Source organism: Orbicella franksi, chromosome 10 (genome assembly GCF_964199315.1).
Source record: "Orbicella franksi chromosome 10, jaOrbFran1.1, whole genome shotgun sequence".
In the NCBI taxonomy this organism is placed as follows: Eukaryota; Metazoa; Cnidaria; class Anthozoa; order Scleractinia; family Merulinidae; genus Orbicella; species Orbicella franksi.
The window spans coordinates 20,397,837-20,458,784 of record NC_138154.1 but is presented as its reverse complement, the minus strand read 5'-3'; the positions used below and the strand labels follow the sequence as shown (position 1 = coordinate 20,458,784).

The 60,948-nt window shown below is 39.0% G+C and overlaps 2 protein-coding genes and 1 long non-coding RNA gene across 3 annotated transcripts in view; all 3 read left to right on the top strand.

Moving 5' to 3' along the window:
- The first annotated feature begins 21,961 nt into the window (after positions 1 to 21,961).
- LOC145500834 (uncharacterized) lies at positions 21,962 to 27,881 on the top strand. Its single transcript, XR_014051150.1, has 5 exons — positions 21,962 to 22,777; positions 24,675 to 24,759; positions 25,149 to 25,269; positions 27,061 to 27,188; positions 27,629 to 27,881. It is a non-coding gene; the product is annotated as an uncharacterized LOC145500834 (long non-coding RNA).
- A 16,787-nt stretch (positions 27,882 to 44,668) lies between these two features.
- LOC145500781 (uncharacterized) lies at positions 44,669 to 56,749 on the top strand. The gene is made up of 12 exons (XM_081480322.1): positions 44,669 to 44,911; positions 45,213 to 45,326; positions 46,032 to 46,331; positions 47,012 to 47,314; positions 48,248 to 48,294; positions 48,773 to 48,823; positions 49,307 to 49,357; positions 50,125 to 50,172; positions 51,010 to 51,030; positions 51,720 to 51,755; positions 52,479 to 52,526; positions 53,338 to 56,749. Exons 2-12 carry the CDS (start codon positions 45,317 to 45,319, stop codon positions 53,695 to 53,697), a joined length of 1,275 nt encoding a protein of 424 aa, XP_081336448.1. The 5' UTR covers positions 44,669 to 44,911; positions 45,213 to 45,316; the 3' UTR covers positions 53,698 to 56,749.
- Positions 56,750 to 56,998: 249 nt separating this feature from the next.
- Positions 56,999 to 60,948, top strand: part of LOC145500763 (uncharacterized) — a 25,367-nt gene continuing 21,417 nt past the window's right edge. Inside the window, exon 1 of the mRNA XM_081480293.1 lies at positions 56,999 to 57,215. The gene's annotated coding sequence lies outside the window, so the exon portion shown is untranslated. The remainder of the gene's footprint in view (positions 57,216 to 60,948) is intronic.

The following is a 60,948-nucleotide window of genomic DNA, read 5'->3' as shown; positions in this document are numbered from 1 at the left end:
GTAACGAAAGAATATCTACAAAAACAAGATGGTTCAAATAATCTGAATGTCAAAAATAAAAATAAATAATGAAATGGATTGTTAAAAAAGAAACGATATTTGTCCAGGCAGTAGTGTGTATATCCTTCCTACCCCATTCAAGGAGGGTGCAGAGGTGGAACTATGAGGCCGTGAAGGAGTACCATTGTATAATGGCAACGGAGAAGGGACTCCCCCCCCCCCCCCTCCATCTCACCACCACTCACACGCTGTTTACAAGAAGGTGGAAGAAAAATCTGCTGTCCTAGACGACATTTCAATTTGATTTAGTTTTCCGAGAACTCTTTAAATAAAGTTGTTTTTATTTTTGACATTTACATGTAAACCAGCTGAGTGGGTTGCGAGATTGAAAACTCAGACCCGTTAAACTGAGACCCTCGAAAACGAAAACTCAGACCCGAAAAAGTCAGACTCTCTGTGCGTCTCGAAAACTCAAACTCGAAAAATATCACAACTTTTTTTCGCAGTGTGTTTACTGCGGATTGCTTCAAGACATCTTATTTGCTGTTCGTCCATACAATGTCATAGGTACAATCTGCAGAGAGAGGGGGAAAAAAAGCCCACGGTAGATTCCTCTGCTCGGATCACGAAAATAATACCCAGAATTCGTATGTTTTTTTGGTTGCTTTATAAGTATAAACCAAATTGATAAAATTTATTTTATACTTAAAGCCATTTAAACTCCAAGATTAGTGACACTGGCTCGAGGTGCATTGCGTGACAGTTTCGGATATTATATACTACGGATCCTTATGCTTCGATTAATTATGCTAAATTAAGTAGAGTTTTCCGGGTCTGGATTTTCGAGACACCTTAAGACACCTTTGAATCAGCAAAAAATTATCTCAAGCTTCATAGCAAGTGGTCGTAAGTCAATTCCATGCAAGAGGTAATAAAGGAAGGAAATGAAACGGAAAACTAGGCGATGTACAAACCTGCGACGGTACAAACGACAATGATAGCAAGAAAGATTTCCGCTGGCAATCCTGCAGACCTAGCGACAATTTCACGTATTGAGATGCTTATTCCAGTTGTCTGTCCTTTTTGATCATTTGGTGGGCCGGATAGCAACGAAGTTTTGTCGTAACCTGTATTTCCTCATTGTTTACATTCGGCTGCGCCAAATAGACACCACCTCTGACGTCTCTACTCGACCCTCTTGTTTGCACGCTAATAATTGAAGAAAAACTGACCCGCCACCCGCAATGCTCGGCGATTTTTCTGATCTGAAAGAATAATTAATGTTTTCAAAAACAAGGAGGAACGTTTAGGTAATATCGACATTTCGAAGTCTTACCTTTAAAATCTGTAACGCGTCACGCCATCCGAAAACGAGAAATATATGTAAACAAAGGGTTTGCAGAAGTCCCAAAATTAAATTTAGGGTAAAGGTTCGCTCACTATTAACTTACAGTTTGTTCTACACAACAGCAACAAAGACCATCGAACTAAGGATCCACTTTGTTTTTCCATGCAGCGTGACGTTAAAAATAGAATTTTCGCGGGAAAGTTTAGCCTAGACGGTAAGGATTTGGCGAGTTTGAAATGTTTGCTTAGGTTAACAACGATGTCACAGCTTAAAAATTCTCTTCTGCAGTCCAGCTAACTATTTTTTTTGCAGATCTTTCATTAAATCATGAATAACAACCGCAGAAAGTTGGAATGAGGTGATATTTTTCGCTAAATATTTGGCGGGAAATAGTTCTGAATAATGATTTTTTTTGGACTTTGCGAGACCAATTACTCCGATTAGCTTGTAGATACCAATTTTAACTCAACCAGATATTAATAACAATGCAAGAGACTATCACAAAATTGTTTTTCTGTGGAAATAAACTGCCGCACTTTTGAAAAACGACTCGCTGAAAATGGCTAAAATTCAGGTCACGCTAATCAACGATTCGGCGGCGATATCTGGCACCTCGTAAAAACCGTCGAACTAAAGCGAAAGACCTCAAATATATCTCAGTCAACTAATAAAGGGACAAATATTATCACACGAAAATAAGAGTTTCTGGAATTTGTACGAAGTATCTTTTAGGCTTACCTAAAGTTGACCGAAATTTCGGCTATTTTCGACCGCTTCAGGGCCCAAACTCATGATGTGGTGATATCTCGAAGAAAAACGAACGTCTACCTCGACAAATGTCATGGTTGTTAATCTTTTCGGGTAGCCTTTGTACAGTGAAAAGATGAGGGTGAACAGCCGACCTCGATCTTTTTGTACTGCCCGGTTTTCTCTGACAATGACACTTAACTGGTAATTGAACTGAGTGGAGTGCAGTTTGGTCGGAAATCATACTTGTGATTTCAAAATTGATTTGAAATCACAAGTATGATTTCAGACCAAAATTGCACGACACGAAGTTCAATTGCCACTTCATTAGATCCATTTTGAAATCGCACGATTTTATCGTCTTAGATTTTAGATTTTGTTGTATTGTTCCAGTAGCCGGTTTGTTAAAAATAGCGGAACCGGAAAGCCTTTACATATCAGTTAGTATGCAAAACGATGTCATGTGACGAAAACTCATTCGAGCGTAACAAAGGACAAGCAACTCTGAGTCTTCTGAAGTCAGAACGAAAACAGTCTACTTCATGCATAAAAGTTCAACTCTCGTCGCCTGAATCAATGATGGAAGGTTTACCTTTCCTCTGTGGTTGAGGCCGAGATTTCTAGTTGTCTTTGGAGAAGGGATTTGAAGGTGCAGCCGGTGTAATTCTGCGATGGATTTCTTTTGAGTTGTGAAACTCCTTCGAGTGCACGATGTCCACTGGATAGTTTTTCTCTTTTAAAGACCCGTTCAGTGGCACTCTAGGGATTCCAGCTCGTTATCATCTCCGTTTCTTTTTGTGAACTCGGCGTAGAACTCAATACTCAGGACCTTGTCAAGTTCTTGCGGTGCCATTTGTTTCAAGATATTTTCAAGATGGCGGGACTGGCACCAGCTTCGTAAGACGTTCATTCACTGTTTTGTAGTTTTGACTATGTTTATTTACAGCGACGGAGTTGAGCTCTTGTGTTGCTTCGTTTGAAAATATCGGAAACCTGGAAACACCTACCTTTTTGAGGTGGCTCAGAGTTTGTTGTTGTGTGGTTTTCGTTTGTTTATGTTTCACTGGACTCGGTATTATACGGATCTTGAGCAGATGTTGAAGAAACAAGAAGCTACTTTTTAGAAAGAAATAGTGTTTCGTTTCCGGAAAGATATTCACTCAAAGTCTGAGAGAGGCTGTGGTTTTGATATCTTGTGCACGAGAAGTCCTGGGGTAAGGGGGATATGTGCTAATGTGTTTTTCGTCCAGGTGAGGTTTGGTACTGAACCTATAGCTGGTTTTCACATGACGTGACTAAAACTCAAACTATAAAACTATTGATCTTCCTGAGATTTTACTTTATTGATGTATAAGAGCAGCTGAAAACTAATATTCATACAAATTTTCGCTTCGAATGGGTTCTTGGTTTTGTGATACACTACACTTGAATTTCTAAGCTTTTGCGTGACGTGGCATTTACATGACGACCTAGAGAGCTGTCATGATGGTTACAAAAGTGACTTATTTCGGGGAACTTTGCTATCTGAACAGTTCATGTCTTAGAAAAAGTATTATTTTAATGTTTTAGAGTTCCTCGAGGGATAAATTCACGCTTTTGTAACAAAACTCAGTGCCAGATGTTTCGGTTGGTTTCCGGCCGCCATGTTGGTGCCCATACGGATGGGCACCAACATGGCGTCTCCACTCTAGCCTGCGTCGCAGACAGTCTAAGTACCGGGGATTAAAAATCCCCGCTCTAATAAGTAAAGCTACTGGAATTGTGGCGGAAAATTCGAGAAATTCAACTAAATCTGGAAAATACCCGAATCGTGCAGACGTTGTGGGGCGTGCATGATGAAATCAACACATATTCCATGTTGGAAAATGTCGACACCTATGATGTGAAGAAAACCTCATAAAAAAGCCATATTGTGCCTATTTTGCAATGTACCGATGTTGATTTAATTACAATATGATGAATTAGTTACCTTCCACAATATATCGTATCCGTACTATCGTCCAAAACACACCAAGTGCGTGTTCTTTTCCCGTAAACAGCTACAGAAAAGGGGCGGGATTGTTATTCCTGACAAGTGTTCTGATTGACCAAAATTATGTCGCCGTAGTTGTGATCTTAATCACGTTTAAATCAAGCACGGAAACAGATATCTTCGTTTCTCTAGAATACATCGCTTCAGCAAGACTTAGGAACATTTAAGTCGCCAATTATTACTACCTGCATGACAATTCAATTTCCTTTTCTTTCCGTGACACGGAATAAAATTTAGTTTCGAGAAGTTATTTTGGCTGAACATGTTTACCTTGTGAATTACAAGCGTTTATCCTCATAACATTCGTATTTACTATGTCAATAAATGACTCTGATCGACTCCTCTAAAACGGAAAACAGTACCATTTCTTTGTTGAACTAAAAATATCGGCTTAAAATATCGTATTGGCGGACAAATCGCGTGGTGTGGCGGTGTCTCTACTTCGGAAATATATTTCTTTTTCACTATCACTATCAAGGCCATTTCGCAATTTTCTTGTGTAAGATAATACCGAGAAACGAGAGTCTTACTGAAATGTTGCAAATGACATATTTTGTTGCGATGCACCGAGTTTTGGCTGAAATTTTGCCGCCGTATTTACAGTATTACGAACTTTACTCTGATTGGATATTACAAATCACTATGTAAATAGTTCACCCCTGAACTGAAAACAACACCGTTTCGTCACTGAGGAAACGAAACAAAAATCGCCAAAATATTCGTCAAAATGGACGTTGAAAGTTGGAAACTTCCATTAAAGCAGGTCTTTAACCTAAAGGAGCTTACAATCGTCATTCAGAAACTGTAATAATTAAATTCGTCAATTTTTTTTGGAAAAAACAACAAAGACAAAGTTTTGGCAAATATAGTAGTTGCAAAATTCAACACACAATGGCTTTTTGCCCTTCCTTTTGCTGAAATTTTATTGATTACTTTCAGCTAACCTTGAAATCTGATTGCTTGTTTTGTTTTACTGTCTCATTCTCATTGGCCGAGAAAAAGATGCGATTTAGAGCAAAAAATCGTGCGATTCGTGAATAAAGCGCACCACCGAGAGCCAATCAGATTGCAATGATAACCAGTGATTTCAAAATGGATTTAATAAAAACCGGAACCAGAAATTTTTGTTTCCGGTGCTAAATTTTGTCTAGAGCGTTGCCCGTTCGATCACCAACTGACCGAAAACGCATGGGCTCTGTGAATGAGATTGGCCGAGGGCTCCTCCAACTGTCTTGTGTAATTTTAAGGTAATTTTCTAATATCACCCGTGGTGTAAATCCTTACGATTACCGATTACAGGACTGTTCATACATGTACACTTACACTTTAGTATTAGGTTTCAGTTCATCAAAAAGTCCAGCCTGTGTTATCTTAAGAGGATTGCTAAATAGTGTCCTGAAAGTGATAGGCGATCAAACTTTAGACTTCATTATAACAGTTTTATATAACTCACTTGTTGTTAAACAAAGAGGTGAATCTATGCATTTTGCTTTGTCAGAGACCTCATGTGTAATGGTAAACTTTCTACAGGGGGACATGGTTATGAAGCCTGCAAACATTAAAATTTATGTTGGAAAGTCCACGACCGAGCACAATCTTTTGCGTTGTGCTTATACACCTAAAGAAACCTAAACGTTTCTATTGGTTACTTCCTCAGTCAGTTGTAAACAACTCTTGTGGTTTGTGCACGGTTAAGGCCAACAAAGAGAACAAAAACATACAACAAAGAATGTAATTGTATGTAATGTAATGTAAGATATAGCAATAAAAAAAAAAAAAAAAAACTTTGTCGGGTTTCATAGCCATTTCCCCCTATTAACTATGGCCCCAGGGTGACTGCTGTTGAGAATTTCATTTTTTCTTTGTTTCGCGCCGTAAGGTATGAAGCCAAATAGAACGAACAAAGGGTGCGATGTGAATCTGGTGTTTTGGAGAAGTGCTCAATTTTCTAATTTCACTCATTAAGAAATGTACCAAGTAAAAAAAAGTAGTGAAGACTTACAAAACCTGAAGATTGTTAAGGCCATGAAAACCTCTTCCATCGATGTGTTTGATTGCATTGCCATGAAGTAACCTTCAACAGTATTGGATAACCACATGATTGATTAAATTTAACAATTATTCCACGGGCAGGCGTGAGATATATAAACAATAGCAAAAACATGATCGGATATTTGTCCGAGGACATTATGTGTTCTGTGAAGCGAACAGTTAACGGTCTCGAAAAACCGTGAGCTTCGAGGAACAGATAACGTCTAAGGACAAATATGCACGCGTAAGGGAGGCTATTGTGTTTATTATCCCTCAAACATTTTTCGCAACACGCGCAGTTTTGAAAATTGGAGAATATCACGTCAGCCACCTGACGCGTTTAGGCCAATCGCGCCCTAGCAATAGTATTTGATGTATCATAAGAGATGATAAATAGCCCACGGTGCGTGTGTACTTTCCATAATTTTATTTTCCAGCATGGTATAATTGTTCATATACCATGATGGTTAAAACAATAAAAACACTTTCACTGCATTATCCAGTAATTCAGTATGAAGGTATAGATATGTCTCTGGTCTCTTTCCCTCTCTCCCGCGCGCCCCTCCTTCTAGCTGGGAAATTTAGACAGGCAAATGCAACCTTGTTTCGAGTTAGAAGTTAAAACATTCTGCTGGGGAAGAAGAACATATGTAAATTTACCTGCGACTAGAAAAAAAAAATGTTTTCCTGGTTCATTTTTTCGCGTAGCAGTTATCGCAAATTGATATTGCAGTAATACTTACAGCATTTGTAAAGGTATGTCAGCAAAAGTATAATTCGAAATGAAGGTCAGCTTGTTTTTTACAATCGTCCTGCAAAGTATAACAAAGTAATCAGTAAACAAAGTAATATAACAGAGGAGAACGAGCAAACATTTTTACCTTGAAAACGATCTAGAGATGACAATTTCAACAAGTAGTTTTAGCAAAAACAAAAACTTCCTTAGAGAGGTGATAACGGACCTCTGGTGTACTACCTTTGTCTCCGTCCGTCTTATCGGAATGAGCCCAAAAGGCGATATATTAGGAACCAGTCTCTTTGAACATGCATGTACCCCGTGCGTCATTTGCCCAAGATAACTATTGTTCATAAATATTCAGTTCATATGCTTTTTTTATTAACTCGGTTCTTGAACATGAAATACTTTCGTGACGAAATGTGAATTTTGCAATTATTATTGTACAAACGGGCAGCAGAATTTGAAATTACCAAATTATACAGCTTCTTAACTCAGCTATGGCGGATCCAGACCTTGAGCTAAGGGGGAGGGGGGAAGGGGGGCAGGGAGGAGGGGGCGGTTTTGATATGCTTGCCCTGCCGGCTTTTCTTCCTTTTGTGATTTTTCTCTTTATTTACCCAAATAAAGAGGGCCGGGCCCCTCCCCTAGATCAGTCACTGCTCAGTTTCCTTTCTCGATACCTACAGTGATAAATTTTCCAACTAATAAGAAGCGTCCTAAAGGTTACGAGACTTTTGCATCGTTTATCCGATCCCCGTTTATCAGACGGAGCTCAAACCTTCCAGCAAGACAAAACTTTTGATTCCAAGCAATGATATCTTAATGACTTTTTTTGGGAGTGGGGGTGGGGGGAAGGGCAAGAGGGGGCGGAAAATGACGTCGTAAAGCTAACAGCTAAAGCCACTAAATGGTAATGAAAGAACCCTTTGCGATAAATTAGATGTAAGGAAAAAGTTCGATTTGCTCAAGAAACCCAAAGCTCTCAATTTTTAAGTTCCCACTATTTTGTAACTATTCTTTGGAATAGTTGCAAAATTCGAGCTCCTTCGAATACAACAAGGAAGTGTAACCTGCACGTACTTGAAACTTTGGCCGTCCTGCTGACCCTTTGTAAAATTATATTGTAAAACTATTTTGTAAAAGAATGGAGTACCAATATTTTTTACAGTTGATACAATGAATAGTGTTTAAATTATCAACATTTGAGTAGTAACTCCCAACATGTTTAAGAAGCTCATATTCAGATTGAAGGGATGATATCCTTTGACATATTGTAACGATGCCTCTTGAAAATAATGTTGGCACGACAATCAAACCATTTCGTCGTTTCAAGACACAATATACGTCGATGTTTACTTATATCATATGCATGAATAACAACTTACAGTCTCCTTAGACTTATAAGTCCAATGAAAGCGTCACGGCTGATCTGAGCGATTTGGTTGAAATCTAAATAACTTGAAGAAAAAAGGAAACACAGTTTAATGAAAGTGCTACAATGGTTTGCTTTCACGAAACAGGATATTCCCCCACTGGAAACCCAAATATTTTCCAGCCAAATGAATTTCACTTTCACTGCTCTGCGGTGTAAAGGGGAGGGGAGGGGAGGGGGTGGTAATATTATCACCTCAGTGTGTTGTAAATTGGTTTCCTTACAGATCCAAAATAATAGACAAGCAGAACGCAGTTTCGTGTCAAAGGTAAAATCAACAACATATAGAACTTATCGGGATCATATCCGTTGTGTTAAAAATAAATCTACGGAATTCCGCAACATTAAATCTGAAACTGTAAAGATAGTGAAGGGAATTTCAAAAATATATTATAAGAAAGAACTATTCAACCGAAAGACATTGGTTGCCATGGCAACATCAATTACCGATGACAGACAGTTTCGACCGAAAATGCTCTTGAGGGATAAATCAATTCGAGCATCCCAAAGTAAAGCCAGTGTTTGAAATTGTCATAAAAACCTACGGGGGATAATATGCACCCCACTCCCTCTAAGTCACAGAATTTACACGCCATGAACATGAGACTAAATTTGACTTACAGTTGCGATAAATTTCGGCAACCAGAAAATGCTCTATCTGGTATTGACTGTAGCTTGTTGGAGGTTAAGTCACTTCAAGAAAAGGATAAGAGCATGACAAATCAGTTCAGTTAAACTTGTAGCCCGGGCTCGATTCCGTCCCGGTGCCATATTGTGGGTTGAATTTGTTGTTGGTTTTTACCTTGCTCCCAGGGTTTTGCTCCGGGTACTCCAGTTTTCCTACCTCCCCAAAAACCAACACTCCAAATTCCAATTCGAACAGGATAGTGGATCCGCATGATCACCAGGTAAGGCTGATGCGGGTTCCTCTCTAACTATTGTAACTTATTTCTTTTATTTATTTAACTTACAGAAGTAATAAAGTTGTGGTCCCTCTAAAATTTATCCTAACGTTAATCCTACCGAATATTTGTTGTCAATCGAGCATTCTTAGACCTGGTGTTGACTCCAGGGACTGGGGTGCTAGTCCATCGAAAGTAAGCCTCAGGTTGGGCTGACAATTTGAATTACCGAATTACCTAATTATGGTGCCAAACGTTTCACGAGATCCTCATTCTGAAAGCAGCGATTTACAAAACTGACGAAAGTCCGAAATAATTTCAGAGGATGATTGTGGATTTTTGTCAAGGTTGACTGTTTGGTTTTGTTAAAGTTTTTGTTAAAGATATCTACATACATGTAATTCAGCACGGACAAGCTCTGAAATATCCTTGCGGGTAAGTAATCAATCTCATTTTCTGCAAGTGACCTGAAAGAGGTAAATATGGGTTGTTAACCAAATGTGAGGTTAAGATGCCTGAATATTGGCCCAGTTAATCTTTTTTTGAGTGATTTAGGCCGAGACGTGGTCGAGGTCCATAAACTCGCAAAACAACAACAACAACAACAAAAACAAACAAATAAACAAGCAAAAGACAGAACGAGAGCAATATCACCATCTTGACCAAACAATATAGTCAGTATAGGACTGTAAAATGACTTTAAAAAACAACATTCTCATGCGGGACACAGTGAGAGGGAAAGAGCGGTAAAGATAGCCCGGCCCCATCTTGCCCGGTCGGGTAGCCAATCACAGCACAGCATTTGCTTCATCTTGCCCGCCTTTGGATCTGGTCATATAATACTAGTAACTAGATTTTTGTCCCGGCCTCTGAATGATTGAAATCTGGTTGGGTACGAAGCATTTGAGGCAAGTAGGACACCTCCCCCCGGATCAGGACTGAAATAAATAGTTCACAGATGACAGGACCTAATCACGTCATTCTTTCTTCACAGTTGTGCTCTATAATTCACTAAAGAGTGTACAAATTAAAACATTCTAAGCGAAATGTAACTTACAAAGACCACGCCAATTTAGTGCTAGATGCGGTTGCAAGCCGTGCTAAATTCTTGATGTGGTTGTGTTGAAATCGTCTGAAATAAATGGTAGTAAGTCTTGTTTAATGGTTATAATGTGTATTTATACGGTGTATCCAACCAAACAAGGAGTTTCCGACGAGCAAAGCCGACTTTTTCACATGAGAGTCCTCCCGCCCCTCGGGGGCAGGGGGAGGGGTGGGGGGAGGGGGTGGGGCAAAATAGCTTAACAGATAAACTGAAACCTCTCGCTATAAAAGAATTGAAAAAAAAATTACAAGTTTGAAAGCATTAATTGAGAATTCTTCATGATCAGCTTGTATCTGGTGGATGTCATTTCTCCCCCAGTGTAATAGTTTGTAGGTGTAAATGTACAAATGACGCTGTGAGCATAATTGTAATTCTGTGTTTTGATAATTAACATTCGTTGAATAGTTAAAGAGGAAAAGCCTGCAAAGTTTATGGTTTATCAGTGAAGTGAGTTAATCTAAACCTATTACTGAAATTAACGACACTAAGTTTTTTGTTTTCTTACACGAAGTGTATTGATACAAAGGTTTCAATATTTATGTATTTATTTGAAGTGCAGTAGCAAGGTGAAAATTCGATTGACTCACAAAAGAGGAACACTGTCAAAGCCTGGCAAATCTGGGACAGATGTCAGCAGATTCATTTGCAAATCCCTGGAATTCAAACAGCACAGAATTTAAATTGTTATTTTTTTTAATAGAAAACAGCCCTCGATGGGGCTGAACCAGGCTGAACTCTGGGAACTGGGTGATCAGAGGTAGATCAGAAAAATTCGCTGCGAAAGAGAGCTGAAACTTTTACAGCAACGGCTCGAGTGTAAAGTTGAACTGATAAAGGGACTGGCTGATATCACTACGTAAAACCGCTGGTCCGATGCCTTCATCTACGTCTGTATTCTGATTGACGCCAATGAGCGTACGAGAAATAAGGTCGCTTTTAGGCCCGGGGGGGACTCCCATATGAAAAGGACGGGGGGTGTTCGTCATACCTTAGCTTTAGGGATCAAAAAAGCAGATTTAATACCTCTTAGGGTGTTAGCCACAAAATGTCCACAGCCGGAGCTTTAGCTTTTGTGGTACTTTAGGGACCGTTAATTTTTTATAAGGTAGGGGGGGGCTGGTGGGATTTGGGGGGGGGCCATGCGAAAAAAATGGTTTTCGAGGGGGGGCCATCCCAAAAAAATAAGGGAAAAAGGGGGGGTCACGTGAAATATTTTAGTAAAACTTTAAAATGGCATAATGTTTGAATATCAAAAAAATTGCTATAGAATAAACATAGAAGGCAGGATACAAATTTATTACAAACTTTGCTTCTGCTTTAAAAAAACGTTTGGCGACAAAAAGCATTTGTAGCTACTGAAAAGAAGTATTTAACACTGTTATTTTCGAATGCAACTTTCACTGGCACTCATCTTCATCTTCGCTGTCGTCGAGTTCTTCGTCGCCGCTTGTGCTGCTATGGGAGTCTCTTTCACCAATGCTGCAAGAAGCAGCAATGCTTTCGGTCAGAGTGTACTCTTCAGGGCACATGAAGGTATAAACATAATCTCTGACTTCCTGCTCAAGGTTGGTGGTGATTCTGCTTCTTGCAGCATTGGTGAAATAATTCCCTTCCAAGAGCTGTGCGATATATGGCCCATCTCTTCTAAATAACGACGCGGAAACATCCTCAACTTTAATACACTCTTCCGGGACGGCCGTTCTAGGAGGGTACACAAGGCATTGTGGAAGATCATTTCCTAGCGGGTTTCCAACACAGATTCCATAAACTCGTTGGACGTTATTTTCAGTCCGCTTCCTCTTTCTTTCATTTGACTTTCTGCGGTTTTCTTTTTTCCTTCTCCTTTTGTTGATATGCTGTTTGAGTATGCCCTTGAATATGCTGTTATAATTGCTCTTCTTATTTTCTAGTGCTTCCATGTCCTGCGTGACCTTCGTCAACTTAGCTTCTATACATTTAATCTGTTTTACATTAAAACTGTGGGCAAATTCTTCGCCCTACTTTAAAGCAAGCCCATTGGACTGAAAGAGGGTGGAATCGTGTTCCTTTACATCTTTCAATATGACATTCAACTTTTCCACCATTGCTCTGTGCTCTCACCCAGAGAGCGTTGCTCTATTTGCAGATAAGTTTATTGTCAAATCAAAGTTTGTGGTGGATTATCTTCAGCATTTTGAAGTGCTGGAATTTAAAAGGAAAAAGAGAGCAGAAGAAAAGGCAAAGTTAAGTAGGGACGCAAAAGATGAATCATATGAGGATTATCCTCGGACTGAGTTGTGCGAAGATCTAACCAAGCTTAAAAAGCTACGTGTTCCAGAACTAAACAAGTACTTGAACCACCACGGGCTGAAGCAGCATTTGAAAAGCAGCAAGAATGAGAAAGTAAAGGCAATTGTAAGACATTCATGCTTGCAGCAGAAGAGTCCTCTCAGAGCTGGCCAACCAACACTGAGAAATGCCAGGACATTGACACAAAATGACAACAGAGCAAGTGCTGACAGCAATGAAACGGATGAAAGTGACAATGATGAGTATGACAGTGATGCCATTGACTCTGGGGGAGAAGATGACTCTGGTGACGTCATTCTTGCATTCATCAATTCAGATGAGGAAGATGCCAATGAGAGGCCAAATGCCACACGCTCAGGGCGAGCCATAACTAGGAGATCCGAAATTGACTTCTCTTTCTTTTGATTTGTTTTTTAAACAACAGCTCTCTGTAGTATAGGGATTGTAAATATTGTCTTCATAGTGAGCACAATAACGTGAAGTAGGGGGATAATAGAGGAATATTAAAAAAGTTGAAATCTAAAAATTGTTTGTTTAATTTTTTTTTTTGGGGGGGGGGGTCATCCAAAAAATGACCGCTATAAGGGAAGGGGGGCATGTGAAAAAATTGATAAGCTGAGGGGGGGTCATGCGATTTATAAATGGTACTTCCCAAATCCCACCAGCCTCCCCTCCCTCGTATAAAATGAACGGTCCCTTATTAGGGTATGAATATGAGGAGATTACGTGTTATGTAAGTATTGGTTCCTCTTAGGGCAGAAAAATTTAGGACACGCCCACAAAACAGGATCTTGGTACCTCTTAGGGGTTCTTTTCAAACTTTCCGAAGAGCACCCCCGTCCTTTTTGTATTGGAATGCCCTCTTCCCGGGTTTTAAGGTCGATCGGCACGCAGTAGGGGACATGTTGTGGGGACTACATAGGACGCATTTTGTAGAGACAGTACGCAAGTTGGCGAACAAGAAGCGGTTCACTCATATTGCAACGGGGACAGATTGGAGGACACATCTATAATTTGAAGCTAAGCGAGAAAATTGCTCCATTGTGACTGGCTGATAGTCGGCCATTTTATCGTTAATTTTCAATTTGCAGAGCAATGCAAATTCACTTTGCCACGTTCGTAATTTTCTTGGTCAATGCTCGTGCAATGTTGAATGAATTTTCAAATATCAGTCGTTGTTTAAATGTTAATCCTTGATTGCACTCCCATTCCTGGTAAGTTCATTGCTGCAAAATTCACAATCAGTAGACTTGTCAACTGACTTTCGTCTACCAAGTAAGACTTACAATCTATGGAGATAAGTAAAACGACTCAACACCGTCTCTGTCACCGTCCGTATAACGTTTCCCTGAAGATACCTGCGTATAAATGAAGCTAAATGATCATTATTATAACTGGGTCATTGGATGGCTAAGCCATCATGGTTTATGTGTAGGTAATCACTTCATTTTGAGTGCAATTTTGAATCAATAAGCATGAGTAAATGTTTCAAAGGCGAACTAAATTGGGCGCGTGCAATTTGTAGTCTTTGAAAAATTTACATGTGCTTAATTGTTCCAAATTGCGCGGGAATAATCATCTGTTTACTTGTTAACAAAACACTTGAAAACATATTATTTAAGGTCTTTATTTACAGTTTCCTCAGGCAGGCTGCACTTTGCTTGGTATTCCAAAAATTTCTGAAAATATTCGCAAAAACTCTAGCATGCAATGCTCGAAAATATTAGGCCTTTTTCGGGTGATCTTCGACAATCTTCGTAAATCGTCGGAAGGGTTCGGGTAATTGTCGGAGGTGTTCAGGAATGTTCGGGTGATGATGATGATGATGATGATGATAATGATAATGATGGAAGCGGGAGGGAAAGGTCCCCTTTACTGATTGTAGACGCCAAAATACTAATAAAATAAAACTAAATAAAGTATAAATCTATTCGCGTTCTATCACGAATGCCGTTCTCTGATTGGCTACGCTGCTAACTATCTATTCTGTTGCAGCTAGTGAGTAGCGTAGCAGTGTGCCCTTGTTAATAAAATGACGGCCGCTTTGCGTTTCCGAGGCATCTGTGAAGAGAATTTAGATAAAGTTTTGACCGACTAATAGATTTATACTAAAACAACTAGATTATTCGCTCTCGATTTCTATACGTGATATTTGACTGGGAGTAGACCCTCGTCAACACGTCTACATCTTGAGTTGCAAAGTTATCTAGAGTTCCAAAATACAAAAACAACAACCTATTACTAGAATCAAGGTGTAAATGTAAAAAGTAAACTAATTAGAAATTAATCTATATTAGAGTAGTTAAATTTAATAAACTATAGATATATTGTAACAGTTGAAATATCTTGTAATAGGACACTGCGGATTTTTGAAAACCATTAGGACTCTTGCAAGTTATACACATTAAAAACATGAAAGAAATGATAATATTATGACTTACAAAAACAACAATTTTTCAGAAATTCCTTCCAGTGTTCCAGCCTCAATGTGAGATAACCTGTTCCACGAAAGATCGCTAAAAATAAAAGTATTAACTGAGCAGTTCTACTTTTTGATGAACATCGTTATCAAGAAATATAAGCCAATAAAGTTGTGGAAATCAGAATGAGTTCAGAACGCATAAAATGAAGATATGGGACGGCATTTTTTTGCCGAAAGCTTATTTAAATAAATACTTTCGCGTTCTTTCAAGACCTGTTTTCTGTACCCTCCAGCTTTTGGTTTTCGTAGTGTGATGCCATCAACTTGTAGGTTATTTCTTCGGCTTTCATTTTCAAGGAGCTTATTAATTTAAATCTGGTGTATACGAAATCAGTGGACTATGTCGGTTACACCAACCCTTAACCGACATCTTTAAGAACACGGTAACCTGAGATCAACAGTGGGAAAACACTTCGATGGATTGGACAAACCATCCCTAACCGATAATTTTTCTCGGTACTCAAAGATGCCAAAATGAGTTTGACAGTCTCATATATGAGACAGTTATAAAGGAGCTGAGCTCGACATCATAGGGTCGATTGCCAGCCACTGTTCGAGAAAGGAGCCCGCGCACCTCCCCGAGCTCTCTCGGAGACGAACGTAGAACGGACGCGAGTGAAACTGAGCCTAAGATCAACAATGAACGTGCAGAGCGATTCAGTTCGTGAGAAAGTGCTTCTTTAGATTGTTTGACAAATAAAATAAAAAAATAAAATAGCAGTTTTTTTTCCTTCATGATTTTAGCATAGACCGACGCTTTAGGATAAATTAATATAGATTTACTATTTGTTAACGTACGTACAGACGAGCCAAGTTTTTCATAGCAAGGAAAGTTCCACTCTGGATGTTTTCTAGATGACAATGCCCCAAGTGTCTGAAAATAAATGGTAAAAATGTTATTGAACTTTATCTGGAGCAGTGAGGTGAAAATGCGTAAAAAAAGACTTACAGATATATCATCTTATCAAAGCCAACGAAAACATCTGAAGTAAGGTTAGGCCCAATACTGTTGTTTTTAATATCCCTGTTAAAAGAAAGAGAATTGAGAATTATTATAGGGCGCGTTCCCTTTGGGGTGATCTGGATCAGGATCAGTGATCCAAGATCACTCGGATCATGGTGCATCAAAGGAGCCGATGAATCCGTGACCGGGTGGATTCAACTGTTCATTTGATGGTACGTGATCCGAGTGATCCTGGATCATTGATCGGCTGATCCAGATCACCCTAAAGGAACGCACCAGTAGTTTATTTACGCACGTGATGTTAAGGAGGGGCTTTGTCAGCATTCTGGTGTACATAGTTATTTATGAAATTTGGAGAATACTTTCCTAAGGGAGTAAATAATAAACTGGACATAAACAAGGATTGTTACGACCGCTGAAAATTAACGACGATAACGCCAGTAACAGATCTGAAACAGTGACCTTTTTTTTAAGATGCACTTCCCTGAGACTTAAAACAGGCGTCTGTGACATGGGCAAAAAATCTGGCAGGTAGTTAACGAGTTGGCTATTTACACGAGCATGTTCATTGGGTTGAACAAAGGAATAACGGGAACAGATATACAATACAGATCCCAGAAACTTTGAATAATTTAAAGCCGTTTTTGCTCATAGCAAAAAGAATTTTAAAGAATAAAATAGGCAATGATGACCCACAAAAACTGTCTGAATTGTTAGGTACCTGATAAAATGCAAAGTTAAATATATCAGGACCGCCTTTACAAAGTCAGGTCGCTGAACGTGAAAGTGGAAGATGCTCTAAAGGCTAAAGCATCTAAAATAAATATAATGTTAGTTTTAAATACACGGTAGTCCAGTCGCACAAAGATTCTTTGCTTTTTTTCGTTAGAAAGCAGCATTCAATAGTATTTTTTTTATGTCATTTTATTGTTGGTTTATACTTTAGAAAGCAGAACTACCTAACGTAGCTTGAAGTAAGATAAAATCTACTTACAGAAAACTGAGCTTCGTTAGACCTCTCAGAATGATCTTTAAGGCACTGAGTGGTAGCAGATTGTCCCTCATGTCACTAGGAATGGAAATCAATAAAACAATTTCAATGCCCTGTTTCTCCACGAGACGCGTCTGCAGGGAATCATGGTAGTTATAATCAACATTGCTAAGCAACGAACCGTTTTCGTCACCATGCTTCCTTGCAATCGCATCTCACAACAGGAGCTTACATTGTTTTTCGAATAACCACTTTTTACTTACAGTACGACATAACCCCGAAGAGGGGGTCTAAGAAATGTCCAGAAAGCGACTTTAGAGGTAGGTAAAGGTAAAGTCTGCATACGAACCAAGTGGCTCATCAGGCCGGAACTTATCCCGGTTTCAGTGGCATGAAGCGATTAGGAGACCTAGGAGTATTTCTACTCCCCCCTGGATGGAATGCTAGTCCATAGCAGGGTTACCCCCAGCATTAAATTCGCCAGTACCCATTTATACACCTGGGTGGGGAGAGGCACTGTGAAAGTAAAGTGTCTTGCCCAAGAATACGACACAAAGTCCCCAGCCAGGGCTCCAACCTGGACCGCTCGCTCTGGAACCGAGCGCACTAACTAACATGAAGCCACCGCGCCTGCCGAAAGCGACTTTAAAAGGCAGTCATTAAACAGTTGAAAATTCAGGATTTGTTGAATGTTGAAGATGAACTGCGAAGTAAAGTTGTCGACCTCTAAATCATCTTGATCTCGCCGTTTCAGTTGTAGTACTTTCGTCGTCAACTTATGATATCCTCGCGTTTGTGTGGTTAAAATATTGCATGTTTGTATATACCAGGGTAGGTTCCTGCAAATTTGTTCAACCATTTTCCAGTTCTTGGAAATTTCTAGAAGTAAGTTATTTCTGGCAAGACCCGGAGGTCGATACATCCTAGTGATGCCATAGAATATCTCGAGAGGTAACATTGGGTCAAAACAAACTAACTAGCTAGGGTGCATGAAATACTGCAAAACACGAAAGGGAACCATCTTGTGTCTTCAGGAAAGAAATGCAGTAACACACTATAATTCCTTATGGATTTCACTATTTATAATTAGTATAATTCTACTAGTATACTAATGCAAATGCTACAATCTGATTGGCTGAACTACTCGTATACTATCAGCCATTAGTACCACCCAACTAGTGGACTAATGCAAATCCTGCATTTTGATTGGCTACGTTACTAGGGGACTATTAGTAATAGTCATCGAGTAGCGAAATTGGCGCCATCGAGCGTGACGCTTTCTTTCGTTTTATTCCCAAATAAATATTTCTTCAACTTGCATTTGCTAACTTTATTATTGCCTTTTCTGTTCGACTAGTTGGGTGATACTAAAACAATTAGACCCTTCGCCCTCAAGGGCCACGGGTCAATAGCCCATTCGGCTTCGCCTCATGGGCTATTGACCTGTAGCCATTGCGGGCTACGGGTCTAATTGCTAATTATAGAGTGCACTGGCTGTTAGTCGTCCATGAAATGCGACGTTTTTATAATTTTTCTGAAGTTTTGGAAGAAAGTTTGGATGTAAATGGGTAATTGAATTTCTGAGAAGACTAAAAGAAGGACATTAACGGTTTGACTATAAAAACTTTAAATTATTGAAAAAAAAAAACGGGTGCGCGCTCGTAAACAACTGCAAATTTGCCAAGGACAATTCAATACGTGCGATTTTCTTAAAGCTTAAAGTTCAACAATGCGTTGAAAAATAATTTTAGTTAGAATTCTACTAAAACAATAAGATTATTCGATTTCTATGAGGCGATATAGTTGATTCAGCCTTCGGCCTCATCAACTATCACCTTTTAGTATAAATCTACTAGCGTTCTATTACGAATGCCATTCCCTGATTGGCTACGCTACTCACTATCTATTCTGTGATAGACAGTGAGTAGCGTTGTAGTGTGCCCTTGTTAACAAAATGACGGCCGTTTCTTGGCGTTTTCGAAGTGTCTGTGAAGAGGATTTCGATAACGTTTTGAACGACTAGTAGATTTATACTAAAACAATTAGATTATTCGCTCTCGATTTCTGTCGCGCGATAGTTGACGAGGGCGCAGCCCGAGTCAACTATCACGCGGTAGAAATCGAGAGCGAATAATCTAATTGTTTAATAGAAATCTCGAGCTCATAATCTAATTGTTAATTGAAACTCACAGTGTGACGACGCTATCCGCCAGATAAAATCCTTCTTTAATGCGATTTCCACTGACATTTCTTAAACAATAATTACAACATTAGTAAGTGGCACATGTTTTTATATTTTGTAATGCCAAGTGTTTTACGACATTTGTAAATAGACCATTTTTTAAATTATTCAGGTTTTGTACTTCTGTTCATGTAGGCGTCCTCTATTAGTAGGAGGGTTATCCCTCGGCTTAATCATTATCATTTATTTACTATTTACATGTTGATGGCGCCTACATGCTATGTCGGATTTTACGATGCCCAGTGAAAAAAAAATACCACCGTGGTATTTGTCAGGTTTTCCCATTCACACACCGATCAATCTGAAAGTTCAACATAAACCAAGGCAACCTTCTCAATAAGCTCAGGGCATTCGAACGTTTGAATTTTTGGTTGTTGAAATTACCATCTCTTAGGCCAAAAGCCGGACGTTCAAACGCCCCGCCCTAGAGTGACACGAGGTTATTAAATATCCCTACCCACGTAGCTTGCGCGCGGTAAAAATGGTTCATGGAGCCGAAAATAACTACCGTCGAATAAACGCTTTAAGCCTCCGCGAAGATGTTGCAACCACTACGGCGAGGCCAAGGATAACGTGAATTCAAAAATGAATTTAGATATTACCTACAATTCTCTTGAAAATCTAGAGTCATTGAGGTTGTCTGTAATCGTCAGGGCTATCTCGAAACTGAATATATGACACAAGATAACATTTGAAAAAGAATTAATTTCAAATTCTCCATTGTTTTGCAGAGAACAGGAAAGAAATGCACCAAGAGCTATAACGCATAGTAGAGCCATTGTTCTGCTCATTATATAAACCCTTTGTTTTGAGACTTTCCCGTTTTTGTTTTCATTATAGTTATCTTAAACTCTCTTAACACCTCTGCATGTGTACCTCTTCATGGCCAGTTTAGTCAGTCATTTTAACGATAGCCTGTGAGCAGGCTCCGGCTGGAAAGGTCTGACCGTAGCTCGGAGGGTTGCGAAGGAACTGGCTGAGAGTGAAGCGGCCGATGGAGGAATAGGGTGTGGTCTAGGGCATCGGAAGGCCTCCCCTCCTTTCTCTTCCCTCTTCTCTCGTCTATCCTCTTTCTTCCCACCTTCTCTCCGCCCCGTCCTCGACTAGAGAGCCTGTTCACAGGCTATTTTAAGGACCACTGACCCTGTTAATTACAACTAGCTCTTGGTGGCTGTATATTAAAGTTAGATTCCGTATAATGGAAATTTTTGCAAAATCTTTAACACACAATAACGAGCTGTAACTAGCGGTATATATAATTTACACGGTGGTTTCTTAAGCTCCTCACATCGACTTCAGTGACGTTAAATTCCGGAAGGCGTTCTTTGGTATCAGTTTCAGACCGTTCTCTGAAAGATCTCTAAATGTAAAGAAAAGCAGAAAAATGTGATAGCACTTGCAAAAAAAATAAAAATAAAAGTGTATGAGTAAAAATCTAAGAATAATTTAATCTTATAATCTAATGCAATATCTAAAAGTTGATTTCACTGACCATATTCGCTGAAAATGGTTTACAAATAAAATCTTTCGAATCTCAATGTTCGTTCACATCTTTGAAGTATCTTTTCATCGCCTTTTGGGAAACATGGAGATTAAGACGGATTCCGCTCAAAGTTCGAGCAATGAGTGCAAAAATTATCTACTAAAAATCCACTCATAGCATGGTAACTTTAAGAATACAATTTAAAACAACCCACTTTAGTTCATTTCTCTAAGTGACCCCACGATTAAATTTCAAGCATTCTCGAGAAAGTTTATGTCAAACCTCGTAAGAATGCTTAAACCGTGTGCTATTGTGTTTTTAACTAATGCGAAACGTCTGTTTTTATTGAAATATGGACAACTTCAAGTTCATTTTTCTCTCGCGGGGTCAGCTTGAAAGCTGGAGTCTCAGTAAGTTCTTCTTAACTGTATTCAAAATATTACCAAGCCGTGAGGCTTTTTTGGTAACTTAATTTTTGCCATTATTGCTCGAATGTTCTGCGGAAATCATCTTAAGAGTCTTCTCAAATTCGAAGACAGATATATGGCCGGATAAATAAGTTATATGTATACACCTGGATGAAGAGAGGCGTTACGTTGGAATAAACCGTATTGTTGATCAAGAACACAACGCGGTGACCAAGGTGTCTTGGTCTCGAGTCCAACCAACTGCAGCTGGCTCCTGAAGATAACTCGAATCTTCATGGGAAATCCACAAACGTTTGAGTTATTATCAGGAGATGCCGAGGAAATATCTGCCCAGTATTTGCCAAATACTTACAGTAGTTTTGTATTTGATGGGATTTCTCGAGGTACTTGCTTGATATCAGTACACTTGACTTTAACCCAGGAGGAGCCAAATTTAGCACAAGCGCAATTCTTCGGACAAACACTGTCGCATGCCACCACAAGCATCAGAACCAAAAGGAATTGGCTCAGTCGGTACATCTCGCCTCCCTTCTGAAAGAATGATAAATAGTTCGTATAATGTGATCGTCCGGGTGAGGGTAGTTCTGAAAAGAACTATTGTTGGTGACTGACGTTTCGGCAACCTGAGCGGAAACGTCAGTCACCAACAATAGTTCTTTTCAGAACTATCCTCACCCGGACGATCACACTACACGAACTACTGATACTCCTGGGTTCAAACCATTTACTAAGAATGATAGATGTGCATGTTTATAGCGGAGCTCCGGCGGAGCCCCATACCCATATAGGGAAGAAAAGGAAACCCATGAATTGATTTTCTCATGGTTATCATGGCTAGCGGTATTGCTCGTGGGCGCGTACGCACGACGGCGACGACGACGACGACGACGACGACGGAGTCGCGCAAGATGGCGGCCATACTCCAGCTAATAGGTTGACAGAGACATGCACCCTCAGTTGGTAGCGGGTGAATGCCATTTTTCTTGGCGGGATTTTTAAAGAAAAACGATAGCGGAGGTTGATTTAATATTTTTAAGACAGGGTTGCGCTGAAGCAAAAGACAGAAAGCAAGAATTAACAGGCAAAGAAGTAGCGAAGAAGATCGCGAAAAAGACTGAGCGGGCCAGCGCTGGGTAAGGAGGCGAAACAGTACTGAACAATGCCGTGAATTATAGCTAGTCAAGGGCTAGAGAAAGGAGGTGAAATAATACGGAACAATGCCGTGAATCAAAGCTAACGAGGGCTATAGAAAGGAGGCGAAAGTACCCGACAAATTGATTCAGAAGACTGCCGAACTCCCCATGGCCAAGTTCAAAATTCGCGCGAACATGATGCTGTGCAGCCGCGCAAGAAAAGTCACCTGATTTGGTCAGGTGATGAACATTAGAGAAATCAAACGTACCCGAGTGTTTTAGAGAAATTGCAAAACAGTAAACGTAGCGGAAAGAAGTGGTTGATTCGTTGATCTATCGAAAATATAACTTCAGTTTAGTCTTCACAACTTTTGCTGCAAGTTTCTGCCTGGAAGATTTACACTGGCCGAACTGAATTGCCAACTTGCGGTCAGTGACTTTTGTTGTTGCGTTTGGTATGAAAATTAACAAGTTTCCTCTGCGATATAAGCTTATTTTCAATTGGAATCCATTATTTATTTATTTATTTGAAGCCATGCTGTAAGAGATTTTAAAAATTGCATCGTTTTAATTTCGCTCGTCTCTAAACAATAACACGTGGGTCGCTTTGGAGGTTGCTGTAAGTTGTAAACAAATTATGTTTTCTATCGATTTTCGTCGTCAATTTAAGCTTATAACCTCACATCTAAAAATAAGCTTAACCAAAATCGTACTTGTAAACACGGCCGGGCGAGGTTTGAAGTTTTCTCTGATTTAGTTAGCACTGCCGCTTCGTAGACTGCTAAAATTTTTTCTTCTGTTGTTGAAAACTGAACCAAGAAATGTCTACAAACCATTTTAAGCCGAAGCGAACAGGATTTGCTCAATTTACTTTTGTTCCTATGTGAATATTTGCATATTGTGATTACAAAGTATGGAGATTTCCTCGTTTTGTTAGTTCAATTTATTCGGTTTGGCGAAATGCTTTTGTGAATTCCGAGGTTAAATTGGTTGAAGACTGGTAAAGCTACTGCCAATAAAATGACTGCATAGCTAAATTAAGCCGTCGGCAAAAATACAGACTCTCAGTAATATTCAAATTTAAGCGTGAATAATTTTTCAACTTTAACATCGCAAGCTTAACGAATTTTCTTTATCCTCTCTTTTATTCGGTCACCGTTCATTGAAAAGGGATTTGCTGTTGATACTCGAGCTCAGATGTAGTGATATGCATCTTGTGTTTATGATGTAGATTTCCTCGTTTTATTTTGTTGTCTGTTCAATTAGTTCGGTTTGGTGAAATGCTTATATAGTCCAAAATGTCGAGTAGACGATTATGCATGGCAATCCTGTCTGCAAATAAAGCTCTGCTTTGATTTTGATTGGCTATTTCATGTTATTTGTGCCATTGCTTTTGGTTGGGGGTACATGGACCGTATTTTGTTAATAAGAGGTTATTCCCCAATGCGGTATTTACACTTAATATGGAAATGTTCCAAAAAAGTGAGATAGTACTAATTAACTCGGTAAATTGAACAGTGTAATAGAAGTTCTTGCCCTGACCATTTCTCAGTAATAAGAATAACTTTTACATACATATATACACAATTTAGTTGGAGAGAGCGCTCTCCTATCTCCACTCTCTCTCTCTTTGCTCTCTTCTTCACACTAATTTTTTATTTACTAACTTAGTAAATGAATGTCACTGACTGTTTTCTTTGTTGTGCATGTGCATTACAGGAGAATAATTTTCAAGTAAAGAATTACATTCGTTTTAGTGTTGAGTATTTTAAATTGTTATGAATTAGGCATTTCTTTTTATTTTTTATATTTTTTATTTTAGTCGCACGCAATGTTTTATGGTTTTACTGAGGTATACCATGTAAATGTAAATAATGTACTGGAATTGGCCAATCAGAGTGTGCATTATATCGGCTTTAAACACAAACCACATATTATAAATGACTCATATGTAAATGATATTTTATTACAGAGAACTGGACAGGGCAAGAACTTCTTCGTCTTTTGTGAATTTATATATTAATTCCTCTCAGTGCTGTCAAAATGTCTCAGGAACCTTCATTTCTGATAATCTATTATTTTCCACCATACCTACAGCACAGAAGCTCACCAAATCCTAACCGATAACTAACGTGTGTATCTCTAGCCTTTGCTGTGTGCTACATGTATATTCTGTTATCCTGCCTTAACTGCTAGGAAAAATTTTGGCAGAGCTGTTTCAACAGTTTCACTTAAATTGATTTCCAGTAACAGCACTACATGTAGCAGTGTTATTGAGTGTGAACTTTATGGAGGATTTTAAATTTTTATTTTTTTATGATTACAGATGACAACAAAATATACATGTGTATACAGAACCTGATGTTGGTGTTGGTTACAAACCGTAGTTTATAATAGTCATCCTATTACAGGTAAGGGGGAAAAGTTCAGAGAGTTTAGAACATTTCTTCCCCCAGCACACCTTCTGTCTATAGGTGCAATAATTGAGAGGTTATATATATGTACGAAGAGTAATGTAAAGTTACTGTATAAACATAGCATTAAAATCTGACATTTGAACGCCTCCGTTGCTAAAATTAGTCATGATTTAATTGTTATCACTTCCTGTGAATTCATAGAGATTCCAGGGGCAAATTATAACCTAATGTGGAAGTCCTGTCTTCAAGTGAGGGAAAATGACACAAAAGAGTTACAATGAAAGTAAAGAGAATTGTGAATGTTGATATGGTGTACATTATACATCATGTAAAGGTATTTGGTGAGTGCCAAAGGCATAACATTTCATGTGTTGCTTTTTCAGGACAAATTATATAACAGTGACGTTTTAAAAGGTGTGATCAGAAAAATGAGTACATTGTCCAGGCAGCATCAGTTTATGGACAGCATATGCAGACAGTAACAGGAACTGTAAGCACTACCATGTAAGTTAGTTTTATGCTTATGACTTCTTGTTCTTGAATTTTGTGTCATTTCATCACAAGAATAGGTAACGAAAGATGCAATAGTTGCTGCAATATATTTTTGTAGGAAAACTTATAAGTCTGCCTATGCTGGATAACAGCCATGTGTAAACTGAATGTGAAGCAAACAATATGTTAAATATGGGGCAACCCTAAAACCCAGAAACCGGAATCCGGAATCTGGAACCAAAAACCAGCATCCAGAAACTGGAAACTGGAATCCGCAAATCAAAGAAAATAAGTTCTTCAAATACGCGAAAATTGTTTTGCTTAGCTTTTCGACTGTAAAAAGTAAGCTGCCAAGTGAAAAGGACCTCAAACTTAACGTTTTTTGAAACAAAAATTCCCCGTCTGTTGAAATTGTGCAACCGTTATTTTTAGTGAGGGTTATGATTATGAGAATCTCAGTAAAGTGCGTCTTAATTTTATTCCAAGCACCTCGAGAGTGTCTAAAATAAGCTTGCTGGTAATTGCCATTTTGTTTAATAAGTGATCTTCAATTTACCGGAAGTATAAATTTATCCTTTATGTCTAGTACATACTGAACAAGATAGAAAATGTCATAGAGAACAGGATATCCATCAGTGGCAGCCCCCTGTACATTGACGGTCACGCCCCCCAATTTCGAAGTCCAAGGGCTAACCTGTCTGGTCTAAATATGAAATTTGATTTTTCCAACAGATACGAGACCAATTCCAGATTAACACAATTTCCACACTGATACTGTGACAAATCAGCATTTCATATTCTTGGCAGCCATCATATTAAAACAATTTGTAGAAATGTTGCACACTTACTTCCGACTGCTTCTCACTTGCTGACAGATCAGACCACATGCTGTTCAAAGATGCTAAAAGACTGCCAGAAACTCACTGCAATAGCCTATAATAGCTTGTTGTTAATGTGCTGCTCACCAGTCTTCTCAGAGCAATTTGATCTAGACAAGAACTGGGCTCTCACCAGGGCCAGCTTGAACAAAAGATGGGTAACTTAGCCTATGAGCAGGCTCTCGTGTTTGGGCTGGGGGTGTGAGTGGCAAAGCCGCATGAAGGCTCTTGGTGACATGCCAATGCAGAAAAACACTAGACACCTATTTAGCCTGCTCAGACAATAGAGACAGATACTAGAGCCTGCTCGCAGGCTATGAGTAACTCTATCCACCCAAAAAATCAGTAACTCTGACTGGATAGTGATGTACCCAATGAATAGCTTTATGCAGCTTTTGAACAACGGGGCCAGATATATAGCTAAGGGTTGTTCAGAACTAGTCAATAATTTTTTAGCAATTACAGTCTGTGGCTGAAGTAAAGCCAAGAAAATAAATAACAAAATGATTTTTGCTCATTTATTTATTAGACATTGCTGAAGTGAATTATTTCTATCATCATTCATAATATCTGGATTCCAGATTCTGGTTTTTGGTTCCGGATTCTGGATTCCAGATTCTGGATTCTGGATTTCGGTTTCCAAATTCAGTGTTTTAGGGTTGCCCCAGATGATGTATGTGCATATGTTAATCTTGAATAATCTGAAATTTCAGAGAGTTTAAAAATATCATATCATATCTGTGATGGTTCTGAGGTGGAGGGCTGTTACATGTACATGTAAATGTCTCATGCACGATTTTTCACTCATTATGATTCAGGTGCAAATAGTTTCTGTATCTGTTGATGTGCAACAATCTACACCAATATTTCAACCTAATAATGTACAGTGTATATTAATTAACCAAATTATGCTGTTTCTTTTTAGTTGGCCAGTGCTACTACATAGTAATGTGATGTGGAAGTGCACAAATTTACAAACATGCCCAGTGTCAACTTGTCAAATACATGTATATGAACTGGCCAGACAGTGTAGATTACAAAATTCTCTGAAGGGTAAGATGTTTCTTAAACATTATTTTTTAATTAATGATTTCTCAGACATTGTTTTCTTCAAGAAAAGATTCATACCCCACATGGAGGTTTTTTCTCTATTAGAGCTCTTGATTCCTGATACTTTAATTTGGAATTTCTAAAGACTGGCCATGAATGGGTGTTGGGTGTGAACATCTTCTGGAACTGCACATTCATTCATTGAGTAAGCAAGAACATCAGTATTTATCCTGACAAACTCTGATTTTCTTCTGGAAGCTGAACCCATATACAGTTGTACAGTTATATGTACAACCAAACAGCCTGGATGACCCTGTGATTGGGACTGTGCACATTGTTGTAACCCTCAATGTTCCAGTTGCTTGTTTGAAGCAAATTGCATTTGCTCTCGAAAGCAAGTGGCGAAGTTCATAACAGTTATGTAAGTTTGCTTTGTATCTCAGGGCAGAGCCTGCCACAGTGAAAGTTGGAGTATCAACCCCTAGCATTTGATTCACTACTAACACTCAGTAAACAGCTAACAATGAAGTACACTGTATATCAAAGAAAGGAACTACATGCCTGTTCCTGTCAGTCAATATATGAACAGGTTACAGATGGGGAGCCTGTATTAAAACATCAAAGATTTTCAAAGCAACCATGGCCTGGTGAGATATTTCTGAGGTAATATAAATTTAAGGTCCTTATGATTGCTTATACGCATTGATTTTTATTGTAAACAATATCTTACTGAGTGTATTTTTGAGTTATTTTTTGTAAAAAAAATACCTCTTAGTCGGCGCGTCGGGTATGTTATGGACGGGTCAATGGGTGAGTGAGTGAGTGAGTGAGTGAGTGAGTGAGAGATGTATGTATGTCACACCAATCAGATTGGATCTACTATGAACAGCCAATCAAATTTCTTGTTGTAAAGGTAAATGGTACGTGAGAAACACAAGGTATGTATAAACACAAGGACTTTGGTAATTGAAAAATAGAGTGACGTGTATGTTGCCGGTTTGTGATTTTTAGTTCGGTTTGGAGGGGAGTGTGACAGTTACATACGTACGTTGGGTTGTTTTAGAGTGCATAATTTTCAGTGTAATGGTGGCTAGTTATGAACGAGATGAGTCTTGAGTTTTGAAGCAGTTCATGAGTAGTAGGCAAATGGCACGAGATATTTTTATTTTTAATTACAAAGGGTAACTTGATACTTTTATTTTTCGCAAGGAGTTAATTCAATTAGAGGTCACGAATCGTCGGTTCTAGTTCTTAGGACATGTTTTAGAGGAGACGAGACTATTTAGATTTGAAGCAGTTCTAACGTTTACAATAGTAAGTGCAGGTAACGATTGTTTTGTTTTTATTGCATGCAAATATAACGAGATATTTTTATTTTTTATTTACAATGGGTAATTTAACACTCTTGTTTTTCACAAGGTAGTAAATTCAATTAGAGCTGACGAATCGTCGCGACTTGTTCCCACGAGATGTTTGCTATTTTTAGTTACAAATCGTAACTCGACACTTTTGTTTTTCATATGGGAGTAAATTCAGTTAGAGCTTACAAGTTATCGGCTATTGTTCCCAGGATATTACACAAAAAAGTAGCTTTCCTTTCTAGAGTGTTTTTACGTCTCTGCAGTAGCAGTTTAATATTTTTATTTGATGGGCATTTTATGACATTCTTTTCAGTCCAATATTTTTAAAGGTAAAAAGTATGAAAATTGTTCAAATGTTCTTTGAAGACTGTGTGGCACCAAGTTAAAGTGCAATTTAATTAAATCAGACTTTCAACGTGTCAGAGAGGTTTTTTTCTCTTTCTTTCAATTTTCGGTGAAGTAGTGTTGTTGCGTTGTGTTGTGTAAAAAGGGTAAACTTACTACTCGTATAAAATGCGAAAAGTTCTCTTAAGTTGAGTATTTTTGAGCAAAAATTCCTCTTGGGGGCTGGAAGGGCTCCCGAGAGGGTACTCCCAGAAACATAGGCACGTAAGGCGTGCAAGAGTTATTTTTTTGTGAACTATAAGTCTCGGAGATAGGAGCATTCATGGAGCTGTTTACAGTAATGATTTGGTTGATTTGACAAGTTTTTTTGAATGCGATGTACAGCAAGAAAGAAACTGGGAGTTTATGATGTACATAAGATGTTACATCGGTAATGGTAAGATAACTAAATAGTAAGCCATAAAATGTTTGACTGAACAAACTACAGTAATCTGACACGTCTCCAGATTAATGTAGATACCATCTTATTTTCTAACAGGCAATTTTATTCGTTCTTTGATACAACCCACACTGTGATTCGTCTGACACGCGCACATGCATAACTCCCTCACTCACCGATCACTTAGCCCTTCCCTCGGGGGGAGGACTCCCTTATATGGGCTATATAGGTCTGTGCGGCCCCAAAGGGTATGGTTTTTCAGCTGTTTTGGTCATAAATAGGGTACGGTTTTTGCACTCTAGCCTTGATATGAGTATGCTTTAAGAAGAAGCCTTTTTTTCATCATTATCGAAAAGAAAATCAACAAAAGCCCTTCACAAATTTATATGTTTACGGTAATTTAACATTGGTTTGAACTAGGGAGCTAATTATAACGCAGGTCTGAAACAGGGTTTTGATTTGAGGGTCAGGTCGTAAATAGGGTTTCGAATTTTTGGTCAGGTCAGAAATAGGGTAAGGAATATCGCAGATTTTTGTCATAAATAGGGTAAGGGTTTTGGGAGGCGGGCCGCACACCCCCAACCAATTTTTCTGGGAGTACCCCCTCGGGAGCCCTTCCAGCCCCCAAGAGGAATTTTTGCTCAAAAATACTCAACTTAAGAGAACTTTTCGCATTTTATACGAGTCGTAAGTTTACCCTTTTTACACAACACAACGCAACAACACTACTTCACCGAAAATTGAAAGAAAGAGAAAAAAACCTCTCTGACACGTTGAAAGTCTGATTTAATTAAATTGCACTTTAACTTGGTGCCACACAGTCTTCAAAGAACATTTGAACAATTTTCATACTTTTTACCTTTAAAAATATCGGACTGAAAAGAATGTCATAAAATGCCCATCAAATAAAAATATTAAACTGCTACTGCAGAGACGTAAAAACACTCTAGAAATGAAAGCTTCTTTTTTGTTTAACCTGGGAACAATAGCCGATAACTTGTAAGCTCTAATTGAATTTACCCCCATATGAAAAACAAAAGTGTCGAGTTACCATTTGTAACTAAAAGTAGTAAACATCTCGTGGGAACAAGTGGTGACGATTCGTCAGCTCTAATTGAATTTACTACCTTGTGAAAAACAAGAGTGTCAAATTACCCATTGTAAATAAAAAATAAAAATATCTCGTTATATTTGCATGCAATAAAAACAAAACAATCGTTACCTGCACTTACTATTGTAAACGTTAGAACTGCATCAAATCTAAATAGTCTCGTCTCCTCTAAAACATGTCCTAAGAACTAGAACCGACGATTCGTGACCTCTAATTGAATTAACTCCTTGTGAAAAACAAAAGTATCAAGTTACCCTTTGTAATTAAAAGTAAAAATATCTCGTGCCATTTGCCTACTACTCATGAACTGCTTCAAAACTCAAGACTCATCTCGTTCATAACTAGCCACCATTACACTGAAAATTATGCACTCTAAAACAACCCAACGTACGTATGTAACTGTCACACACCCCTCCAAACCGGACTAAAAATCACAAACCGGCAACATACACGTCACTTTTTATTTTTCAATTACCAAAGTCCTTGTGTTTATACATACCTTGTGTTTCTCACGTACCATTTACCTTTACAACAAGAAATTTGATTGGCTGTTCATAGTAGATCCAATCTGATTGGTGTGACATACATACATCTCTCACTCACTCACTCACTCACTCACTCACTCACTCACCCATTGACCTGTCCATAACATACCCGACACGCCAACTAAGAGGTATTTTTTTTACAAAAAAATAACTCAAAAATTGGTTGGGGGTGTGCGGCCCACTTCCCAAAATCCTTACCCTGTTTATGACCAAAATCTGCGATATTCCTTACCCTATTTATGACCTGACCAAAAATTCGAAACCCTATTTACGACCTGACCCTCAAATCAAAACCCTGTTTCAGACCTGCGTTATAATTAGCTCCCTAGTTCAAACCAATGTTAAATTACCGTAAACATATAAATTTGTGAAGGGCTTTTGTTGATTTTCTTTTCGATAATGATGAAAAAGTGGCTTCTTCTTAAAGCATACCCATATCAAGGCTCGAGTGCAAAAACCGTACCCTATTTATGACCAAAATGGCCAAAATCAGCTAAAATTGATACCCTATTTATGACCAAAACGGCTGAAAAACCATACCCTTCGGGGCCGCACAGACCTATATAGCCCATATAAGGGAGTCCCCCCCCCCCCCCACCGGGGGAAGGGCTACGTGATCGGTGAGTGAGGGAGTTATGCATGTGCACGTGTCAGACGAATCACAGTGTGGGTTGTATCAAAGAACGAATAAAATTACCTGTTAGAAAATAAGATGGTATCTACATTAATCTGGAGACATGTCAGATTACTGTAGTTTGTTCAGTCAAACATTTTATGGCTTACTATTTAGTTATCTTACCATTACCGATGTAACATCGTATGTACATCATAAACTCCCAGTTTCTTTCTTGCTGTACATCGCAACCAAAAAAACTTGTCAAATCAACCAAATCATTACTGTAAACAGTTCCATGAATGCTCCTATCTCCAAGACTTATAGTTCACAAAAAAATAACTCTTGCACGCCTTGCGTGCCTATGTTTCTTGTGTGCTAATTGTTGGAGAACACAGAGGTCACTGTTATGACAGAGATATTAATTTGTGAAAAGTTCTATAAACAAATGCATCTGGGAACAAATTAATTTATCATGGATGCAGCTTCTGAGAGATCCCCAATATTAATGGAACAAACACTGTTCATACAGTACATGTAAAAGAGTTTAGTAATTCATTTCTTATGATTGTAATGCTTTGTTTGGTTTCTCTGTATTTACAGACAACTTGATGGGATTATAAATTCTGCACCAAGTTCATTGAATAAACTGACTTGGAGGTTCAGTTCTGCAACCCATCCTGTTTGTAGTAATATCATAGCTGCAACATTGTGACAGATACACTGCATTACATTATTAAGAAACACATATTAACTAATTATTTTTAAGTGCCTGTTAATTTAATCAGTTTTTCTTAGAGATAATTTACTCATGGTTTATTTAAATAATTGGCTTTTTGGCTTTAAAATGATATTTATTGAGCTTTTAAATCAATTTTGTGATAATCTGCATTGGACATGGCATAAATTGATATTTTGCCAACACGAAATGGAGAACTGGGTCTTAAGCAAAATTGCAGGATTAGCATTTTTGTAGAAAGAAAGGGTTGAGAAATTTGTGACATTCTACAGGCAGCCTTGCCATTCGCAATGTCCGATAAGGTTAATTTGTTCCATTCTGTTGTAGAAATAGTGTTCTCTAATTTATAAATTATTTCAATCTGTTGTTTAAACGATTGCCTTATAACCCCATGTCTGGCTTTGGTGCATGTAGGATATTGATGTATTTTTTATCCATTTTGCTGTAAATTATCTTAATTGATGTGTCAATCAAAACATATCTTGGATATGCTGGGCTCTTCTGACAAATGTACCTATGCCTCATAACCTTTGAGTGCATTTGGTTGTGTAGTGCAGACAAAATACATGTACATAATATAACTTCCTCTTAGCTCACTGATAATTCTTGGTATAATTTAATCATAGCAAAATTAATCAATGGAACCCAATCGCAGCTCTTGTAGTCCACAATGCCAGTCGAGAAAAAGAACAAATCACATTGAAGTTGAATAATAAAATTATTATTAGAAGCCTATGCAAGTATTCATGATCAGCAAAAAAAAAAATTTCGTAATTACCATTCATGCAAGGGTGATTTTGCTTATTGCAAACCCTTCCAGCAGGAGGAGACCCCATACAATAGTGAAGATGGCTAAATGTATCTTTGGGGACAAGTTAGAAAACAAAACTTTCCAACTTTTCACATATGTATACTGTTTTGGTATTTTTGTGAGATTTCATTTGGTAGAGATTCAGGGACTGAGTATATTGTAACCACTGCATTTCAATCAGTCCCCACAACAAAAAAATGTGTAAACTTCTTTTGTGTGGGAGTCCCCATGTTAACTAAGGAAGAATATAATGATTAATAACAATGCCTTGTCTTTCTGAATAAGGTAGGAAAGAACAAGAAATGCCACCAAAAAGCACAGAAGACAGTTCTGTTATGTGATCAAGATTTTTGGTAGCTTCCCAGAAATCCTTGAAATCGTGGCTCTACATTTCATAATCACACCATCTTACACCTCGATCTGCTGATGTAATACTAGTTCCGGCTGAAACTATTAAATCATTCGCAATTTACCTCATACATGTTGGATTATTTTCATTAGTAACAACATTCCGAAAAATAACTGAGGAGCTCCGCTTTTAGGCTGGCCTAAATCTATATATTATTAACCCTATTCAGACTTAGGTGGGGGAGTGGAGAGTACGCTTTTGAGGCTATCACCAAATTTGAACGCTTGTAACTAAGAGGAGGCGGCGTGGCCGAGTGCTTTAGAATTTGAAATCTGGAGGTCCCTGGTTCAAATCTTCCGCCCTACCTCGGTAGCCCCGAGTATAACTCCTCGGCCGCGTTGTGTAAATAGCCAACTGGTCAGCCTCCCACCAGTTGGGATTCTTAATAGTTTATGTTGTATTTGAAATATTTGTTTATTTATTTACAGTGTCCCCAATTAGCACATTAGTGCTAAATACATCGACACTTAAATAAAGTGATTATTATTATTATTATTATTATTATTATTATTATTATTATTATTATTATTATTATTATTATTATTATTAAGAAGTATTATCAGCAATGAACTCCAAATATAGTGACTTTTCCTAAAATGTTTCTTTGAATATTTCAATCTCGTTCCTCGAGTCTTCATTTCTTACTGCGGAAGCTTGACGAAACGAGCGACTCTCCGAAGTTCATGACAACACCAGTGACTCGTGTGAGAGCAGCGTGCTTTGTCAGATAGCTAGGCACGCGCAATTTAACCGGAAGTCCGATATAGCCGGGTAGAACTTTCCAGGGTTGCTCGTTTCTAGACTGCTGGGTAAGGGGAACGAAGACTGTGGGTATGACATCCCACATCCCACATCCCACATCCCACATCCGACATTCGACATCCCCCATCCCCCATCCCACATCCCCCATCCCACATCCCACATCCCCCATCCCACATCCCCCATTCCCCATCCCCCATCCCCCATCCCACATCTCACATTCAACATCATTATTGTACACCTGAGCCAGCTTTTTAACAGAATTGAAACACCACTAATGGAATTTTCACCGACGTTTAGACTCGAGTATCAGTTTACTGATCCCCTATCGCGACATTCTCGAATCATATAAATTGACAACAGCACAACTTTCGTACCCGCTCAAATTCGATCGGCTTCGATCCTAGTTCATAGTTTAAATTCTTGCTTCTTAGCAAGATTGATTATCGCCGATACCAAGGAAGTGGAACGATACTTTCCTATGGTTTGAATTAATTACAATATTAAAAAATTTAGAAAGAAAGCCTTGTATTGGAGTCTGGAATTTTTGGCTTTTTAGGAGGGAGGAAAGTCGCAGTACCCGGAAAAAAACCCTTGGAGCAATACGAGAACCAAACCGAACTCACACATGACACAGGGCCGGAACAGACCACTGGCCACATTGGTGGGAGGGGCGCGATCTCGCCGCTACACCCTGCCTGCTCCTCATACTCAATATGTGAAATTACTTTTACATGCAAAAATTACATTACCACTCCTGTAGAACCGCTTTCTCGCCGATGATCATCGGCGAGGTAAATCGGTCTGTATATTAGAAGGACGGAAATCTCGCCGATTTGTGCAAAAATTACATTAACACTTATATAGAACCGCTTTCTCACCGATGATCACAGATTATAACATTCATATAAAATAATGTCAATCTATATTTTTAAACAGTCACATAACATGTGAATATATGTACACCCTTATAAGGTTGTAAATAAATATATATCAACAAACCTTTTCTGGATCGTGTTCCTTAATTATAAAATTGCACAGCCTTTAGAAATTCTATGGCCAGGATAATTTCCGGGATAACGATGAACTTGAAAAAGTGGAAGAACTTACTGTATGTATGGCCAACATCCTTTGTTAACATTTAATATTTCGGTGCCTATCTCAATGCCTACCACCTTGCGATTTTGGTCACTCCAGTGACCATAGATTGAAAACGTGACAGAAAATTGGCGTTACTTTCGATTCTCACCAAATTTGGACAGTGGGATGATCTCATCATTAGCCAATAACAGGCCATTTTTCAGCTCTTTTCGTCATATCCCCCCCTCGGGAGATTTTTGGCAAGTTAGCTAATTAAGTATGCAAGCCAACGTAATGGCGGACGCTCTCGGCGAAATGTTTATTTGCTCAAAATTGGGGCAAAATCTTTCGGAGATGGAAGTCAGGACATTTGTAAGGATACAGAAAGTAATTTGGGACCAGTTGCTGGCTTCTAAGGCTGAATTTATCCAGAAGTAAGCTGTATTTCGTTTTCGTGCCGAAAGCCACGCGGTGAAATATTATCGGCTTGTTATGCTGTCCTGTTCTGTTTTTTCTCTTGGTCTTTTTTCTAGCCTGCCGAGGTCATTCTTTCGTCTAAATCAGTTGAAAAAAGTTCGAAAATGATGTTCCCATTCAAGTTTAAGCTCTCAGGCGATAATTCTGGAGTTTTTTGGCCGAAACGTCGGCTTTGTTATGTCTGTGTTTTTCGGTTGCTATGGGCGACCGTAGTGTCCTTTATTAGGTCAAGCCTGGGAAGTGAGGTCGCAAAAAAATTCTAATTAATTCTGGTTTTGTTCGATTTCGCTGAAATTTTAACACGATAAAGCTGGAATGTTAAGGAATAGATTTACGTTCTACCGATGTGTGGTAGCTATTAACACTAAAGTGATATATCGCTTCGAAGTCAGGATTTTGAAGAGATTTTGTTTGCAACGTGTGGGTTCGGCGTGATTTTGTAATCGGAGGATTTTGTTGACCCCGAAGGAAAAAATATCCCGAAAAGGTCATTTCATCGACGATTCAAACGAATATAAATATGTATATGTTCCGAGCTAACTTTCTGGTGAAAAAAAATATTTTTTGACGAGCGCGGGGTTTTTAATTTTTTTCCCGCGAAGGGAAGGGACAATGAAGAGCTATTTCGTACTACAAGCAGAGGTCAAGTGAGCAGGTTCTACGAAGGTCCTCTACTAAATAGAGTATAGACCTAAAGGTTCATAAAGGAAAAATTTTGGGAGACTCGCGTGAGATTCATAAGGATGTGACTGATGAAGATAAACGTCACGAAATCTTTAGATACCCAGCAGAAGATCATGACAATCAAAGGACATAGCTGTGTTGGGAGACGAGAAATCGCATTGTCTCTAAATTTTCCCGCAAACTGAAGCTCGGTTTAGAGACGAATGTATGGAAAAATGAGAACATTAATTTCAGCATCAGTAGCAAGGCTTTGTCGTCCCTGAAATAGATTTGATCATTTTTTTCTGACGTCTTGTTATTAATTCGTAACTTTTTTCTATATTCGAATTTTCTGTGAATTGTTAGACATAAGATTCTTCACTTTTCCAAGATATACATTTACTCTAACTTTTAACACGTTTACCCCTAACTAAACATCCTCAGAAAAGTTCACGACGTCAAAAAGTTGATCCATTAGATTAATGTTTAGAGGTGCAATTTCCTTACCTTATCAAGAAACAGCAACGCATAGATTAAGTCTGGCGGTGAGTTACCACAGAAGCATTAAGCTAAGCTAAGTGATGGGTTTAGCTTTCGGAACATCAATGACCTTGCTGTAGGATGCAGAGAACTTTAATAAATGACACAAACCGGAACATTTTCTAGGGCAATCTTCTTAACTTAATATAATTTTACTTTCGAATCGTTCCATGTTTACTTACTAAGTTTGAGGGTACGAAATGAATTTATATTATCTTTTCTACCATGACGATCGTCACTGTGTTATACTCCTGCTGCTTGATCTATCTGCTGCTTTTGACACTGTTGATCACGACATTCTTCTAACAAGACTGAAATCCAAGTTTTCAATCTGTGGCACTGCCCTTGAATGGTTTCGTTCCTATCTTACAAACCGCACACAATTTACCTTAATCGATGGAAAAAAATCACAGGTTCGGTCCTAGGGCCTATCCTGCACTTACTTTATACTGCACCACTGGCTGACATTCTACGGTACCACGAAATGCAATTTCACTTCTACCCTGACGATACTCAGTTATATATCTCTTTTTCAACAAACAACGACGTCGAATTAACTAATGCAGTTGGAAAAATTGAGGAATGTTTGTCTGATCTTGACAAGTGGATGTCTCTTAACAAGCTAAAACTGAATAAGGACAAGACGGAACTTCTTTATCTATACTCGAAACACAACCCGCAGCAGTCTCTACCACCAATCCGTTTTGGTCAAGACATAATTCAGCCATCTCAATTTGCTAGAAACATCGGTGTGATATTTGACAGTACCATGACTATGCTTCCGCATATCAGTTCTATTTGTAAATCAGCCTCTTATCATCTGCGCAACATCTCCCGGATAAGGAAATTCTTATCTACGAAAACCACCGAGATCCTGGTCCATGCTTTTGTGTCTTCCAAACTCGACCACTGCAACTCTCTTTTGTACAATGTACCGAAGTGTGCTTTAAAAAAGCTCCAGTCTGTTCAGAACGCCGCTGCCCGACTTATCACCTGTTCCCGAAAGTACGACCACATCACTCCAATACTGAAAGAATTACACTGGCTTCCTATTTCTGAACGCATTAAATTCAAGATTATGTTACTTACCTTTAAGGCTCTTCATCAACAATCTCCTGTCTACATTCAAGATCTAGTAGCGTACTACCAACCTACCAGAATCCTCCGATCATCACACTTATTACTTCTTAACCCCACAAATTTTCACCTGAAGACATATGGTTCTCGAGCTTTTGCTGTTTCCGCTCCTGAACTCTGGAACAGTCTACCTGTTTCTATCCGCTCATGTGACAATCTAAGTTCTTTTAAATCTAAACTCAAAACTCATCTTTTTAAGAAAACTTATTATTCTTAGCAATTTTTACTTTCTATTACTTTCTTAAATGCACATTTTTAATTATTAAGATTAGTACAGATCATTTTGGCGAATTGTACAGCGCCTAGAGCAGGCATGGATAGGCGCTATATAAATATTTATTTATTATTATTATTATTACCATTGTATGCTTAACAGCATTCATTATACAAAGTACGATTTAACACGACATAGAACAAATTACAACAAGAGAATTACAAATTTGGCAACTCTCACCAAAGCTATCGGGGTTATGTAATAAATTTTAGTGACTTTACCCACACTCATGTATTTGAGTATGAAACATAAAGATAGGGTTTCAGTGTGTCAACATTGACAAAACAAAAAACGTGCAAGTGAAAATGAAATATAGAAACCGAATTTTTCTCAACAATTTCGAAACTCTTTGCGCACCTTAGTTTACAACAGTTTTTAACGTAAAAGCTACTTCTTCGCGCTACTTTCTCACTGAAATCGACCTGAGAGGGCTAATTCTTTTTATCTTCATCAAAAAATGTCGAAGCGCTTCCATGAACTTCGCTGAGCGGGCACTATCATCGTCTGATTGCACGCCCATGTGCATTCTGTCACGCAAGACCGTACCTCGTGATTAGTTTTGGCCAATGACGACAGAGGGAAATTTAAAGTTATCAAAATGTTAATTGGGGGGGGGGGGGGAGTCTTTCTTAACTACCTATTTGTCACGAATTTGTTGCTAAGGAAGGTTTCTAACTTTCATATTTTGAAAACCAGACCTCCTAAAGATAAAGAGGCCTGCAAAAGTTTCAAATGATGGCCATATTTGACCAGTCACGTGGCCAGAATAGAAAAAATCCAAAAAACCTAGGGAATGTTTACCAGGAGAGAGGGTCACCCAAGAAGCGGGTTACCCCAGCGAGCTGGTTACTCTAGCACTCACACATTTCCTCTATTTCTTCGTCATGTTTACAAGGCAGCTAGGGTTATCCGGGTAGGCGGGTTACCCTATCTGCGTGCTAGGGCTACCCTGGCAGGCGGGTTAACTTTTTCACTTGTAAACACTCCAGGTAGGGTTAACCCGCCCACCCGGGTTAACTTTCTACTTGTTTCCAGACCCTTTGAATGTAACCGCGCATTAAGTTGTCCCCGGGTTGCAGGGTTACCCTACCTGTGAAATTTTGCGTGTAAACCCGGGCTATCTTTTGCCCTCCAGCTTAGGGTAACCCCTTCCTTGTAAAAGGGCCTTAAAAGGTATCTAAACCCGAAAATTTAAATTAGTTTCAATAGATTAAGAACAACCATGTGCTTAATGCAACGTATGAGTTTTATGAAATTCGCATTATCATAAAAGTTATATATAAGTTATGAAACACTCATTTTACCTGTAAACAGTAAATTCCATACGTGCGATTATAAAGAACGGCCAAGTTATGTCTTAATCATAAGAAAAATCGGAACTCTAATCCCTTCTTTATCCAAGTTTTAACGATTTAAAATTCTAATGCGCGGATGGGACTGGCATTAGTTTTTTTTTTTTTATGGCACTAGTTACGCAAGCGAAATCTCACATATTTTTTTAAAACAAACGTTTTTGCTCATATAAGATTCACCATTTAGCTCTGCAAAACGCTCCCAAATAGCTTTCCCGGCTAAATATTGCCTTTAGCAATCCCGTTGCAACTGTAATATTATTAAGGGGAACCCCATTAATTATCCTTGCTCAAGACATCAACATACTAGTTTTGATCGATCCACAATTGTTAAATGGCCCCCTTCAAAAAAGAGTGATGGCCTGGCGCTCCTTTCTCGAAAGCCCCGGAAACATTTCGGGCCCGTAAAGCCATTATTAGCTCATCTGTATCTAAAAACGGAGAAGTGTATGCGCCTGAAACTTCTTGTATGAAGGGAACCTGTGTTCATATTAAGAATACGTGAATAAAACAGCTCTGTAATCATCAGGTTCGAGATTTTGCTATGGCTTTCCGGGTGCGAAAACTTTTCGGGACCTTCGAGAAACGGACCATGGGTAATGGTGATCTACTGTTGATTGATTGAAGCTTAGGGGGCTGTCTCTGTAAAAACCAACCACTGATTTTCGAAAATTCGATTTCTCTCATAAGCTGGGATTTCAAAGCCCTTACCTAGTCAATCACTAAAATGAGTTTTATTTGATTAAAAATTCTATCTGAACTTTTCTGGGACTGATTGAAGTTCGGTCCGCTCCGCACAAGTTGCGTGCCTGCCGAAACTGGAAAAATAGCACATATTGCCGGCGCTCTAAAAAAAATTAATATTCGCTCCAAAGTCCCAATTCTTTTTTTCGACTATAGATATATCATAGCTGTTTGTTTAGCCATGTTGCAATTACAATTCAATATTGTTCCTTCAACGGTTAAAAGAACATTTTCTACCCGTTAAATCCAGTTTTGAACCAAACACGAAAATAGCTCTACTTTGAAGGCACGTTTTTAAAAAAATGTGGCACCTGTTTGAAACTGCTGAACTACATGAATAGAAAGCATAGATGGCCCTTAATTTAAAACAATAATAAAATTTGTCTGCCCACTAGGTTTTCAAAACTAACGACCGCTTAAAGTTCTGGATATTTTGAAAATATTCCAGTGAGTAAGTAACATACTCGCCTTCGTGAAGTGCTCCGATAAATTCACGTAAATCTCTTACCCTGGCTTCAAGATTAAAGTTTTGGTCCTTTGTAGCGATCCTTGAAACCTAGGTAACATTAAAACTGCCAGCTTTTCCTTCCAGCGGTAGGTTTGTATCCAAGCGTAATAGAAGGAAACACGTGTATTCATGCTTCCTTCTTGCTGAAACACCGTGAACCTCGACTAGCCACGGTAAACTATCCCCACCCATAATACCAATCGACATTGTCCGTACGCTTTTTGCGCTGTTTTGGGACAGCCTTTGTGGAAACAGCTTCTTGAACGGAACAACAATAGTATTTTGAGAGGGAACTCTGCAATATTCGAGTGATTTCAGGGTCTAGAGAAAGAACCAGTTAAAGAACCAGCTAGAGACTTGCGAACATGCCGGAAGCTAATAAAAGAACATGTATCAGTAGCAATTATTCCCGTTCCTTAATATACAACAACAACAACAGCTGACAAGAGCATTTATGTATCGCCTGAAGCCCAGCCCGAAATGTGAGTCATCTCTCGCCATCATCTCCCGCCCTCAGTCTCATTTCAGGCTTCTTGAGGCCTAAAAAATGTACAGACGCACAAAGTTTCCAGTCTATTATCCTCACTCACTTTTAATTTCAGCCAAACTGGTTGGGTTTTTTCGCTCGCAACTTTGCAAATGTTGCGGTGCAATGTACTGATTACCAATTTCCTGGGGATAGTTGCAACTTAAGGGCTTACAATAAATTAAACTTGCCCGAGCAAGTTGTTAAGCTTCATTCATGGGGTTTTATGTCTTTGAGGTTTATGTTCCGTGTTTTCAGTTTTCGTGAAGAATGCTTGTTTGTCAAAAATGTAGACACTAATTGCTCTCTGGTCGACTGCAAGGAGTCACAAGAGGTCGAGTTAACATTGCTAAGTTGAGAAAAGGGCCTCAAAATTAATTAGTAAGTCGCAACTTACAGAGTGTAATTAAACTTAAGCTTACTTGGGGGCACAGTTTGGCGAGTGTAGGTTTTTGTCGAGGGTCGAGGGTCGAGGGTAACATATCGAGGGTCGAGGGTCGAGGGTTGAGGGTCGAGGGTCGAGGGTCGAGAGTAATATTTTTCAAAAGTTAATATTAAAAATACTAGTAATATTAAATAATGTTTTTTGTAAAATGGGGTTGACTAGCCTACACGACTTCTACGGTTCGTAACATTTGAACATTTGCCGTTCCCTGTTCGTTCACTCGACCTTTCTTGTCGCTTCACTCGTGTTCATGAAGGGCACTTCATGTTGTGTAATAAGGAGGAATTTTAAGTGGAGTTGGGCCGTTAGATCGTACTATAGCAAATTTTTATAGGTCATAGGTCTTTTCTCAAAGTAAAGCTACGGCGTCTCCGAAGGAAATCGTGCGAGAACAAATATGATATCCGTGATAAGGATCTATCTACTGTGCTCGCAAACAGTTCTAATCACAGCCGGGCCCGGCGTCACAATATAGAATGCAAGTAAGCAACATGTTTACGGTAAATTTCATATTTTGTCCCTCAAAAGCAAATCCATGGAGACTTAAAAGCATATCTTGCAATAGAAATGAGCCTAAACAATGCATAAACACATGGCAAATTACAGAGGTGTCAAACTCAACGGGTCGACATGCAGATAACAGCGGAAACCATGCAGACTTATGACCTATAAAAATTTGCCATAGCACGATCTAACGGCTCAACTCCACTTAAAATTCCTCCTTATTACACAACATGAAGTGCCCTTCATGGACACGAGTGAAGCGACAAGAAAGGTCGAGTGCCCGAACAGAGAACGGCAAATGTACAAATGTCACGAACCGTAGAAGTCGTGTAGGCTAGTCAACCCCATTCAGTTTACATTTACAAAAAACAAGTGTTTTTTGTCAGTGTTTTCGTAGTTTAAACTCGTATATGGCTCATTTGTTATCTTCCGAGAACGAACATAATCTTTGCTTATTTGCCAGGCTTTCAAACAATATAATTCCTGGACTGTCTCCTTCCGAAAACGACCGACATCTTTGTATGCGTGGCGTGCATTCTGCATATTACGGCCCTTAGTACGTTGTCCGGCGTTGTTCACGATAAATTCTAGTCCCCAGTTTCCACTCTCTACGCATAACCCTCCTTTTGGCCATGTAAATATCTTCTATAAATCATATAAATCGTAAAAATTTTTTTCGTGACTCAATAAATAATTTACCCTCGGCCCTCGACCCTCGACAAAAACCTACACTCCAGTTTGGCGATCTGATGTCAATCAGGTGCTTAATTATTTCCAACAGTCTTTGGGTTAACAGTCAACCATAGGGCGGTTTTTTTTTTTTGTCTGACTCAGCATTTAATTAAATTTTGTCCTATCCATAACGAAAGATTGTAAAAATGCAAACGAAAATTTTAAGCTCTCTCAGTAAATTTGGATTGACTTGAATTTACAAGTTTCGAATTATGTATAGTAAACTTCAAACCACTGTTTAGAATCGCTGATCGGTTTTTAGAATTCGCTGATCGGTTTTTCAGTATAAATAAAGCTTTTATTATTATCATTAGAATCATGCAGCCCAACGGAGACTGAGGAGAAAGGACTGAAACTCACTTCCACCACTGAGTGTTCCTCTCTATAATTCCTTTCCGGAATTGTTTGTTTCCCTCCAAACAAAACAAACAAAAGCGCTCAAGTCGATACTGTCTCGAAGAGAACTAATTCCCGCTTTCTCTTTCGCACATTCTCATCAGGATTCAATACTCTGGCGTTTATTGAAGGTCACATATATACTCTGTTTAGGATACACAAGCACAAAGAACTTCAGCATCACAGAAAGAACAAGTTGCCGGAAAATCGTGAATATTATCACCCTCTCCCCCTCCCCCCCCCCCCTCCCTCCTCTTCCCCAAGTCTACCTCTCACTTTTGTACAGTTTCTCCGCAAAGCTTAAAATAACTGATGTCTAGCCAGTGTGCGTCACTAGACATCTCAGTTTCCAAATTGCCGGAAAAACAGGAAGCGTTGTTACGCACAGGAGCTTTCCGAGAATACCTAGGCGGATGTTTATACGTAGACGTCCTTTGTAGTTCGTCAAGAGACAAAAGGACGTCTGCGTGGGAAGCTTAAGTGTTTTAAGTCAGGAGGGAAATTGTTCTGCGAAATCCAAGTTGTTCATCTTGCTTCGTGACTTTCACGCAACCGGGACGGTGTTACAATAACAACGTGTGACATGACGTCATTCTCATCGGTTGGTTAAGGGACTGTCTGTGGCGTAAGAGATTGCGCGACTCTCGAATTAAAGTGACAAAGTGAAAATACGGTTGTCACTGGCTAAGCGACCTGAAAAGCTGCTCGTGAAAACACGGCCAATAAGTTTGAAATTGTCGTTGGTGACAGGAGGGTTGATTAACTTTTCATGTCTTTTGACGTGTTTACTTGACCTCAATATTGCTTTAAAGGCTCTTTTTGTGAATTTAAATTAACACCCTAATAACACAATAAACACCAGCACGTTACAAAATGCAGATCATATTCAAAGAGCGCGTGCAAAGATCATTGCATACAGCCTGTAGCAAATGGTGAGTTATCGAAAAAAATTCTCACAATACATTGTAAAGGCAAGATTATGTTGACCTTCACTAACATGGTTGTCTCGGCAAGTTTATCTTCCTGTCCACGTGAAATGATACACGCGTAAAGAGAAGGCGTGACCCGGGGCGCGACCGACCGGAACAGTTTATTTCAAAGGCTGGTTCGATTGAAATAAGTGAGTTTTAGCCACTAAGAGATCATCTCAGCAAGTTGCTGTCTTTCTGTGCCACTTCAATCTAGAAATCTTCGTCTCTTCGGCAACAGAAGACAGGTAATTACTATATTGCAGTTTCTCAACTATACGACGGTGATACATGTCCGACTGCTATTAATTATGAAACAATATCAACCGTCTGATTTTGAAGTGCGTGTTAGGTTTTGCAAAAGCTATTGCGGATTTTACATACATGTTCGGAGACAGAGGCGGTGTGGGAAGCGCTAAAGACGAATATTAGCGATTCAACTCCGCAAAAACCCCCGTACGATGGTTCCTCTTGTGATAATAGTTTTGCCCTCCTCAGATCTTTTCATTGTAATCCGTCGCCTAATTATCTTCCATTCATTATGTGCAGTGTGTCTGTGACAGAAGACAAGGAAGTTAGTTCGGCAGTTGCAGTGTAATCCTTTGAACAAATATAATAAAATATCCACACTTGGAAACAGCAGAGAACCTGTGATGACCGATGGTGAGTCGTGAACGCTATATAAATCTCGTATTGACTCGTGTATAGGGCCAAATGACGACAACGAGTCGTGTTATTCATGGTTAATCAAGTTTTGCGAGTATCCTTTTTGGTATTGCTCAAATCAGAATTGGAGGATGTTGTGACAAATAAGTTTATATTTTAGGGTATATGCTGCCCGGGAAAATATAGAATAAACACAACTAAACCGACAAAGCAATCGATCTGCGGTAGCTATGTACGTTTTCTAAGCTGTACAGACGCGTAACCAAACTACCCCGGGACTCTAGCCTGAAATTGTTGGTTGTTGAGTGCGGTGCTGTTGTGTCTGTCTTTTTTGAAGAGTGTCTTTTTATTATCACTTATCTCTATGAAAGGAGTGCGTCCAATTAACGGGTATCGAGTTTTGAGTCTGAAGGGCAAGGGTTTCAAAAACGCAATTCAACCCTCCCCCCCCCGACTGAAATTATCGGAGAGTACCCCAGTGAGGCGGTGCGCGGAGCTTGAGCAAGCGGAAATGAAACTCTACCAGCGTTGTAACTATTTTGGTGTAATAATCAATTTAATACGCGTTCCAGACCCGATGAGAAATAAATATATTTCCGCTGGTTAAGTGGGCGTAATTTTCCTTTTCCTGGATACATCGCTCGTGGAAAAAAAAAAACCGTGATTTTTATTTATCAGTCATTTTACTTATTTTGTTGACAGCAACTGTATTTTGGCCCTTGAAAAAGGGAATACCAACCGAGGAAGAACTCGCCAGGCTTGCCGATAACATTCAGCAGGACTGGAAGAGACTTGGTGCGGCATTAGGATTGAAAGAAAAAGTATTGAAGGCAATAGAGGTTGATATACCCAATGATGTGTATGAGCGCGCCCTTGCTGTACTTCAAAAGTGGAAGAAAAAGATGGGCCGAAAGGCCACTTACGATAAGCTAGCTGCAGCCTTCAATGACCAATTGGTTCAGCGCCCTGCCTTGGTTAAGACGTTCTCTTCAGATACCCCGGGTTAGAAAATCAGTATCTTGATATTCATAGAAAATATTTACCTTTACTGCAGTAGTCCCAATTCATAGAACTTATTGACCTAGCGTTATCTTGTTATCCAAGTGCGAGGGAGGGCCGTACAGTACTTATACTTATATACAGAATATTGGCCCGACCGCAAGGTCTTGGCAGTACGTACCGACTGTAGCGAGGGTGGGGAAAAAAAGGTAAGGGCTGATATTCTCCTAATACGGTCCAGAGCAAGTTTGATTAATAAGAAACTTATAACACGACTGAAAATGTCAAGAAAAAAATCCAAAGACCACAAATCACAATTCTGATTAAGAGTCGACTTAGCGTCTACTCCCTTCTGAGAAGGAAATAATTATTAGAAGGAAAAGAAATCGAACTAGCAAATACTTTTGAAGTTGTAAATTGTTTTAGAAAAGTAAGTCATGAAATTGCAACAAAACCTTTCGGCATGGTAATTAAAAGCGGGGTCATTCGTGTCAATGCCCGGTCAAATACTAAAATATTGGACAATGACAGTGTGACGGGACAAGTTAAATGGGTTGTAACAGTTGGGATGAAAAAAAAGCTTTTTTCCCATTTATTACTAACACTTAGCCTTATTGTAATATTACGTGCACTTCATAACTACACCTTGGCTTACTAAGGTCCATTTTTGCTTTCATGAACAGATAATAACATCTGGATGATAAAAAAGGGGGCTCCAACGGAACAGGAACTTCAACGTCTTGCAGAAGAAATACCCGAAGACTGGAAGAGACTGGGCCGAGCTGTTGGACTCAAAGAGAAGCATTTGAAGATAATCGAGATCGATAATCCAGATGATGTTTTTGAAAGGGCTCTTGCTACTTTGTTCAAGTGGAAAGAAAAACAAGGCCAAGAAGCTACATATCAAAAACTTGCTACAGCTCTAGATGACGAATTGGTGCAGCGTCGTGATTTGGTGGAAACATTCTGTTGTGACATATACCCAAGTAAGCAACTAGACATTAACATTTCATTTTGATCATTTGATTTCAGTTGCCTATAATTTTTTTCTCATTCAAGATTAGAAATAGTAATTGGACCGAGTGGAGTACAATTCAGGGAGTAACGGCGCGAGTAATTTCAAAATCGGACGAGCGCGAAGCGCGAGGCCGATTTGAAATTACGAGCACGATTGCTCCCTGAATTGTACGACACGAGGTACTAATTAATCGTATCTATAACAAATTTCGGAATTAAAAATGTCTTTTGAGAACTTCTTTTGAGCGGAAACGTATATAGCGTGTTTCATAAGTCTTGAAAACTGTAGGAAACATTGCAAAGAAAGCTATTAAAGCGCGCGCAATTGACGTGCAAATCACATGGGTATCCGATTACAGGCGTCCAATTACAAAAAGTTCAAATTGGATACCTGTAATTGGACACCCACGTGATCGCACGCCGATTAATAATGGTAATAGGACTGAGTGGAGTCCAATTCGGTCTGTAATCATATGAGTAATTAACAAAATCGGACTACCGCGAAGCGGGAGTCCGATTTGTTAATCACGAGTATGATTACAGACTGAATTGGACGACGCGAAGCCCTGTTACCAATTAATCAAAACTATTACAAAATTCGAGAAACGAACAAACCATCGATTGAGCGTTGAACGATTAAACGTCGTTATGAATGCTGAAAAACACAGCAGCCGGTACTCAACGAAGTGCGCAACAGCGCGCGCAAAATGACGCGCGCTGTCCAATTACAAGCATGACGCGTACACTGTCCAATTAATGCTCAAATCGGGCTGCTGATAGCCAATCACGTTCGAGAATTTTGTATTAGTTTTGATTACATGGCAAATAGGCGCGCGGAAAACCAATCACGGTCGAGAATTTCGTTATAGATACGATTATTGTTGTTATTGTTATTGTTGCAGACTCGGATGACACGTACGCTCCTGGTAGACGCGATACAATATCTCAGGTCAGGAATCTATTAACTACACGTACATGTAGCACTTAAATGTTTGGCTTAAACGTTCTGCTGTTCATCTTTCTATTTAAGGCGGCGAATTACGAGATGCAAAAACCATCAACCTGTCGCGAAACATTGTTTCGTCGCAAGTTTTGGGTTGATGAAAAACGAGCAACAAAGCCAAAATTTGCTGCTCAAAGTAGACCCGCGCTCTACTTTTCCCAATAACTTTCTTCAGTCCGCCACAAATGTTTTTGTTGCGCTACATGTTGATCAGGCAAGGTGAAAAACGCGAAACATCGTCCCAAAACTTGCAGCGAAACGATGTTGCGCGACAAGTTGAGGGTCTTTGTATCTCGTATTTCGCCTCCTTTAACTATTCATCGATAATTGATATTTACGAGCACATTTTAAATAACTCAATACGTGGTAAGATCTTGAATTCCTTATAATGGTTAATTTTCTCCATTACCCTGCAACGCTTTAGGAAGACGATGTTATCAGGTACAGAAGACAGTCAACCAGGCTTCTAACAGAGGTAAACTGCCCTTTCTGTACTGAGCCGTGATATTTCTGTCAACCTCTGCCATGACCGCTAGTCAACTCCCATCAGAAAGGTTTACTCCCAGCAGATTTCGTGTCAGTAAACAGTAAGACTAACGAGCTGGAGACAACAAGTCGAATATTTACACACTCAACTATAGCAGAGAGTGACAGACGGAGTTAAAGTTGCCCGACCGGTATCTTGGATTTTTGTTTTTTTGTCAAACGCCCTTTATACATGAACATCTCACCTCTTTTTTTTTCCTTAGACCCGAAACAGAAAATTTACCATCATACGTTAGCTTCACCTCACTGGCATGCGTCTCACGTATGCTGTATTTGCCAGAAGAATTGCTTCAAGCTGGTGAACATTTTTTTTTTCTTTTTGAAATAACTGTAGCTAAAATAAACCTTAAACCTGCTTGCAAAATTCTTTTTATCCTACCCTCCTCTAATCTGTACATTTGCATCTTTACAGTCGAGGGAAGAACCGACTAATACAGAACCACAAGTTATAGAAACAAAACAGGTGAGCATGTCGTTATTGCCTAGCAAGACATGTTTCCCTTGCCTCACGATTCTTCTGTCATTAACTTTAGAGATTTGCGAGATTGTGATTGAACAATAACAATCGGAAAATTGAGTAACTCCAGTAACGACATTGGTTCCTCCGACTGAAATGATGTGATCATTCTTGGAAATTAAGGAGAATTGAAAAGGGCCCCCTAGTTACAAATTCTTCCCACAGAGTTTTAAAAGAAGTAGCGAGGGTTTTTCTTTTGCGACACTCATTGATAAGCGAAGTGCTTATGATAGGTCTTTCTGATCTGATGTAATTAAGAAATAGAAAAAATGTACCGTGTTTCTATCGAGTTATAGAAACACGAGTGGAAGTTTGGGAGAACGAGAAATGCTGTGGGAACACGAGCCACAGGCGAGTGTTTCCACAGCTTTTTCGAGTTCTCCCAAACTTTCACGAGTGTTTCTACAACTCGATAGAAACACGGAGAACATGTTTTCTATTTCTTTTAGAAAACACCGCGACGAAAAAAAGAAAAACAACTTGTTAACTTTGATTATCAAAATGTAAATTCTCTTTGCTCGCGCCATTATTACGTTAACAGCCCGTGCTAGTTCTGTGTTTCCATCGAGTTATAGAAATACGATTTTTAACCAATCACCGTGCGTTTTTTCTTAAGACCGTTTTCTAAATGTTGATGGAAGGTCCTGAGATATCAATATAAAAATATATTATAGGTGAATAACATAATGATCCTCTCCTATTTTCTTTGCTAGGACGATCCTCCTTCGTTTCAAGAAACCCTACAGGAATGGAAGAGAAGGGTATGATTCTTTTTTTTTTCAAGTACAATTTTATGAATAGCTGTATTTTATATGTAAATGCTGATCGCCAGTTAATACCAGTGATCCAGTGATCACTGATTGGCCTTTCAGGTTAAATAAAGTATTTTATTTTTATTTTATTCCTAGGATGCGCGAAATAATTTAGAAAATTGAGGAAAAAATATTTTGACGGGATTGAAGACTCCTTTAAGATTTTTTGATAAAACAGGCTTTAGATATAGAAATAAAACGTAGATGTAAGAATGTGAAGAAATGCAGCTTGAGCTAATAATAAGTGAGTCATAGGTAAAATCGAGTTGTGGTTACCCGGAAAGGAAATGATGCATTAGTATCTTTTAGATTCTCTTTTTCAACTCGTGATTACGTGAGCAAGAGTTGTAGTTGGTGATCATATTATGCAAATGAACGGTCGGTCCCTCATCCTTTAAGTTAGGGTGTTGATGTTCAATTTCTTTCTCACAGAAGCTCTATCACTTCCAATTTAATCAATGTCCCCATGCAATGAATGTAAGAAAGTTTAGAGTGCACCCACAAATGTTTCTGATATATATAATGAGGGGAAGTTTATTACCAAGTCATCGATTTTGATAAGTTACTCGAAAGAAAAAGTCAAAGGGATTCTAATTTAACATGCAATTATGAGCCCATGGAAAATAAGTATTGACGATACTTCCGTCGAGCAAGTATCCAGTATCCAGACAAGAGAAGAGTTCGATTATTGAAGTTAAAATACAGCGTTTATATAAGCCGTATAAGCTACATGTTAGGGTAACACAAATTATCTCTTTTTGTTTTTGTTTTGTTTTTGTTCTTTAGGAAAGTGCCCGAGCGCCGAAGGTAATTTTGTAGTTACTTGTTCATTAATTGTTAAGGGGCACCTATTCATAACTAGAATAGGAAGCAAAGGAAAGAGGAAAACATTGCATTGTACAGACACTCAAAAAGTGCCAAATGTAGAGAAAGGGAGGTTGATCCCAGTCGATTGCTTAGAACCGGAGAGTCAGAGGAACGAACCTAAAATAAGAAGTAGGTTAAAACGAGGGATCGATATCGGTCGTAGGTTCCAAGTTTTCCAAAACGGTTGGTCGATGAGCTGCGGGAGGAACAGTATAAGCGCGAGGAACTGCACTGCGCGTGGAAAAAAAGACGAAAGTTTTAATGCGAGAACACGAAAGAATACTATCTTGATATCTCGCTCCGCTGCACCATTCCATTTCTTTACTTGCCGCCTTCCGCGCTGCCAAACAACCAAAGCTATACGGCACAGAGAAGAAATTAAGCAAGATTTGAAATGATATACTTAAAGACAACCAATTGAAAATACTACACGCTGGTCTATCTACTAAGAGTTGATATAAATAACTTTGCTTAAACCACATTGGGGATTAAAAACTAAGTGGGTTTATATTAGGAAACTTACAGCTATTGAGGCTGTTCATTTCATCAACCGCATGATTTGTCTCAAAGCTTTAATTTTGCCGTTACAATATCTTCCTTTTGCAAACTTTTAATTTGTTTTTTCTTAGGATAAAGCACCTTCCTTTAGATCGCGACAATCAAAGGTAAGTTGAGGTGTTTTTTCTGTCAGTGACTGTTATCAATAGTGAAGTTACGATATTTTAAAAGTATAGAGAAGGCGATGATAAGGCACCACCGCCGATCAATGCCACTAATCAATACCACATAAAAAATATGTAGCTGGAACTGCTTGTAGTTAACATATTCTAGTGTATATATATATTTTTATTTTTTATCCTTATAATTTTTAATTTTTCAGCTTTGGTTTTTAATTTCGCAGAGTAAATTGAAGTAATGTAGATAGAGGACCCCCTATCATTATCATTATCATTATCGTTATCGTTATCGTTATCATTATTACATTTAATATAATGGCTGAAAATGGCCACCTTTAGGGATCCCTAGCATCTGTTTCTTTCATAAAATTCAGCCCTATAATACTACCATTCCTTAGCGTTGTTACAAGAATATTTACAGATCAGCGGAGATAGACATTCCGATAAGAGAACGTCATTGTCGTAGCCATTGTCGCGTCGTCTTCCATTGTTTTTCCTTTATTTCATAAGCTTACCACTTTTTAGTTAAACTTGGTTTAGTACTATCTCAGTTCAACTTCGGGAAGGTTGATAATAAAGCCACTGTTTTGGCTCACTTGATATCAACGTCACGGCACTCGGCATGCCACATTATCTTTTCGATTCTACTCCTCTTACCAATGTCGTTCTTGTGTATTGTTTTAACCAAATGTGTTGAAATGTACTTTATAGGCGAAGGATGTCACTTGCCCAAAGGATAACCACGTGTTGGAAGAGGAGGTAATTTTGGTTTTGTAACTGGCATGCAACATTTTATCTTCATTTTATCTCCACATTTTATCTCCACCTCCACCTGGCTTAGCTTCAAGTCCCCGCCCCCGCCCTTACACACATACCCTTATACACAGAAGCAAGGGTATGTATGATGTCAAAGGATCTGTCTTTTGGGCCATTTTCATCTAAAATAGGATATAGATTTTGACTAGTGTGGTTTGAAATCGTGCATTCTTATGTAGAATTGCGTCTATTGTCCAGGATTTAAAGCGCTTTTAAGGTTAGCAGGACCACGTATGAAAGACGGGGACTAATTTTAGAGTTACGTCAGATTTGCATAAAATGTGCGTGAAGGCTTTAACCCTTTGACGCCAAAGTAGCCATATACGGCTACTTAATGGTCGCGCTCTTTGTACCACTTGTGACGTCATCAATTTAAATGTCACCAGATATTATTGATAAGCAGATAGTAGGGCTAGGATAGATCTATCTGCACAAATTTTTGCTTATGCGCATGCACGAAATTAAAATATTCTACATTTTTGTACCTAATCTTGGGGAAATCTATTTGTTTGTTTTAAAAATAGCCTTTTCAGTAAAACTAAGGCCCATTTAGCGTCATGGCAGCTAGGAAACTGATTTAAGGGTTAAAAGCGGCATTTTTTGTTTACCTTTGGCCGTCTAAGGGTTAAGGACCGCGCTGCACATTCCTATCAAAACGTCCGAGGAGTTAAACGTCGAAGTTATGTGCAAAATAAATGTTACTTAAGCCTTATTTATTAATAAAGAAAGGTTGTTTGTTTGCGTTTTCTTTCAGATACATCAAATCAAGGACACGATGGATGCGGCAATGCAGAGAATGAATAAAATCCTAGAGGTTGTCCATCATGAACCTCCAAATACTGCCGCAGCAATTCCTGTCGACAATACGGAAGTAGAAAAAGTGACGATTGCCAGTGGCTCACTTGAAGGTGCTGAATTTCTTTCGGAAATTGATACTTCCCTTGCAGATGTTCAGGATGAAAATATGGATCAAACAGATCAAGGAGTCAAAAGACAGATAGAAGGAACTTCCGCTGAATTGTCTTCGGATCCATTCCTCGTGGAGTGGCCTTGGATTTCGGTAGTTTTCACCAGTAGCTGGGGACAATGGTTATTTGGCAGCGACGAGCAATAAAACGAAGAAGAGATTGTCTTGATTGCGAGAACCATGCAAGGTATTGCAGTCCCGAATTGTGGCCTGAAGAATGCATAGTGTTAGTCGTTCAAGTTGGTAGCTGTAGAATTGCCAATGTGGTTTTCACTCCAAGTACCAAACGTACGTACGTCAAAATATGTGTGCACAAAACTACACCCATACGGGACTCACAATGAGGTAACGACATTAGCTAGCATAAGAAGTCGCCTTGGTACAGCTGTATGCCACATCTTTTGGTGGCAGGCAAGAGAATATCATCCTCTTTTGCAGCAGACAATTGCTTAGTTCAAGAGGACGTTGATGCAAGTAAAAGTGAGTTAGCGAGTCTGTTTTCCATGTCCAGGGTACTTTTAACATGGGTGAAATCACATATAAGGAAGATGTCAGATTTAGAGAGTAGGAATTTGTTTATTGACATCATCCAAGAGCTTCAAAGGGGTAAACATCTGGGCACTCAGTCTAAAATGAAAACGTTTGTAACGGAAATAGTAGATGATATTAACAAAATCACATTCACATGAGCTTAAAGTTTTCAAGTTGTTAATGATCAGCTTTCACTGAGCATTCTTGTGAAGATAAAAAAAGAAAGCGACCCACGTTTAGTGAGTACCAGTCTGTTTAATAGGACGAGCTATTTCTGTCATCCTTTTATTCAGCGTAGAAGGAATCAACCGGCTTTCTGTTAATGACTAAACAGGTTTAGATGATTCGGGTGATTCATAGCAAGTCACATTAGTTTAATTAATTTATTTATTTATTAAATTTACTAACTTTCAATGACGATAAGTTAACCTCGAGTTGAATCAAGAAGAGACGGACAGCTTATCACGAAGGCGTGGTCGACCGTGAGGTGTGATACGATTAATTGTTACCTTAGGTGTGCGATATTTTTTTTATAAAATGTAGCTTTCATGATATTCATGATGTATTGAAAACTGTTCATGGACCATCGCGTTTGAAAATTCTCTTTGCTATAAAAAAGTTCTTAAGATATTGCATTCAGTTCCTAAGAGATCCCCATCGTTTCAATAACACAAAGTCTCAGCGCATGAGCCATTAATTTCGTCCGTGAATCACGGACTTTGAAATGACCCACTCCCATTGGAACCGGTCAGCGATAACCAAAAAGATCGCGGGCTCTGGAGGGTTTACAAGGGAATAAAGAGGCATATTTTCAATGTATTGTTTGGTGTTTTTGAGAAATGAATGAATGCGATAACAAATCAAGACTGAGTACATGATTGTGCTAATCTTTATAAATCGTACGATGGCATTGATCTGCCCCCTGTAGACACTTAAAGGTCAAATGAACCAAAATTTAGACTTTTTTTTCATTTAAGTTCAACGTGTTCATTAAGTATAAAGTAAACATATTCTGAAGTTTCAAAAGAATTGGACGAAGCATTACGGAGATATTGGAATGTTAAAATCACTGCTTTTTTATCCTTCATGATCGAAGAGCGGTCGGGAGAGTTGTCGGATAATTGTCGGAAATAAAACTTGTGACGTCACTGTTGGTGAGCTCAAGAAATGCGGGAAATTCAAAAGTGTACGGTTTCAAGTTCACTCTGAACTTTGGAGAAAAACCACACAAAATCAAAAGTCAGCACCTTCAAGTTCCTCCAGGACCCAAATCTTAAAAGGGAATGGCTTATAAAAATGAAAAGAGATATTTTATGCCCTCAAAGCATTCGCGTGTTTGTGTAAAACACTTTATCGAAGACAGCTTCGATCAAAATCTTGTAGTAAGGAGTTTGTTGGGACGTCCCTCCTTCAAGCTTCGTTATCTTGTAGTCAAGAAAGACGCGGTACCGACGATTTTTAACTTCGCTATGGTACGTTGCAAGCCGGCAATTGGATAAAAAACAACGAAAAACAAGCGAAGAATGCCCGCCAAACAGCGGGCGAACTCCTCGGCCATTTCCCAAGTAAAATCAGGTTTGTGTTTAGATCCAAAACCTTCCCCACGAACGACTCACTGGTGCAGAAACGCAGCAATGTTCAAGACAACAATGACGTCACAAAGCAGAGTCTTAGTTCCATTCCTTCCATTAAAGTGCGCGGTCATTTTGGAAACGTTTTCGTGAAACCTTAGGCTGTCTTCGTACTTTTAACTTTTTTACTCTCTTCCACAGTTCAGAAAGAAAAATTTCCGCATAAGTCTCCTTTTACATGCTTTTGTTTAACATTTCGTCGCTATAAAATGGCCGAAGAAAAGATGTCTAAATTTTGGTTCATTTGATCTTTAATCAAACAAGTTGATCGAAGGTCCGGACTAGAGTGTTCTCTCCACACCCCTCCCTCCCGGATTGTCTCATTGTAATTCGCATGACGTTCCTCTGACGTCTCCTAATCAGTATGTTCATACTGCCTTGAACCGACATTTTAAGCCCTAGATGTGCCAGGGGCCGATCAGGTCGGTCGGCGCGTACACTAGCGGCCCGAACACAAACTAGGAGTAATCAGGGATAAGTGGGTGCGTTTGAATGTTTACTTTTGAAATTTGGTTGTTCAACCGCAAGACAGCACACGCCATATTCGCTTTGTTGTTGCTTGAATATCGGGCTTCGCGAAATAAAAAAATAATAATATAAAAAAAATTCTGGTTTAGGTGCGCGCGCACGTTGACGTATTCCTTATCCGGTAGTACATCCCCAAAATCAAGTCTATTCCTGCTTGTGTGCTCGTGCAAAGAGAGATTCTGCGTTAAGTTTAAGTTGTGTTAAAAATTTTTCACTGTTTTGGCTGGCAGCTGGTAGTTAAATGAAAGAGTGTATAAAATATGTCCATCTCAACATTAAAATCTGGATAGTGGTGTCCTATTGTATTACCCTTGAAATTTGAAAAAAAAAATTGTTGTCTAAATCTTATTAAACATTTTGATGTAAATATTATAAAATGCTACGCAATTATATCTGGAATGTGGGTCATTTGGATCTGTAAGGGCGTTGAACCTTTCAATTCTTGTTTGTCGTACAAAGCCAGGGTAAAAACCCTCCTAAAAGAGTTTTATTTCTTTCGGTTTCGGTTTCGTCATCATATTTGGTGATGATGCTTCACACTCTTGTCACGCAGTATTTTATTAGAAGATACATCTTTGGCAAACACCTTTTTTTTATCGTACAGATCAATTTGTTTAACAGTAGTGAAGGAAAAATGTCCGGCTAAAGTTGCTAAAGATCAGGTCTAAAATATTGATATAACACCAATCATCCTTGACCGACCTGGCAACGAGGGAAAATTCCCGGATAAACAAACAGCCTGTCTCGAAGTCATTTGCATACACGTGATACGCGGTGTGACAGTGGAGAGTGTTTCGGAGATATTAGTTGGTTTCTGGTGAAGATTTAGCTTTATTCTACTGGTTGCAAGACGTTAAAAATTGTCCGGGTGTCGCAGGATTAATTGGAAATCTATCAACCCTTTATTTCTTCGACAAAAATGCTGCAGTAAATCGCTTGAAGCAAACAACAGCACTGCAGTACATGAGGCTCGAGGTACATGCACAAATCTATTATTCAATTACGTTTCTTTCACTTTTCAGTGCAAGTATATTTTCAATGTTTAACTTTAAGCGAGCAGATATATCCAGGTAGGAAGTCGCCATCCTCAAGCTAGTAAATATGGAACTGGACTGACATATATATTGCAATTTTGTTGATTTGGTTTAAAGAGAGAATACATTGTTGGTTCAAATGGAGACAAGCCGATTTCCGAGAAAATGAGGAATTAAATGCCGTCGTTTTATTCGAAAGTCGGTTCATCTGCTATCAAATTCTGACATTTTAAAGAAAATTTTCTTCAGGTTTTTGATCATTCTTTCACAAAACTGCAGATCAACACAGAAATGCAAAGGATCACTTCGGCGACTCTACTTTCGGTTTTATTTTATTTCCGGTTGGCGCGGTATCACCGGTTGTTTAAACCGCATCAGTATTAATGCCTCGTGTTGTTTTGGTACACAGGGACACAGAATATTTGATCTGAGACAAGTGACTTATTGCCCTTGAAATTATTTTATTCGGTTAGTTCATTCAAAGGAGATCGTGAATCATTGCATTAAGGTTACAGTATACCTTCAGATCGGCAATTTTCTTCAAATTTGGATTTTTGGTTCAAAGTAATGGTCGAAGAGTAATCTCTAATTTCTGAAAACAAAATTAAAAAAAAACTCAATATTGGCGGAGAAATGGAGGTTTTACGTTACGGCCGGAAGTAAAAGTTCCCTCTTGATTGACAGCCCTATAACGTGTACGCAATCAACCGAGACTACTTTCGCGGGAATATATGGATACCACGAATTGGCTGGCTACTCAGATCCAAGCATTTTTCGTATTAGATGTAATTCTATTAAGTTATAAGTAAACATGGACCACGGAAAACTCTGTTTACCAGTTCGAAAAAGCGAAGAACGAATGAAAACAAATCAATGAGTGAAGAAGCGAAAGTTGGCCTCACGGATGAAGCTATAGCTATCGTATCAAGCGGGCAAAAAGATCGAGTTAAGAGTAGAGAAAGATTCTGTAAAAGTTTGGGAACTCGACAGCTATAACAGCGACGTGTACATTGACTCTTTTGTTGAGTCCGATACCGATGAATCGCCCAACTCATTGAGATCCATTGGAATATTATCCATGCACATTTGCTCCGCCGCGCTTTCTTTTGTTCAGTTTCTTCTCGTCGCCCAGCCACTCTAGCGTTCGTATCCTTTTTCGTCTTCCCCATTTTGCCAGACCAGCTTCAAGCCTTGAGCGCATTGCTCTCCGCCTTGAGCGCATTGCGAAACACAAGGGTTTTTTCGAGATTCACGCGTAAATTTCACCGCGAGTTAATGGTAATAAATTTTCCAAGCGCTGATTGGCTCAGTGATCTGAGAACCCAGTTGAAGGCGTTTCTGGGCGGAGTTTGTTTGCGAAGGAAGAGATTTTTCTTAGCGCTGTTTTCTCGAATAAATTTTTTCGCTTGAAGCAGACACTTTAAAGAGTTACAACTCAAAGGGGATTTGTTTGATTGCCCTCAAATTTGGACAGTAGCTAGATTAACATATAAAAACCAAAAACGTGTCTGCGAATGGTTTATTTCGAAATATTTTTTCTCCGAGAGCAATTTTTGTACGGTCACTTCACATTTTTTAAATCCTATTTTGAAAATGTTCTGTAACTTTTTACTGCAATTGAATATGGCAAAACGCAGACACGTTTTTTTAGCGCTTTTTGTCCTGAAACCGAGGAAAAAAATAAATTGGCGAAAAACAAAATTCGCTTTGACTTGTAGCTTCCAAAAGGTGACTAGGACGCTCGCATTTAGTGGCCGTGAAAAAAATCGGCACTTCATTTTATTTCAAAATTTTTGGTATGGTTTGATAGCCAGCTCTATAAGCTTTAATTTGATATAGGGGTTTAGGTGTCTACAGCTTAAACCGGACGCGCTACATCGCTTGGACGTGAGACACCCCTGAAGGTATACGGTAACCTTAATAGACCTTATCACAGTTTTGGAAGCTATCTTGACGGGCAGGCAACATGTATCAGAAATTAAATTGTATGAGAATTCGATCGCAAATAATTGTCTTAAATGACTGAATTCCGAAGAATTTATGAATAGCAAAGTAAACATACTAGGCGAGGAATTACATTAATCAAACTGGAGGGATGTAGCTGAGCTAGAAAGCACAGTCGCTTTTATAACATTGATACACTTGTCTCTGATTGTTTCGTTTAAGTTTATGGCATCCATAAACTGATGTTAATGAGACCTGAGAGACAATATCTCAAAGTCAGGCACACACATTCTGCATTGTAACACTTTATTTCAGAGACATGTAACACTATGAACTTCGTGTCATGCTCATAAGTAAATCCCAGTAACATAAGTAACATGCCACCAGTTCCTGATCTCAAAGTCCATCAGGGATTCCCAGTTGAAAACAATCACCTCCTTTGGATATCACAACAAACTTTTCATTTCCTAAGTAAAGCCACTGTTATCTACATCTGTAAAAGACAGTGTATCAATGGTTCCAGTCATGTCTCTCACATGTCCACCTCATGCCCCTGATCTCTAGTCAAGCACACGCTCCTCGTTGTGTTCAGTCTTCTCGTTTGTGCCGATCCTTCGCCACTGATTTTTCTTTTACCCTCCCACCCTCCCATGACTGGGACCCTTGCTCTACACATCTGAACCCCTGATACTACGCTTTAGGACCATCTTCAAGCGAATAAACAAAATCATTTAGATCTATAGAAATGTTCACCATGAATAAGGCTAATAATCTGTCCCTCCCCCCCAAAAAAAAAAGAAAAAAAAAAATGGGGGCAAGCTTTGACACTACAATTCAGAATGTCGTGTATAGATACTGAACATTACTATTCCACTACTTTTAGAAAAACATTTATCCATTTATACTTATGATATCATTTGCTTACTATAAAATAATACTAATAATACTAATAATAATTATACCATTAATGGCTATAGGCTAGGGTTATCTGTCTCCTAGCAAGCCTTAGACCTTATCATTCATGGTGCAATGAACAGAGACTGTATTTTGGTGACTTTCTGTTGTTTGTTATTTAAGGACGGTGGCAGGGAAGTGCACCCATTAGCTGCACTTTACCCCACAGTAAGGCTCTAGCCCACTGGAGACAGGTCCGGAGAAATTACGTATTCCAAGGTGGCTACCCCCGGTACCATCTGATCTGTACTCCCCCAGGAGGGGCTCCCCCTCCTGGTTCCCTCAGTCCCCCGGGACTGTGGGATATGGGCCTCACCCCTGGAGGCAGGTCTGGAACTTTTATTCCAGGGTGGCTACCCCCGGTACCACCCGATCTGTACTCCCCTTGGAGGGCCCCCTTCCTGGGTCCCTACTCCCCAGTCGTCCTTCCCTGCCACCCAAATTTTACCCACAGCCAGTGTGTATTTCCTAAATGTAGTATCGTTAGTGGAAGCTCAGACCAAGCCTCGAAAGAGGATCATTAACGCGAACTTTTACGAGGCTTACATAAGTCCCAGCCACTATGCGATAAGGTGTATTATACACCTGCCTGTAGAGGATGATAACAATATTTTATGAGCGTTTCGTTCGAAGATTTTTTCGCGTTAGCCACGGCCACCTTTTGTTGACATATAACCGGATATCAGACAATTAATTACAAAACAGGTCTTGGACCTGTTTAACATATTTATGAAAACGCAAATACCAGAAGTCTCACTGGGGCCAAAGCGGTTAAC

What these genes read in the sequence shown, in the direction of transcription:
- LOC145500781 (XM_081480322.1), top strand. An exon ending in GTTCTCTTCAGATACCCCGG is followed by an intron (nt 46,332 to 47,011) that starts GTTAGAAAATCA and finishes TTTCATGAACAG; the next exon opens with ATAATAACATCTGGATGATA. An exon ending in ACCACGTGTTGGAAGAGGAG is followed by an intron (nt 52,527 to 53,337) that starts GTAATTTTGGTT and finishes GTTTTCTTTCAG; the next exon opens with ATACATCAAATCAAGGACAC.